At 39.8% G+C, this 60,948-nt stretch overlaps 2 protein-coding genes across 9 annotated transcripts; both read right to left on the bottom strand.

The window, feature by feature from the left end:
- Positions 1-280: 280 nt before the first annotated feature.
- On the bottom strand, positions 281-15,392 carry sap130a (Sin3A-associated protein a). Of its 7 annotated transcripts, none has more exons than XM_026920392.3 (21): positions 15,278-15,392; positions 12,246-12,362; positions 11,243-11,505; positions 10,821-10,988; positions 10,593-10,716; positions 9,923-10,044; positions 9,428-9,552; positions 9,170-9,317; positions 8,798-8,888; positions 8,579-8,683; positions 8,173-8,314; positions 7,897-8,015; positions 7,326-7,610; positions 7,058-7,238; positions 6,084-6,182; positions 5,546-5,901; positions 4,903-5,157; positions 4,537-4,662; positions 2,993-3,096; positions 2,194-2,307; positions 281-1,618 (listed from the first exon to the last, which is right to left on the bottom strand). In XM_026920392.3, exons 2-21 carry the CDS (start codon positions 12,346-12,348, stop codon positions 1,460-1,462), a joined length of 3,189 nt encoding a protein of 1,062 aa, XP_026776193.2. In that variant the 5' UTR covers positions 12,349-12,362; positions 15,278-15,392; the 3' UTR covers positions 281-1,459. The 7 variants fall into 7 exon arrangements, with proteins under 7 accessions (XP_026776193.2, XP_026776203.2, XP_026776214.2 ...); XM_026920402.3 differs by having other exon boundaries at positions 7,058-7,235; XM_026920413.3 differs by having other exon boundaries at positions 10,821-10,985.
- An 11,625-nt stretch (positions 15,393-27,017) lies between these two features.
- On the bottom strand, positions 27,018-36,181 carry amotl2a (angiomotin like 2a). Of its 2 annotated transcripts, none has more exons than XM_026919683.3 (11): positions 35,980-36,181; positions 34,382-35,170; positions 34,095-34,287; positions 32,784-32,928; positions 32,557-32,643; positions 30,558-30,853; positions 30,267-30,466; positions 30,080-30,181; positions 29,801-29,967; positions 29,293-29,454; positions 27,018-29,015 (listed from the first exon to the last, which is right to left on the bottom strand). In XM_026919683.3, the coding sequence occupies exons 2-11, from the start codon at positions 35,095-35,097 to the stop codon at positions 28,930-28,932; spliced, it is 2,154 nt and encodes a 717-aa protein (XP_026775484.3). In that variant the 5' UTR covers positions 35,098-35,170; positions 35,980-36,181; the 3' UTR covers positions 27,018-28,929. The 2 variants fall into 2 exon arrangements, with proteins under 2 accessions (XP_026775484.3, XP_053087930.1); XM_053231955.1 differs by lacking the exon at positions 35,980-36,181 and adding an exon at positions 35,286-35,952.
- Between the last annotated feature and the right edge of the window lie 24,767 nt (positions 36,182-60,948).

Genomic DNA, 60,948 nt, shown 5'->3' with positions numbered 1-60,948 from the left:
CTCCTGGCCACACTGCATCTCCATAGCTGAGTCAGTACAGTTCTAAGACTAAGATCTGAGTAAACCTGATGACCTGCACTTTTTTTAAAAAACACCTACAGAATAAGAGAAGAGTGCTGAACTACTCATATTTTGGGATTATCCATAGCCCTTATATAGTGAGAATATTCTGAATTGCAAAAAGTGAAAAAATGTAGACAGGCCTTCCTGTAGACAGGCATTCTGGAAAAGTAGCATTAAAGCAAGCTTACCAAAAATTAAAAACATTACACAGCTAGAATTTTACATACAGTTTCTTTTACTGCGATAGCACATAGTATACAGATAACAAAAGAGAAAAACAAAATGTACAAAAGAGTCAAAATTATTCCTTAAACTAAGTTATAACCACAACATTCACTTTATATCTGTAAAAGAAGAGCCACATTAACAGGGCACAAAAACAGTCTTATCAAACACAAAAACAGACTTACAGTAAACAGCAAGTCAATCGTATTTATACAACTATCTTCTTCTGAGGTTGAAAATGTAAAATAATCCACACATTCTTATTACACAATTATTCTGTTTCTTTCAAGTACATACTCGACCTCTATGTGCCGTCCTCAACTGCTCTTCAGCATTTCAGATCTCATTGGCGCATCCACTTACTCTAAGATAAACAAAGTATAGAATAGATGCTCACAAATGGGGGACAGTGAGGCAGAAATATACTGCCAAATATGAAATTTGGGGGATTTTTTAGAACTGATCTGAAAATGCTTCCTTGAGTGTGTTGAATGCAAACACAGACAAATTCCACAGCTACACTCATGACAGAAGGCACTGAAACTTGGATTGTATACACACTGTGCTCTAGTGTGTTTGTGTGTGCTGCATACCAAGCTTTATACCTGTACACACTTTCCTTCAGTCGGCTTAGTAAAAATTTAAATTAAGAGGTACATAGTCTAGGAGTCATGATTTTCACTTCATGACATGACGGAGAAAATCTCCACCAAGCATGTGCGAGTTTCTAAAGCTCTCTATGACCAACACTATAACAACTCTACTATGACAAAAAAGAAAATGTAAGGCAACTTAATGTTCATTTTAAAACACTAAACTAAGAGTATCCTTGGGGGGAAAATGAAACAAAAATGTTAGTTGGGGTAACTGGGCCGTTTAATCCAGACCTAAGGAAACACAAATCCTCAATAAGCAGCAGTTCCTGTGTAGTTTGACTGGTTGGGACAGACAGAGGTTCCAGGGATGCAGAGGGTTTACAACCTGCTTTCTCTGCTCAGACTAATATAGATGGGGTGACATATATTTAGATCATATGTGTGATTGTGCACAGCAACCTGAAAAACCATGACATGGTCCAAACACTGAACCAAAATATTTTCATTTGACCTTACAGGTGCATAAACAGAGATAAAAAGAGAGAGATATAGGAGAGAGATTGCTCCCATCTTGTCTAGGTCCGCTCTTTGCGCTTTAACTTGGAGCTCTTCTTGACTGTGCCGTTTTTGTTGAGTAACTTGAGGACTCTATCTTTATGGTCCAGAACTTTCATCATGGTGTCTCTTGCCTCAGTCACCTGATCCATCACTAGCTTACAGCGCTGCATGTTACCCTAGAGACAATTCACACAGACAGACAAATATAATCACATATAATGAATACCTGTGTTCAACTAGTGAACACAAACTGAGTCACATGCAATATCCCAATTCCCACCCACGAGTCTCCTCTGTTGTACAGTTACTGACACCAGGTGGACAAAGAGTGTTTCCTCCTCCTGTTCATGAGCTTGAAAAGCACTAATTATGGCATTGAAAGAGTATGGTTAATAGACAGGGTCAGGATGGCCAAACTGAGTTCAGAAAGCAGTATCAGCAGGAATGGTCATTAAAAATGAGCACAAGGTGCCATGAATTGTCAGCACGCAAAGGTGTGTATCTCAGTGCTCATGGAGTTAGAGTGGATGATAATGAGGTAGAAACCTTACTTCTGTGTGACATCAGATAGTGGGATTATAACCGAACCTAAAACTGCTCCATTTTGCTTTTAGCTTTGGATCTCTTTGGGTCAAGTCCAACACTATTTACTTCACGTGATTCACTTCCTTTGGGCTGATATGGAACAATATCCAGTCTGGTAATGAAACAGTGGATAGTTGTTTAATGATGTTTCACTTCTTGTACTGACCTGGATGAGCTCGTTGATGCGGTGCAAGTCATCATCAGCTCCTGCTCTCTTCTTCGGGATGAGTCCCTCCTGCAGTGTGGTGAGGCGGCTGTACACGTCATGCTCTAGGCTTGTCTATAGTCACACAAGGATAAATAACTATCGAACAAATGTAAGCAAGGGAAATGCCAAGACGACCTGGTAACATTTCTCTGTACTTTCCTTTATTGTTCAGCACTGTACTTCCAGAAGGTTCCATATCTACTTATTTTATATTCTGCTTCACAATCATTACACTATTTCTAATGATGATTTACAAATACATGTACACTTTAATTTACTACACTTCTGTTGTCTACTTGGGTGTTATGCTGCTCCTGCTGTTCTGTGCATTTAAGCATTCTGTGTTAATTGCTCTGTGATGTAGTTGTCATTTCGGCTGTAAGCTGTGAGTATCTAAAGCTTTTTCTTTTACACTCTTGTACTAAGCCTGCTCCTGAAGGTTATATAGAACCTGAACTGCATTAATGCAAATGCTTCCAAATTATTTGGCAGTTTGGGAAAAACCCCTGAATTCAGGGGTTTTGACCAAAATGTGTTTCATCTGCCTGTAACTTACTTTGACTTGTCAAATTTATGAAACCATAAAATATGTTTCAGCAAAATTACACGGAATTATTTTTTCCTTTGAATCCTGCCTTGGCTATCTTTCTGCAGGGAGCCAGTTTAACAAATGCACTGGTAAAAACAGTCAGTCTGCCTAAAGATGTCAAAAACCATTTTAGGCAGAAAAACTGTGAGCATGTTTAAGGTGACTCACCAACTGCTTAAGCTGCGCAGCACACAAGTGCACCTTCCAACCCTGGGCACGGCACGCAACTCCCCTCTGATTGGCCATGTCTTGGAGAGAATTCTTTTTCTCCTCTGCAAAAGGTAGCAAGAAACAAGTATTATAAAGGCCAAAGCAAAATATGAAAAGCATATGAAGTATATGAAGCTGTATCATGCTTTTATTTTATTATTTTTGAAAAGATGAAGTTACTATTAAAATGGGTTTACAGACAGGACAGGAAACTAGAAAAGGGTGCATTTGAGAATAAAACACTCGTTAAAGACAGGTAATGTGAATTTTTGTGAATTCCCAGAAACTGTTCTGTAAATACCTAACATGCTGAAATTTTATAATAGTATACTGCATTATGATAGCAAATTATGATTTATATAGAATGTAGAGATACATCCTGTTTTCAAGAAGACAAGTGACATTTTGTGACCAGAACATGATGTCCAAATCGTCACTGGAACAGAAAGCACAATACAGTGTAACAGACAGTCGAGTGTGTGCACTGACACAGTACACTGTGGCTGTCAGTCACGTCCATAAGGCACGTGGCATGGCAGAGTCAAACACGCAGCATTGGTACTACATTTCACATGATCACTAGTGTTAGATACTTCTTTATGTTCTGTACAGCTGCTTTGTGACTATCATTGTTAAAGAGTTACAAAAATATTTATTTGTGTGGCAGTCCGGGAAAATCTGTTGGATGCCACTGCAGATGAATTCCAGCAAACAGCCATAATGGGGCTTTTCACGTCTACTTTATGAAAACAAATATATTTCACCAAAATGTGGAAAAAATGTTTTTATTAACTGGCCAAGGCTTTCTACTGCACATACACACACATACACACAATATATGCTTTGACCCTATTGTATCTGATTTGGTCGTACACTATACAACAAGTGTAGTCTTGTCATCTGACTACTGCTCACACTGTACCACTTGATCTCGACACGACGATGAAAAAAATCCCATCACAAAGGTGCTCACAATGTATGACTCCTCATGATTCATGAAAGTTAAATGCTACTCATGCCACTTTTCACCTCAGCCTTAAAATGGTGTCAAGCTGACAGGGCTTATTTTGCAGAGTTTTCTGTAATGAAACTTTAAAAGTAAAGAAAAGGTAAAGTAATACAGACATGGAGGAAGCTGTTGTTACCGTTCAGTTAGTGCCAGTTTCATTACATGGGTGTTTTTGGGATCTTTTTTTTTTTCCCCTTAGTGAAAGTCTAGTTTGCCTGGATTGGATTTAAACTGTTGACACAAGCTGGTTACTACTGCTTTATTAATTATGGTTACTGAGCAGGCACACCACACTGATGATATCAAAGACACAGACATCAGACTGTAGCACTGCTCATACTATATGATCTCCAATTAAATTTTACCATTCAATTCACATGCTTTAGCAATGATTCACAGAAGTGTTGGAGACAGCAAAATCATGTGTAAATTGCACAGGTGTAAGTCGGTTTTATCAAGAGAGCAATATGTAGGCAACAGCATTACCACTAACCTTTAACACGCATGTCGCTGTATCTCTGGAAGTGATGGTATGCAGCTTTCCAGGGGTTTCTGTAATGACGCAGGAGCGTGATTGGAGGTCTGGGGCGCACAGGCACATACCGTACACCCTCTTCATCTGGAAGACACATTAAACAAAAGGTCAGAATCTCTAACTCTGCATATGATAAGTGTGCATACACGATAAGTATAACAGAGAAAAAAAAATCATCTAAGGGTAAAACCTCAATCATTCTTATAGACGACTAAATCACTTAAACAGACAACTAGGTCAGGTTCTAGGGAATTCGGCATTATAAAGAAAAAGATGTTCCTTTATGAGCACTCTGTGGCCTTTGGTCCAGGGAAAGCTACTCACCCACATATTCCCTGGGAGGTGACTCTGGTCTCTCTGCTTTGCTCCCTGGAGTTCTGCTGCTAGCCCGCTCTTCGTCTGTGCTGTTGGTATCCATCATCTCACCCTCCTCGTTGGAGATAACGTGCTGCTGTTTGCGTGGTTTCTTCCGTGGGGAGGCGCCAGGCAGAAGATCTCCAGGCTGAGGGGGCACTGTGAGGCCTGAGGCCTGAGAGGAGAAGACGGAGGCTGGGGCTGTCGATGAGGGGATGGAAAGAGCTGCAAGAAAATTAGTGTACTGATTATATAAATACAATTTTATCTTTCTTTTTTAATGATGTTATTGGTTCAATTTACTAGGCATGTACAGTAATGATGATAATATTGTATTGCAGAGGGCTTTTCAGTAACTTAAATACACATACTGTACCTATACACAAAATTACCCAGACTTGAAACTGGTCAAAACAGGGGAGGAAAATTTAAAGCTAGCTTTCTATTCATTTTATGACTTCTTAGACAGATTCTCTGATATCGTGAACTGTAATGCATGAACAGCACTTTATAGATGTGATTTTATTACTATTATAATGATAAAACATGAATGAGAAGCATATTGAGATACCATTCCAAACAGTGAGACAGACAAAAAGGTAAGTCTATTGACCTGGCTGTGATGTGTCCATAGACTCCGCCTCCTGCTTTACTTTGATCTCCGGAAGGGCAGAGCTAAGTGCTGCTGTGCTACTGGCTGCTGGCTGAGTGGGGGAGGAGACGGCATTAGCCATAGAGGCAGGAACAGGAGGCGTTACGGCCATGGCTGCAGGGAGGGCAGACAGAACTGCTGCAGGCTGAGAGGGAGGTGGGGGAATAGGTGGGGCCAGAAGAGCAGGAATGGCCTGTGATAGGTGCTGAGCTGGAGCTGAGAGGGGCTGCTGTTCTCCACCATGAGTGGGCAGGGCCTCCACAGTGGCCATCACCGGAGGCGTCATGGCGACGTGAATGTCAGGTTTGGGCTTCACTCTAACCACACAAAGAAAAGAATTATATTAAATGTAGACTTTTAATTTTATCACCTGTACGACCATTCAAGGGCTCTAAGAGCATCATACACAGGAAAATGAAGACAACAACTTTTGGCAACAATAATTAGGCCGGTGTCCTTTCACATTAATCTAGATGAAGGAGGGTCAGTCTGCGCTTACCCCGCTGGTCGTGGGGATCCAGCCAATCGCACGCCACTATCCACTCTTGCAGAACTAGGCTCGCTCGGCTGCGCTTGGATCAAAGTTTTACGCACAGCCCTGGAAATACACCCCAAAAAGACCAGACTAACACTCCATCCCAGAAACACATCCCAAAACTTTACTCACATCATAAGTTGTCTCAATCACATACACCCTGCCGCATATACCTCTGCTAGCTGCTTTAGTGTATCCCACAGTGAAATACACCAGCATTTGAGCAGGTTCAGGGGATTGTATGTAAGTCATGGGAAAAACAATAGAAAGTCTTATAAATGTTTGTATGATGCCCAAGATCCAATATGATGAAACCTTTCTCAACAATCAGTTGAAGCCACAATTCGAACCAATCAGACTACTGTCAGGGTGCGGCCTAACATTCTAATGAACATGTTTAATTGACATCCCGTTGTCCAAGACTCCCAGGATGTTCTGACACTCAGGCAGAACTAAACAATGATAAAAGTAGGAAAAATAATCAGGACTGATAAAACCTACATATGCAAACCTACCAAATTATATTATTATAGTAGGCTATCTGCTATGCTAGACTCAAAAGAGACCATTCAAGTGGAAATGCAGTTTTGGAAAACATCGGGTTTACCACGTGATTTTGTGAGGGAAAAGCTTAACACTAGCTACACCTAATTTACAAAAAGGGAGGAATTCTGGGAAACTCTGCGTAAACTCTGTAGACACTGCACTACTTTGTAAAGCATATTGTGTGCCCATAAGACCAATACTGAGCCAGTGAGAATGCAATTCTGATTTAGATTTTGGGACTTTAACACTGAGCCAGCTCAGGTATTCGTCTACTTATGGCTGTCTAATACTCACTTGAAAACGAAACGTTTGGTATCAAATAGAGTGAAATTGATAATAAAGGTCATGTTTCTGCTCACAAGATCCAACTGATTTGAGCACGGCCCACTTACCCCTCATTCACAGGTTTCTTGCGGAGGATGCTGGGTCTGGGTGAAGAGACTAGTGTGGGTGCGCCTGTGCTCGTCCCCTGGGGGTGCGTCTGAACTACAGTGGTGACAGGCTGCGTAGCGCTGAATGTACTGCCAATTGGGTTGGTCACAAATCCAGTGCTCTCAGCCAGAACTACACCTGCTAAACAAAAAAGAGCAATTTATTTCAACAATGTAAAACTCGAACTTCTGAAAATTCAGGAAAAATTGTTTATTTATTCATTATTACCCGATGGTTTTGCCTCTGGCTGTGGCTGTTGTGTGGCAACTGGTGCCTGCTGAATTCCCTGTGTACTGATTGGTGCAGTGGCATGCAGGCCCTGTACTCCGATTTGTGTAGGCTGAATGCCCTGGGCAGCCATGGAAGCTGGCTGGATATTCTGAGTACTGATTTGAGCTGACTGCAGGCCGATGCGATCCACAGTCATCAGCTGCATTGGGTTTAAATGCACAGTGGTGGCCACGCCCACACCAGCCTGAGCAGGAATCGCAGAGCTTGGAGCCTGTGCTGTGACTAGACAAAAGAGATACAATAAATAAATAAATGAACAAATGAATGAATGAATGAATGAATGAAAATATGATTTTTGTAGTCTCTAGATCTCTGCTTGGATAAAGCATGAATTCCAAATCAGAAAGCTAAAAATATACCAAAGCACGTACAATCATGTACAACTACAAAGTTAAAAGCAAAGTGAATATAGCTATTCTATGAACTATTACCACATATGACAGCAACAGAGTCATACATATAGCCTTATTTCACAAACACACACTGTGCCCTGAGTTACTATGTTTACCTGGATAGGGTCGGATGGTGGAAACAGAGCTAGTGATCGGTGTATAGGTATGTGCGAGCGGATAGGCGTATGGTGGGTTTGTGGGTAAAAAGTACTGGAACTGGACAGGCACAGTGGGTCTATATGCAAACACAGAGAGAGAGAGAGAGAGATCAGCATGTGTATAAAACAGGTTGTGTGGTAGACACTTTCTTATTTATGATTTTTCAAATACCTAATTAATTAACAAGCACTTGATCTTACAAATAATTTTTTATGTTAAGGATCAGAAGTCACCTATTGTCACTGCGGGCCTCCATAGTGACAGGATTCGGGGACGAGCGGTGGCCAGAGATGGGGATCAGGTTTGTTCTCTCCCCAGAATATTCAGGTTGGATCCGAGGGGAAGTGTGGGTAATCGGCTGAGGAACCACTTTAGCTGCACCAAAACACAGGTCATGAGCAGATCTAGCAAAGTTTTGTCAACACCTGGCATTTGAACGCTTCATTGTTTTGAAGGTTATCTGCACTACAGAGCAGATAACCTTTTTTTAAAAGACAGAAACTTGTTGGTAGAGGTCACAAGCAGGACCAAGACGTTACAGATTTAAGTGGAACAAAGTGGAAAATTCAGCTGACAGGATGCTCCAAAAAGAAATAAACAGTAATAAACCTGATAAGCAAATAAGTGCTTGGTGCTTACCAACAGGAATGGCAGAGCTGGTTACAGCCGTGGCATGCGAAGAGTGGGAAGCCATCGTCATGGAAACTATTGTACTGCTGCTCATCTGGGTGTGAGGTGCAGAACCTTTGGAACATAGGATGGATTCAGAATCACTGTCTCACAGACATATACACACATGGAGAGAAGTGAATCTTTGTTCATTGGGAAATAGACTAAAAGAAAATTTGAACTCTGTACCTGTTGTGGTAGTTGATGGGACAGTATTGGTAGCTAAGATGGGTGCAACAGTCGCCGCAGCAACAGGAGTCACAGTGCTGAAAATAGGCTTCTAGAGACAAGAATGTACTCACATTAGAGTCCTTATAATAAAAAAAATAATAATTCAGTTAACAGTTTTTAGCCTGAAACCTCCTTGTGTATATGCATTTTCAAACAAAACATTTTATACTGCTTTTTTAATGCATTACTTTTAAGAGGTTCTCTGTACATCATATCTGTTAAAATACAGTATATCAATCAAATACTGTGTTTATATTCAAACAAGTATGGCTGTTTGAACAAGCTGGTTATGATCATGTCGACTGATCTGGTGTTAAAAAGGAGCCTTACCTGGGTCATGGTGTGTGCAGGCTGGGCTTTTTGAGCTCCCATGGCTGGATGGGAAGGCAGTGTGATGCGTGCGCCTGTATCTCTCTGTGTTGAAGGCCTCTGGATACTGATGGTGGCACTAGGAGGGTGGACTGTAAGCCCCGGACGCCTGAAAAAGCAACAATATTTCACTACAATGTTATGGCCAATACTACTTCGGCTTAAATTACCTAATGCATTTAGCTGTGAAAAGCAGAAGAGGACTACATAATAACTAACCCATGCACTATCTCTGCAGTGTGAGTAACTGGAGGGCTGATAACAGGAGATTGGGTTCTGGCTGTTGAAATGGGGGCAACCACGGTGGGCAGTACAGCGGTGGAGGTGGTGGCTGCAGGTCGAGACTGTAAAAAATTTGCAGTTGTAAAATTACAATGCTTATATTACATTACATATTTACAAGCAGCCCAATAATGCATTATTAATCCAGCTGACTTGTTCAATCAGCCAAAATATTTAGGCCTACACATAAATCAAAATAGAGTATACTGATTAAGGCCAATTCAAGTGAGTTGTGGATAATCTGTTTAATAATTATGCATGATGCATGTAACTGTAGCCACTGAATAGGAACACTACACATAAATCATAAGTAAACATGAGTAACTAGAGAGAAGAAAAACAATTGTTTAAAAAACTGGGAAGAACAAAAGCAGACTAATATTTAAGAGAAGAAAGTGAGTGTGCTGATACAGCTCTGAGCAGGAAGTGTACCGGAATGGAATGGATGATGTGCTGTACGGCTGCAGGTTGAGCCGGTGCTGCATTCGCTCCACACGCGGGTCTCAGAACTGTAGGGCCCTTAGTGCTCGACATCACAGCTGCAGCAGCTGCACCTGAAAATCCAGGTTTAAAATTGCACCACAGTCACAGCTGAACAATCACAGAACCATCAACGTACTGCAAAATGCTCGTTTATTCAGTGAAACATGTCTTCAAGTGACTGGAAAACCGATTAATTGGCAGCCAGTAACCTTCAGTCACTTCCAACTTACTGACAATAAAAATATAGGTTGTGTCAATTAAGAGAATAAAATTTAGCATTTACTCAGCCTCTCTGTCAATAAAACAGTTTTACTTCCAAGCTACTTAAAAATTAGAAAAGCTTCCACCCTCACTACTTCATACTGTAATAAAACTAGTAGCTTTTTATTTATTTTTATTATTTATTTTACTTGTATTAGTCCTTATAAAAGAAATCAAATCACTGAGTGACTCATTTAGACCCAGTTTTTAGACCCAGAGGTTTAGACTTAAATCCATGCAAATGCTTTGATCAAATTATTACCAAAATCTGTTTTGTTTTTTTTTAATTATCATATTTTGTACATGTACACACTGACATACAACAGCACATTTGGGATGTAACAATATTTGAGCTGACCTCTGGGCAGGTGGGAGGTGAATGTGTGAGGGGGAGCAGTAGGAGAGCCGATCTGGAGTGCAGGTGTGCTGCCCCTGATGATCTGCAGGTTGGTTGCCATCAGGTGGTGCAGATTACTCTGTCCCTGCAAAAAAGCAAAATAAGAACATTTTCCACAATCTCCACTTTCAGGACATTGAGCAAGTAGAAATTTCCCTGAGGTGAACAACCCGAGTGTATTGGGCCTACCTGCTGACCGCTGATGGTTGCCACAGGGATGGAGGCTGGAGCCATACTGCTTTCCAGGGTAACAGTAATATGACCAGGCACCTTTGCTGGGCCGGAAAGGTGCCCTTGACTAGCAGCTGGAGCTGGGGCAATAAGTCGACTGGGCATAGCAGACTTTAGGCCAGCCTGCTGGAGGAAACAAGCAAAAAAAAAAATCTATTGAAGTTTTCCAATACAGTTGCTTGATTTACTATTACTATTCTAAAATAAACTTTAAATGTTACTGCTTGAATGTGCTTAGATAATATTCAAAACAGATGTGCTTTATTCAGTGCACCATTCTCACCACATTCTTTCTACGCCACTTAGGTACTTGCTACCAAGAACTGGTTACGAAGCCTAACAGTCCAAAGAACAGGCTATTTAACATGAGCTACTGGTACCTTGACTGCTCCGTCAGTGAAGGCAGGCTGCTGGCCCGGGGCCAGATGACCTGGCGGTGCAGCTACAGTGACTGTGGGGTTCGGCTGGATTGACAGGTGCTGTGCCAAAGCTGGTGCCTGGCTCAAAGTCTGCACTTGAGGATAGGGCCTAACCACCACAGTCTCCTGCTTATCGTCACGGAACTGCAAAGCCGCCCCAGCCACACTGCCACTAGGGAGAGAGTCCTGAGGGTGGTCTGCCTCTCTGCTGCCTTCTTCTCCTCCTACAGAAGTCAGTGCACAATACAGTTTAGTAAAGTCAAATTTGTTATTCCTACCATATGCATCTAAATAGTGGAAGAAACAGCAACGCCTGGTACTCATGGTGCAACACCGGAGGCAATACAGAGCTATGTGCAGAACGACATATAGTGCCAAGAGCAAGCAAAACAGTACAATAAATAAGAGAACTTTAAAATTCCTTTAAAAATTGCATTTAGTTTTATATTAGCCTATAACTGTATACTGCCTCAAGCTAGGTTTTAAATTCCTTCCAGCAAAAATAAATAAATAAAAAATTTAAATTTATGGACTTAGATTTATAGATATAGATTTATAGATTTACATCTCCCTCAACAAAGATCAAATAATAAAATACACACATATATATTCACTACACAAGGTGTAACATTACAGAATGCATTCAAGATGTAGCCACAGAAAAGATTAATTCCAAAAACCTTTGGAATCTTTTGGACATTTTGGACATATATAATTTGAAAAAAATATGACATGATATTTTCTTAGAACAAGCAACAAGCAAGTTTTATTCCGACATCAAGCAACGTGTTCAGGAAAAGTTTATTTCAATAGACTAATGGCAGGAAACACACAGATGCAGCATGGGGGTTAATGTGCACAAGAGCAGACTGAGTGTGTAAATTACATGTAACTAAACCATTCATCTGCAGCAAATCAAAACATTTAAAACTATAACTCAAATGAACTGGAGATGAGCATCTACCTGGTTGACCTCCTGGAATGAGGGTGCTGTTGCCAGTGGGTGCGGGGCCCTGTCCCACTCCTGCAGGAGGCAAGGGCGCCCGGGGAAACTGCTGAGAACTCATTTTACCTCAACAACCTACAAACAGAGAAGATCTAATAAGAGAAGTACTTCAAATTATGATGATCCCAACACCAGAGCTCTCTTTATGTCTGAAACTACATCATATTCACTATACAGTGCACTGTTCAGGAAGTCTAACTCAGAATATCTAGCACACTTATGAAATCCAAACAATGCACTGCATTAGGTTGAGTAATAAAAGACCCTGTGTGACTGTGTAGTCAATTGATTTTCTGCACTATTTTAAGCTCCACCTCTTGATTCACATGGTACCTGGGTTAGAAGAGTAACCAATTTCAGTTACTAAGCTTAGCCATTTGTGTTCTCTGTAAACATGCACGGTCTGTGCTGTGTCAGTTAACACAACACACATTCACTGAATTAAATATGTCAGTCAATCAAATCAAGAAATAAACTGAATCTGTTCTGGTACCCATTATGGGATCGGTACATTCTTAAATTGTGTCACAGTGAGGGCTCTTTCACACCTATTAGTCCATTCAGTGTTGCCAACTTAGAGACCTTGTCGCTACATTTGTTGAGTTTTAGATCCCTTTAGCAACTTTAATTCAAAAAAGAGCCTAGCAACAAATCTAGCGACTGTTTAATCACAAGTGACTGTCTTGAACTCGATATGGTTCTCCAGTGCACATCACAGCTGCTGATGTACCAACTGAGACAGCAAGTTTGCTCGACTCACCATTAGTGTGTAATGCCTGTGCTGTGCTTATTCCCATTATTCCCAATGACCAATCACTGATCAGCGTTATTCCCAATGACCAATCACTGATCAGCGTTATTCCCAATGACCAATTACTGATCAGCGTTATTCCCAATGACCAATCACTGATCAGCGTTATTCCCAATGACCAATCACTGATCAGCGTTATTCCCAATGACCAGTCACTGACCACCACTGGTTCCTATGATGTACCTCTTCTTTCTTTGTTTTAAACTTTCTCCTTGGTGATATTTACAAGTAATAAAAGCGAATCTTTCTTTCATGATTACTCACCTTTCGCAGACTTCTTTCTACAAGACCTAAATTATTTATGAAATAAATTATATTATTTTCTATTCTGATAAAGCTCTATTCTATTTTATTAGATTATAAGTCTAAACCTACCCTAATTTGTAATTTGATATGTCAATGACCATGATGAATACATCAGTGTATGTGTACGTGATGAATACATCAACGTATGTATCAACAAATGTGCTATATCTTAGTTTTATTTTAACTTTAATTGTTAGATTTAAAATGTATAAATCTTACCGGATCACACTGTTCAAATGTGCAATATGTTAAGTGCAGTATCTTAGCTGCTTCACTATCTTAACTGAACAGATCTGATCATTTATGCTAATATTTATATCCTTTTATGTTTATGTTATCCCTTACTCCTTTTATTTTATTTTTATGCATCATTAGGAGGGACACACATTTCGCTGTACCCTGTACAATGACAATAAAGAATCTAAAATGCAAATTAGTCCGTGACGTCACCGCGAGAGCTTTCTGAGCCTGCTTTAGACACTTTGCTCTGAAAAGATTTTGGCAGCACTGAGTTTATTTATAAAGCTTCAGAAACACGTGGCATTTCTGCAGGTGCTATGGCTCTGTCCTTTGGCTCAGTCTGCGGTTTTTTTATTTTTATTTTCGGTAGCTCGCATTTGCAACCCAAACTATTCAGCATGCTCCTTCCTCCTTCCTCCTTCCTCCTTCCTGCACTTGGATGGATTCAGAGCCGAATCGCACTACAGTTCGATCAGAACCGGACCGCCAGCTTGTTTTGGTCCACAGCTGAGTGTGATTATTGTGCTCTTATCGCTCCAAAGCTAAGCGCACCAAAGAAGAAAAAAAAAACAGAGAGAAAACAACAACAACAACAGCTCCATAAACCAAACCAAACCAAACAGCAAACAAACCGAAAGTACTGATCTCACTCTGGCTCGGATCCAGCAGATGGACTAATCGGTGTGAAAGTGCGAATAGAGACCCGCTGAAGCGCGGTGTTTCCCGTCCTGTGGCTGTGTCTGGCTTGGCTGAGCTCTGCACGCTGCTTTCATGCACGAAAACAAAGCTGCAGTCTGCCATCTACATCCCTGCATGTCTACACTTTCAGGGCTTTTTTTTTTTTTTTTTTATGATCTGCAAACACATGCAGGCGTAAACACCGCACTGCAACCCACTTTCCAGCTTCTTTCCAGCTAGCTAGCTCATACTAGCTACCCTAAAACTATAAACAAAATGACCAAAGGGTTATTATATCACAAAAAAAGATAACACAATTTATCAGTGCTTAACATTGCTCTGTTCTGTTTAAGAAGTAAAGTCCAGCTGCAATAATAACGCGATCTATAGCTGAGCAGCTCACTAGCTAATTCCGAGCTATCATTGAGCTAGCCACCGGTCAGCTTCACGGCGCTTTACATTTTGAACCACAGCAGCGAGTACAATATCAGCAATAACAATTTACATGCAGGTCAATAAAACAACAACAACAACTGCAAAATAAATACCCGAGCTTTACAGCTAGGTTAGAGGCAGCGTCGGAACTAAACAGGCTAGCAATGCTAACTGCTAAGTAGCTAACACTCTTAGCTAAATGCCGACCTGCTACTAAACAACGCTACCATAACCAATAAGCGATATATAACTAGCTACCAGGACAAATCAGATATTTATTGCAGATATGTTGCATACAGAACTATTATATAAAACATTCTGTAATCTAACGTTGGCTAACTCACTAGCTTGTTCGCTAGCTAACAGTTAGCTAACCGTTAATTGCTCCAGCCAGTGATATGGGTTTGATAGTGATGTATTTTATATCAGTCAGCATTTTTATATCCTGCAACACAACCCTGTAATTTCCCACAAAGATCATAAGTAAGAGAAGAACACAAAGTATTAATAAAAATGCTACCGTGAGTCCGTCATTTAGTCCTGCTCCATAACTACAGGGTGAAAGTAGCAGCAATGAACATGAGACAAAATGGACGAAAGAAAACTACTTTTCACAATAAAAGTCGAGTTTTGCCCTCACACCGTCTCACATATTATTATTTCTCAAATATATTTAGTCTCTATAGTCTCATCAGTTATTCCAATTATTTACAAATACAATCTCACCGTTTCATATTTTTTATCTAATAAAAACGAAAGCCAGATAGGTGTTATTTATTATTAGTTATTTTAATGATACATCTGCGGGCAGTAATTATATAATTCTCATGATTTGATCATGCTCATTATGGTTAGGCTAAAGGCCATACAGTGTTTCGCAAAAGCAGACTAAAATAACAATGTTTATAGCATAGCTCTGCTGAATTCTCGAATCTGATTGGTCACAAGGAGTTGTTTAATTTTCTATAACAACAGCTCTGACAATTGCATTGGCTGTAATTCAGATCACAGGTTTGTATTAATGCACTCCTTCAATAAGTTATTGAACAGTAACAGCAGTACGCTCTGCATAACCTAAGGCCATAACCTAATAATAAACAGGCTCACAAAACGTTATTTAACAAAAAAAATCTTACAGTTGTTGATTCTGTAAGGATATGCTTATTTAACATTTATGGAAGGAGTCTCCAGTGTCAGGGCTTTGTAACTGTCAGTTTTTCACTACAGGAAAGTCCTCAGGACAAAGGCCTATGCACTCTCAGATATCTCAGTAACATGACAAGCTGCATTTTTTTTTTTAACATCAAGAGAGAGAGAGAGAGAAAGTGAGGCCAGTGAGTAAATAAGTGAAAACAGGAACTTGTCTTGCAGACATTCCACAATATTAAATGTAGCTATAAATGGATAAAAGCATGACATATTCATTAAGAAGGATGTAAAGGCATTTCTCCCACCCTGGAACTGATTATTTTCCTATAACAGCATGCCCCATAGTGTTTTATTTGTATTGAAGCCTTCCACACATTTATAATATAGTTTAAAAACAACCAAATGTCTAAGGGAGAATGTTTTGTGATTCAATCTAACAGGGATATGAACGACGCAGACGTGAGCAATAACTCAAAAAGCGTTTCCTGACTCGTGCCACTAGATGGAAGAGTAAGATTAAAGGTCAGCTTAAATGTTCCTGTGCAACTCTTAGCACCAGCATTTAGGAGCAGTGAAATAATATTTTATTATTCATATTATTATTTATATATCAGTACTACACTTCAGTGTGCAAAACTATGCAGCAGTCCATTAAACATACATACATACATACATACATATATTTCTCCTTATTTTTTTGTTTAAAAAAATAAGGAGAAATATTTGTTGAATATATCTATATTCAAGATATCATTGCCTCCATCCATCCATTTTCCATACTGCTTACCTACTCAGGGTCACCAGGAGCCTATCCCAGAGGACTCGGGGCACAAGGCAGGGGACACCCTGAACGAGGTGCCAACCCATTGCAGGGCACAATCACACACACTACGGATAATGCAGAGATGCCAGTCAGCCTACAATGCATGTCTTGGGACTGGGGAAGGAAACCAGAGTACTTGGAGGAAGCCCTGGAAGCACAGGGAGAGCATGCAAACTCCACGCACACAGGACGGAGGCGGGAATCAAACCCCCAGCCCTGGAGGTGTGAGGCAGCAGTGCTAACCGCTAAGCCACTGTGCCCTCGCCTTTATTTCCTAAAATATAATTTTTGCTATGTACAAAATTCTTTCATACATATAAGCAAGTAAGTAAGTAAATATTATTTATACAGAACATGTAACCCACTGTCTGTTGAACAATGTGCTGTCCAAACTGCTACATTCAAACAAGTGACAAAAACAGTCTTAAGATGAAGATTTAGGCTGGACTTCACTGCTTCTAATCTGGTGATCCTTGAGGGAGGGTGTTCTTCCTCTTTTTTATCTCATGTGACATTGTTTCCCATTTTTTGATTGCCATAACACACTTCCACATTCCTCAGCACATTGTAACAGGCACAAAGCCTGAGTAGTTCCTGTGGAACTGAACAGCCAAGGCACTATGTGTATCTGTGTAATACACACTGGTTTCTCGTCTCGTTCTGCATTCTTGAAATTAGGAAATGAAAGCCGTTGTCTGCTTGGGCTAGGACAATTTTATTTCATTTCTCCTGATTAATAGTTCAACTTAATAATTTTTTTTTATTGATATAGAACTTTTTGATTTAGATCTCTAATGAGAAAGAGAAACCTTGAGACGAATCAGACTCCAAAAGGAACCCATCCTCTTCAGGGTGACATTGAATAGTGGGATTAAACATCATTACTATTCTACAAATGTAGACCATAAAGTAAAGCAGAGTTATGTGTGCTGAAAGGATGTTCAGCATATTATGAGTAGGAGTCCTGGGATGAGCACAGGACAGTCTTTATGATTATAGCAGCACTTCCTAGGTACATGTCTAAAGTATCCAGGTGAGATTATCCACTGAACTTGGGCAATAAACTGTTTTTGGGAAGTACAAATCTTTAGAGTATCCATGTGGGACCATCCATAACAGAAGAAAGTGCATTACAAGTGCACAAAGCTCCAAGTGGAGGATCAGGATAAAACAGGCAGCTCTGTAGGGCGAGAGTAGGCACAACAGTAGAAGCGTGTATCACGTGTGTATCAGGTGGCAGGAGTGCACGTACAGTTATAATAATGACCGATATGCCCATGTAACTGCTATAATAAACACTAAATAACCAAGTCTCCAGGTTCAGTGATTTGAGGCTATTGTATATTGACCCTGAAGTGTTTCAGGTCCCACGGCAACAAACCATTTCTCAAAATATCTCTAAGGGTGATCGTCCATGGAAATTGGGATCAGGAGAGCAAATGTTTCAGGGCTTCCTGTCCCGCTCCAGTCCAGCTCACATTCCAGAGGCCTCCACTAATATTTACACAAGGCATTCCCTTATATTTCCCCTCAAATACAGTAGCGTTTCTCTTTCTAGATCTAGTACCTTAGAACTTTCATTCTAGTAAGAATAATGTGTGTCTGCCTCAATCGTAATCATAGTGGATGGAAAACGATAAGTACAAGCCCCCTAGACTTTGCCCAGCTTTAGAGAACTAGGTTAATGTTAATGTTAAAGTTAATGTAGAGATTGAGCAAGAATGTAGGATGTTGAACTAAATTCTGACTTGGGAGACAGAAGATTTGGGTTCAATTAAAATTTTATTTATCCCCAGGGGAAAATTGACTGTTGTGCCATCATTATCCGTAGATTGATCAAGACATATGTATAAAAAAATCATCAGATATTACATAATAATAATGATAATGAATAGGAAAGCTGTTATTTTCACCACTCCTCATGACTTCATGTCTGTAACAGCTTGTGTTTCATCAACTCAGTACTAGAAATGTCAAAACATTAGGTCATCTCATATTGTATCAAACTTTCTGTTGTCCTGCTACAGGTGAAAATCAGATCTATTTCTCTGTACGCAGTTGAGAGTCAGGATAAAGTCAGCATGTGCTCGAAACCCCGAGGGAGTGGAGGGGCCGTGATGTCAGGTGCATGACAGACAATTTTGGACCTGAAAAGGCTCTGAGGCCTGACAGCAATGTCAGAGCTTTAGCATCAGGTTGCTGTAACATTTCATTGGGGACCATTACATCATCTGGATATCAGAGCAAGTTGGCAACCCCAGGGTGATGTGTGATCCTAGGAGTTGTAGCTATTTTTCCAGGGGACCAGTGTGTTATTTATAGGGACGAGTATGTTATCCACAACCCCCCTCCCCTCCCCCTCCCCTTCCCCGCCTGAGAAAGGTGCTTCTGCATGATACTTGTGCTGAGGCAAAATCTGAATCAGCCATAGAGTTCTTACCCTAAGCGTAAAAAAAAATCAGCACCTTATTACAATCATGCGCTGGATGTTCACTTACTTTGTTCAGTTTATTTGCAACACAAGTCCAAATCAGAGACAGAGATGATTAAATCGTAAAGGATTGGTGCTTTTTGATGCCTGTTTAAAAAATGTGTCTGTTTACATGTGCAAGCATTACCATAATGCATTTAATAGCTTATTTCTCTCAGCATAATTTGGATTGCAAAGGAGCAGACAAATAATACTCCCAAAAGCGTCCTTTACTGTGAAGAGAACAAGCAATGTTTGCAAGGTGTTACCTGATAAGTGATCATAAATTTATGATCGTATGCCCATAAAGCTGTTAACAATTTGATCAGTTGTGATGGATAGATATAATTCAGTAAGGATGACCTCAGATTTTCCTGAAAGTCAAGAGCATTTCTAAGCCAATAAATAAGTTATCTGAACAAAAAAAAGTCGTGTTTTTTAACCCTTCTTCCATATCAACATGACATCTCTTTTGCCGTGTTTACTCTGAAAAAATGGCAACCTTCACCTGTATGACTGTAGAAAAAAACAGAGCAATAAGACAGATTTGATGAATGCCAGATTTGCCTACAGGAATTCTCCTTTGCCCTACATTCGCAGACGGCAATTTATCTATGAATGAATTACTTTCCAGGCTTGAGAGTGGGAGTGTTGCTGAACATTAAGTGTTTTTGCGCAATGCTTTGCTGCATGTTGGAATTCTTGGCAGCTGCACTGGGAGAAATCATCAAACCAGAATGTCACTAATGATTAAAGATCTGACACTGTCCTGTCGATGTAACTGATAAAAGCAAGACATCAATGTGCAGGTGCTCCAAGATAGAGGCCTGGAATTATTGGAAAGAGGAGGAGGACGCTGCTTTGGAAGCTGCTTTGTCTGTGCTTTGAGGTTTTGCTGAGTTTACAGCATGTTATCCAAAGGCAACAGGATATTCATGTTTTCCACAACTTAAAAAACAACCATAAAATGAATTTTCTTGAGTTTTAGCATGGCTTAAGTGACCAGTGTTTTTTCTTTCTGTCTTTAACTGTCTTTCTGTTTCTGCTTAGTTATTGCTAAGAATGCATGGCATAAGTTAAAAAAAATCTCATGGGTTTAGCATGTTTTATCCAAAATAATTTGCAGTAGGCCTCTGCTAAGATAGAAATATGTGTGTGTTGTGGGCTATATTTTGAATCAGCGTTCCAGTGTTCAAATCACACAATTATCAGAATTCATTTCAAAATGAATCATGCTAAATATTCATTCATTCATCTTCAGTAAACACTTTATTCTGGTCAGGATCATGGTGGATACTGAGTCTATCCCAGTAACACTGGATACAAGGCAAAAAAATTCACCCGGTCCATCTTAGTGCACCATGCACACACACATTCACACACTCATTCACACCTGTGGGAAATCTGCCTACCTGCATGTCTTTGGATGGTGGGAGGAAACCGGAAAACCAGTGGCGAACTCATGCAAACCAAGGGATAACATGCAAAACTCCACATGAACCGTAACGAGGGACCCTGGAGCTTTGACGTGGCAATGCTACACACTGCACCACCGTGTCATCCATGCTCAACATACTAACATTAAATTGTTAGAGTTTTTCTCTGCTTGGTTGGACAAGACAGGATTTTTTTTTTTTTGCTTAAAAATTCTCCATGACTATTCACAATGCTGCAGCAACTCAGCACACATAATATTTAGGGGACATACTTGTTAAAAGCTTTTCTTCCTCAAAACAAGTAATGAAATTAAATGAAAAAATAATTACAAACGAGCATGTGGCTCACTGGCACTGACCCACCAAAGTTTTTTAAGTGGTTCTTGGACCAATCATTTCGAGGATGTGTTCTATAGGCTATGCATGATAAAATGGACACAAACTCTGGGAATAAACTCACATATTATGCATAATAGTTTAAACAAAAGAAAATGTTGTCTATAGGTAAATCTAGTGGTTGTATCCTCAGACATTCAAGTTACTTAAGGAAACCTTTTCAGGCAATGAACATTTTCATTTTAATGCAATAAACTGATTTTGAAGATACCCAGACATTTCTGTCTGAAACTAAGGGGTCTCATCCTGGAATTTAAACACATTATTTTCAGTATTAATGAGAAAATACAACAGCTGAAGAAGTTGTACTCTTCACCAGGGAAAAAAACATTCCATATGAGATAAACAATGATGGAAATGTAACCTTTATGGCCTTTTGTGCTTCATGCTGTAAAATATTTCAGATTCTTCAAGGGGTTCAGGAAGTTTAAGGTGTGCTTTGCTGGAAGACACATAAATATCCATCAGCGTCTGGTGAGGTTCTTCACCCTGCAAGTAAAATGCACGTGCACATACCGTTCATGCCTCTGTTCCACACATAGACCTTTGTCCATATGAGGTCTGCAGGTCTGTCTTAAAGCTATAGCACTGATGTTATATGAAAGCTGCCTCTTCTGTCCCTCAACCCTACCCTGCTACCAAACGCAAAAAGTGTGACCACAAACCCTAAATATGTGGCAGCATGCCTTTGCTCACCTGTTAGTCTGTGGCTCTAACAGAGCTCTTGTGAAAGAGACATAGGGAACGTTCCTGTGTAGAGCCAAATTCCTTACCAGCTTATATCTGTGCTCATAAAATAGAAGGTGCAAATGAATAAGTCTCAAAAAGAAACAAGGCTTGGAATGGGTTACTTGATATAGATATTTAGGCTACATGATATATTGTTACTGGCCTTTGTGATATGGGAATGGCAGAAGGCTGCATTACACATATGAGCCTTCTAACCTATCAGTAGATGTTTTATAGTCCAGATGAATCAGGCACCAAAACAACCTGCTGTGCCAATGTACAGCCCCTAATCTCTGTACAGGCTTATGACCACATAGCATTATACAGTATTATGACCACATAGCCCTATTATACATATTATACATAATATATATATATATATATATATATATATATATATTTATATATATATAAAACATAATTTTTATACACATTATCTGCCTACCTGAGATTGCCTAACTCAGATTGTTTACATTTATACTTTGACTACATTTACACTTTGCTCATTATCTGCCTACCTCAGATTGTCTACACTTATCTTTATTGTTCTGTTTTTATCATATTTAATAACTCACTGGCACTTTATTACCTTGACACTTCATTCCACATGATGCTGTATGCATCTACCCTACTTATTGATTTACAGATTAGTGTGTCTTGTTAGTATTTGGTGTCTGTAATGTCTTGTGTAATGGTGTAATGTCTGTAATTGCTGCTGTGACAAAATTTCCCTCAGGGATCAATACAGTACTCATATCTATCTATCTATCTATCTATCGACTATAGTATATGGCCAAAGGTTTGTGGACACCTGACATCACAGCCATATATGGTTCTTCCCCAAATTGTTACCACAAGGTTGGAAGCACAGAATTGTCTAGAATGTCTTTATATGCTCTAGCATTAAGATTTCCCTTCAGTGGAACTAAGAGAGTTAGCCCAAATCTGTTCCAGGATGACAATGCCCCTGTGCACAAAGCGAGGTCCATAAAGACATGGTTGGCCAAGGTTAGAGTGGAAGAGCTCGAGTGGCCTGCACAAAGTCAACCCCACTGAACACTTTTGGGATGAGCTGGAACACCGACGGACATCAGTGCTTGACGTCATTAATGCTCTTGTGGCTGAATGAGCACAAATCCCCACAGCCACGCTCCAAAATCTAATGGAAAGCCTTCCCAGAAGAGTGGAGGTTCTTATAGCAGCAAACGGGGACTAAATCTGGAATGGGATCTTCAACAAGGGTGATGGGTGATTGTTCAGGTGCCCACATACTTTTGGTCATATAGTGTATATAAACATAGATTTACAGTTTATATAGAGTTGTGTAGGGTATTAGACCCGGCACTGGCACTCATGGGACATCCTACTACTGGAAAACCCACAACACCTCTGAGTTTTTGCTAGTGTCTCATTAGGTCATTAGAAAACTACAGATTATTTCCATTGTTCACTGATCACCGATCTCCACTTGCAGCACTGCTATTAATGCTAATGAAGAAGCACCTTCTCTCCCATCCATCAATAGGGACCACTATAGGAAACACTGCTGCACCTAGTACACTTGTATCAGTGCCACACACACTACCATGTTAGTCACAGTATCTGGTCAGTAGTGGTCCTAATGTGGTCCTTTTCAATAAATTCTTTTTCTATAGTCAATTAAGCTCCTACACAATGCACCTGTATAGTAGGTGTACATGATAAAATAGCAAATAAGAGTGATTTACATTATATATTAGTTTTAAAAAGGTTTACTAACTGGCAGAAGATTCACAGCTTTGGCCCAAAAATAAAACATTTTGCTAACTGTGAATAATGCTAATAGGAGATTTTTTTCCCACGGAAATTCTGGGTGAAGATTGAGTATATAAACCACTGTAATTGTGCACCTGGTTTTGTGGTTTTTTGTCTCATTGCTTCACCAATACATGGTGAAGTGTGACTCACGATCTGGCTCAGCTACACACTGCTAAAAATGTGAGACTCAGCTTCAAACCACCTAGATGTAACAGCTCAGGCAGGAAGGCTTGTAGAACATTGACATTGCCAATTCCTTTCTCCTTTTTCTTCTGAAATGAATCTCTCTGTGTGGTGGAACAGTTTGACTCAGAGATGCCACGCCATACCACTGGGATGTGTAGTTTGGGAGCGAAAGAAATTTATTTCAAGGGATACATGACGCACAACGATCTTCAGATTTTCCAAGAACAAGCAAAAAAAATGCAGAAAGGGGTTTTGGCAGTTTGGTTTGTCTATGCAGCATTTGTTTGTATAGTAAAATTAAAAGTAGAATGCAATAAGATTTAATGTGTGTCTGACAGATAGACAGACAGAGATACAGACAATAGGTTGAGGCCAAATGACAGAGGAAGGGGAATTTTTCAGCGGGAGCAGGAAGAGGAGGAGGGGGCAGATGCATTCCATGCACAGACCAAGCAGGAAGTTTTGGAATCTCCATGGCAATCAAAGCAAAACACAGAACTCAACTGAGCTATTTTGCCAAATATTTCTGGCAGAAAGCTTGGACAAAATGTATGTGCAAAGGTCAATGTCTCAAGCCAAGGCTCTGCTTGTTTCAGCGTGTCACTGACGCTAATTTAGTGAAACAGTGTAATAAAATTCATTAATATAGTTTTTTTTTTCTACTTGAATATGGAAAGTACAACATTTGATACTATTTTTATTACCAGATTCTGTCTGAAGCATTGATAGTTCAACTTCAGATTCCATTAAACAGAAGCACATTGAGCTCTTTCAGTGAGAAAGAAGGCAATTTCTCTTTAATGAATGTAGAACCACCTCTGTGATTTGTTTGTCCCTGGAAAACTACAGGCATTTTTGGTATGCATTTCTGGTCCACGGCCATTTAGCGGACATTTAAAGGAAAAACTCTTGAAAAGTGCCAGAAATTAAGTTCCACACAGCAAAGGATCACACAATATTTGCACCAAGTTGGTGAATATCTTTTTAACACAAAAATGCAAAAAGAAGTTGCAGAAGATTCAAATGCAATGGTTGTTATACTGGGCGTCTTAGTTCTTAAATACAACAGACAATAACTGAGTACTTTACTGAAAACAGTCAAAGCGAGAAGGTGACCTTGAAGCATGCCGAGACCACCTTGTTCTTCTCAGTGAAGACAGAGTGAGACATTCCTCAAGTGGCTTTGCTTCAGTCTCCCCTTTCTGAGCTGAGTAAAGTCACACCCTTATGCCACAAATAAACACACTACCCAAGAAACCTGCAAAACATTTAAGGAATGCCACATTGCATCTATCAACAAAAGCATAGCAGAAAACTAAGGATTTCGTGTGAAAATCATGACATACTGTAAAGTGAACTCTTCAGAATAGCCCACTGAGTAACATCTTATTCATAACACACGTAAGCCCTCAAACATGAAGAACCGTATGCTCTTTACACATCTCAAAATCAGCCATCCAGACACACATAAACAAAGCTCATCTACTGCCTTGTGAATCAACTGTCTGAATTTTTGAGGTGACTATTTCAAAAATGTGCCGAATGCCTAGAGTGAAGAGTTCTTGAGAGATTAACACTATAGAAAGAAGCCAAAAAGGGAGGGAAGGTGAAACCATTCCAGACAGATTGTCATCATTAATCACTGGAGTGGTTTCAACCATCATAAAAAACACATGAAGTAGTGCTCTCACAGTGCTGCCTGAGGGAGCAGTTACAAGCACTAAAATGTAATAAAATAAACCTTAACACTGTGGGCTCACTTGGTTAGTAACCTCAGTTTTCCCCTTTTTGCAGTGGAATGTTTGAACATTTTGCTGTATCAAGATACGTTTAAATCTCAGATATTCATCTGTCACTCAGCTAAGAATCATTTATCACTGTGTTAAGTACAAAATACTTTGTTTCACTACTACAGAGTGTCAGTAATTCTTTTCCAGTACAAGCTGACCTGTGCTGTAGTGGGCCAGTTAAAGGAAAACTCGTGTGAAATATGATTAATAAATAATTTTGAAATATTTATGGAGTGCTTAGCAATTCTTGTGCTAATTGTTGGTTGGTGCTGTATTTTCGTTATTCCTGTGAGAAGTTAGTGGTTGGCTGTGCCGCTAACATCACAGGAAGACAAGGCTAGCACAGTTACAACGGTGTTTAATAGGTGAAAAAAAAATCAACAATATCAAGCATGACAGATAGCAGGCAGGTTTCCTTGTTAGCGCCTCATATTTGAAGTGCCTGCATTTTTAATTAAATTGACAAACTGGCTGTCTATTTTTATTCGAAATAAAAATTAAATAAAAAAATAAAGAAAGTGATAATAAAAAAGTCATTTCAATGAATGGTTATTCTTTATGTGTCACCTCCCTTATCAGTCACTATTAGTCTCATATCATTATTATGGTGGGAAAAAAGGCAGCTGAATTTGTCATTTTTTAATTTGGATTTCTAAAGGACACAGAACTGCCACAGATGAGTAGAACAAACTGTGACATTGGGAGGAGACTGCAAATTGCATGGTATCATGAATTAATTAAACAAGCTAAGAAAGTCTTTTTTCATTGAAATCAGTATTCATGTTGTTATATTGATATTGTACTTGATGTTAATGGCTTGACATTGAATTGTGTATACTAGGAATATTATAAATTATGAATCTCAATAATTAATTTGTATATCGGGGAGTATATGGTACATTAACAGCATTAATCTTAAGTACTGTTATTAATACATTTTATACTTGATGCAAAGTCCAACCTGTTTTAGATTAGAGAAGTTGAACGGTTCAAATTCTTCATATTTGTGAAAATCTTCCCAACAAGTCAAGCATTTTCTTTGTTTCATGCAAACTCTCCAAAAATGTCCAGAGTCCCATCAGCAGCATGAGAGCCCCTTTGTGTGAACATTCTTGCTAAAGAAGAGCAGCATGGTGACTATAGGGGCATGAGTGTGAAGCTGGAGTGATGGACATATTCGCAATGCAGGTTTGCCCACTAGCACTCAAGCAGGTGGCAGAATTGTTTTCCCATACCGAGTCTGCTTTCTTCTCTCTGCAATGAAAGATACCATTCATGCCGATGAAGAGACTCAGATTAGAGAAGTTTGTACAGACTTGCACTGGTAAAAAAAATGTCAGTGGGTCAGAGCACAACAACCCTCCTTCTTCCCCTGAGTACATTCCAAGCAAGTAAAAAAAAAAAAAAGAGAGAGAGAGAGAGAGAGAGAGAGAGAAAACCAGGCAACACAAAGTTTTTGAAAATATATATATATATTAAAGTTTTATTCAATTAATGAAATGTTAATGGCATACAAAAAAAATCCCATTCCAGAAGTTCACAGCAACATCTAAGTATGGGTCAACCAGTTTGAGCAAGGTGTCTACACTTGACCTTACTAGTTCTAATACTCTTATTATATAACTTATTTGTAATGCAAATCTTTGGCATTATGTTCATGTCACTAGATACTATAAAGGCATAATAATATACAAAATATATTAACATCTTTTCTTTTCCAAACAGCCCTTTCTGTAAACAGTCCAAGTAAAGAGTAAAACATCATGACTCCCACTACAAATCATTTGCCAGCAAATAATTTGTGTTGGAGACAGGGTAAGGGAGAAAAGTAGCATTCAGTGACAGTATAGGACATGATACAATACTGATTACTCACATTTCCAGTCTAGAGTGAGAATGGCTTTCCACATAGGACAAATATGCATCTACCCTTATTTCACCATCAAATCTTACACAGGCTTACTAGTCTTACTAGAAAAGTCATGTCACACACTCACACACGCAGCCACTTTGACCATAGAAATGCAAGTTAAGACAGTAACAATTTTATAATACCATATCATATCAACTACCATTTTAGCTGCATTCCATATATAAAAAGGTACGGTTTGTTATTATTAGTACTACAACAACCAAGCTAATGAAACATGGTCAAATGTGAAGATGGTCAATATGTAACCATATTATGATTTAAGTGTTCATGGTAGAACCAGCTACCGTAGCACTGAGGAAATAAATAGACCCAGAAAGAGAATAGTAGCGTGAATGCCAGTCATTTCACACAGGCCAGAGGTCAGGCAGCAGAGAGCCTTTTTCACCAAGCAGGAACATTCCGGCATGTGAGACTGTAGCTCCAGCTTGTCAGTGAAGGACAGCGGCATGCTGGGTAGATGCTGTTAGAGGCCCAAAATGATAATCTGGCATTTAAAACATCAGCCTCCCCTCTGCGCCTCAGACGAGTGACATCTCTTAAGTGTCACTAAAAGAGACAAGTACGTGCCCAGCAGCCTAAGTCCACAAAAGGAGGCTTCTCATTCCACTGCTTAAAACAGGGTGAGAGAAGCCCACTGGCAGCCAATTATAATAAGAACACCAACTGTAATGTTAATTTAGTCAAAGGGAGTGTCAGAGTTCAGTCAATCGGTATTTACTCAACTATTCTGGTAAATGGTGTAACCCTAGGCCTGCCAGTTTACGCTATACTTGGCTTCCCGCAAAACCTTATCATTCTTTTTTTGGGACATTTAATGGTCAGAATGACCAAAGTGACTGTGTGTTTTATCCAGGAATGCAGGATATAGTCTTACACAGAAAGCTATACTAAGATGTTTCAGAAACACTGCCCTTGGATAATGCTTCAGTGGAAACTGGGCATGACAAAACAGTTGGGTGTCAAAAACAGACATTCAAAAAGGTTGTCTTACTAAAGTTGTTCCTACTCACATACAACACTCTTTAAAGAAACCTCACACGTAGTTCAGCAGCAAATATCATAAATAAAAATACATGGCAAAAAAGCTCACAGATATACTGTTTTATATGTTCTTATGCCATTTCACAGCAGCCTCTTGGAGTTCTGCAGAGTCCTGTACAAGTACCTCGGATTCAGAGGTGAGCCAGGAGAGATTTCCCAGCATTGTCCGATTTATTTTAAGAAAAGGGAGCTCAGCTCTCCTCTCTGCACTGGGCAGAAATCTGGGGTTCCTCTCTCTCTTTTAGCTCCTTTAGTCTGTCACAAAGCAGGCTGGCTTCTCAAGCACCATTAAAGATGAGAAGATCTTGCTTGGCAATTCTCACTTGTTTTTCACAGATTCAGACACTGTTGAGCTGAACGCCTTTCACATGTACATGAAGCAGAATCAGACTGGATTGAGTTAAAGTTCCTTTCCAAGGTCTTCAGATGAGAATCTCTACCACTTCACTCTCGACACTCTTGGCAGCGCTGACAGGAGTTTGGGTCTGAGGCTTTTCTGTGGTAACATCTGCAAAGAGACACAGGTGGAAAATGTACATTACAATCAGCTGACATACATATTTCTCAAAAAGCTTGAGTGTGTGCAGTCAGAGTCCACTCTAATCAATCCCCTGTACAGTACTCTACCGGTTACTTTTTAACTTCACCGTGTTCAAAAAGGGAACACATGCGCTATCTTTGTTGGCAGTAGGAGCCACTAACCAAATAACCAAAAATTACTCATATTGTTAGTAAAATGCTGTTCTGACTGAATTTCAGGGAGTAGAGTATTGGCAGGTACACACCAGAGCTGGGTGCAGGTGTGTGTTCGGAGGCATTTGTTGAAATGGCAGGCTCTGTCTGTTCGTCGCACTGGGTGCTGCAGTCTCGGCTCGGGGCCTTAGCAAGCGAATGATGCGCAGAAGGCATCATCACGGCTGCCGTCTGGTCATCCGAGAGGCTCTTCCCTGTCAACACAGACAGAAAAAGGAAGCAGTTTAATTGCTGGCTCCCACACACAAGTGCTCCTCCACCCTTCCCTTACACACATCTGCTCCCCTGTAGACATCCCTATCTATTCTGGCAAGTCTGTTCCAGAATGGGGAGTTGAAAATGCATTCCGATTCACAAGACCAGGCCTATTTGAGGCGCATCGACGGCAGCCTCTGCAACATTATTTTGGATAAGCACATTCTTTCCAGGCCAACTTTACATAGCTGTCTACTGAAGAAGCTACCAGTTGTCAGGATAAAAGTACACACTGTATCACTTAGGCATTTCTAAGCCTGGCTTGCTAACCTCTGACCCTCTCACCTTTGGGCCGTGCCGTGGTTGTGGTGGTGACGGTGTTGATGGAGGGGACGGATCGGGCTGGGCGAAGGCCTGCTAGTTCAGGACGAGCCTGCTCCCGCCGTGAGCGCTCCTGCAGGACCTTAATCATGGCGTCCTTCTCCAGAAGCTTGGCGTACAGGGCTCGGATTCTGGTCAAGATAACACAATGGATTTAACAGTCATGGTCATTGACAAAAAGTTGTACTTGTAGCATAACCCTAAACATGTTTGTCACTCAACTGTGAATTAATAGAAAAATACCTGTTCTCCATCTCCTGATGTCTGTGGTCAGACGATGGCAAGATTCCATTGAAGCTGTTATTGGGCGAGTGCCGGGGAGAATGGTTAATAATGGTTGTATCCCTGTAATAAAGAAGTAAAATATGTTACAATCATGCACAGAAGGTCAAAATAGTTTCCTGTGAAGGCATTTTTTACCATCACTCACCTCTGGGCAGCGGCAGTGGCTGCAGCATCCATGGCAAACTGACGCATTGTGCTCTCCTCCAGATACTTCTGTTCCCAGCGGGTGATGTCAGCCTCCAAAGCCAGGATGCGCTCCTCTCTCTCCCTTAGCCGCTGCTGCAAAGAGGTGACATTCAGACTGGACGTGGAAGTGCTGATTGCCTGCTGGCCTTGAGACTGCCACTGAAAATAGAAAAGACAAATGATTAGTGAAAAAAAAAAAAAAAAAACACCCAGCCAGTTCATCAAGTGCAAAAGATGGGTGGGGATTTACCTGTTGTGCCCTGAGGCTCTTCAGCTCCTGCTCCAGTCGGGTGCGAAGCTTCATCTCCAGAGCCTCCCTTTTCTCACATGCGGCCTGAAGCTGGGCCAAGGCACTTTGCAGCCTCTCCACCTTCTCCACATACGCCCTCTTCTTACGCAGCTCTTCCTCCAGCTGTCTGTTCCGGGTCTGAGCAGACACTAAAGCCTGCTCTAGCACCTCGCGACGCCGACACCACTCCTCTCCAGAAACTCTCAGACACTGCAACTCACGCTCAAGCTGCTCCCGTTCTCGCTGATGCTCCTCACCTAATCATACAAAGAGAAAGAGACAGAGAATATGAGAGTTGTTTCTATTCCATAACTGGAATTTTTTTATAGTACTACTACAGATGCACTACAGAAGCATTTTTGGCATGTGTCCTCTTGTTCTCAACTTGAAATGAACTGCGTCACTGTGGCAGAGACACTGAGCATAGTTGTTAAGAGGGCCACAAAATGAATAGTAACACTTAAGTTCTAGGGTGTGCCTACAGCATTCCCCAGGCCTCGGCTTCATTCTAACGGATCCTTATGAGACAACCTTCCCACAGGAGCCTGGAACAAAAGACAACTGCCTGATTTACGCACGCCTGTCTGGACTGTCCTCTGCCCTAGAATTCCAGATATCCGGCAAAATTCCCAGCCTACCAACTAAACTACAATATGGTGCACCAAATTCAGCCACCCCAATTAGCACTTAACATGTCTTAGCATTGAGAGAAAACAACTTCACCTCTACTGGCTTGTTTTTTGGGCTTGAATATGTTGCAATTAAGAAAAAACAAAAGAGAGCATTAGTTATTCAGCTCTCCCCAGTACTCAAGCCTTGATTATATGACCCGAACTGCTGGACAGGAATGGAATGCAGACTTCCTCTTATCCACTTACTCACACAGGCACGTCTTTATATCCAGTGGGACTCTGGAATGCCTTTGGTCATGTGGTAAACAAGTAAAAGAAAAAGCTCCTCAAGGTCACAGGAGTATTATCGTATGCATTGCTTCAAGATATGAGACGCTGAATCACCTCCTCTCTTGAGCTAATAGTAGATTCTGAAAGTAGATATCAGAATCTGCCATGTTGAAAAATGTCAACACTTGCACATTAGTATTTATATAAGTAGCCATGGTGCCTTTAAGACAAACATCTTAGTACTTGAGGGAAAGCATTTCCATTATATAACAAACTAAGGATCACTTTGAGCAGATTACTTTCCAGCTCAAGGTCCAAATTAACATTCTTGCGAAAGGGCTGTAATTCACAATGGGTCAAATCAAACAGCTTGGCCCGAGCAGTGGGGGAGAGTGACATACCAGAACATACCAGAACCCCTTCAGAGATGCCAGTGCCATCAGCAACTGAATACCTCGCTCAGCGTTGCACAATACCTGTTTACTCCATGCCTGTTTCTGCATTCTTTAACACCACTATGCCCAAACAAGGAAAGAAAGTAAGCCAGGTCTTGCTTAAATCTGGACTGGGTATCTTAGGCTTCCACAGAAGGGTGATCTGGGCCTCTTCCACTGAGCCAAGGGGGTGGGAGGCATTCCAGGAGCATGGAATAGCCCAAAATACCTGAAAATATTTCTGGAATCCAGGCCACATTTACTGATGCTGTTAATAATGGCTGGCTCTCAAGTTCTGAGAGCAGCTCGCTCAGTTGGATGAGAGCATGTTCCCCCTTCTGCTGGGCCTCAGCTACCACAAACGAGCCACAACTCAACATGCCACTATAATTTGTCACAGGAGAGCTGGCCTTTGCAGTGCTAATGGGCGCGTAATCTTGGAATGTGATTTGTCAAAACAAAAGCTTTCTCAGGAATTACAGCTATCATAAACATGTGGAGGAGTGTTGCTGAAGGAATGTTAAGGTATGTTCCAGTAATGACAAAAAGCCTAAACTGCTACAGCAGCCCAGGGTTGAACAACAAATTAAAAGAACAATCATTTGAACTGAATTTTTTACGTACTTTGTTCAGCCAGTTTGGCATAGACATGCTGGCTATGGTCTTGATCTTCCATGGCTGCTCTCTGTTTATTAGCCGTTTCCAGGCGGTCTAAAATAAGACACAGATGTAGTGTAAATTCATATTTGTCAGAAATCAGGCTGTAGCCAATGGCATAATGTAAAACAATATGTTGTAACTCTAAACAAGATTTACTGATGTATGAGAAACATCTTCCAAACAGAACTCACCCCGAAGGTCTCTGTTGAAGTCATGAAGTCTCTTGATTTCACATTCAAGCTTGTTCCTCATGGTTTTCTCAAGGGTCTCTCTCTTTGCCGATCCCTTCATAAGTGTCTCATACGCTTCGGATATCCTCTGAATCTCCTGCTCCAGCTGGGAGGAGGGAAAGAAAAGAAGCCTTCAGTCAAATATTTTCTTTTCACATTTGATCACAGGAATACCTCCGTGGCCACCTGAATAAGATTAAATGAAGCTCTTTATGTGTTACACCTAAAGGTAATTGAGCTGAGAAAAGTGAAAATGAGAGCCAGGGGAGTAAGTGTTCAGCTCCGATGCTCATTGTGTATTCCCACAAGTGAATCACTCTCAGGCTATTTGGGGACTGGGAATTGAATCAACATTCCAGAAAGAGCACTTATGGGTCCCAGGTGTTTGCACACTCATCTCTTCTGCATGACATGGCAAGTCAAGGAACAAAGGAACAGGATGCATTAAAGACATGCCATTCCTTTTACATGTACTACATGTACTAAAGAGACCAATCACATGTATAGAACAAAAATGCTGTTTTGCTTGCCTGCTTTACAAACACAGCAAAAAAAGAGAGGTTTCCATGTGGGGTCATGCTTTGGGGTGAAAGTGAAAGAGGCCATTCAGTCTGGGAATCCACAGCTGTGAGTTTCAGCTGGTCAGCTGCAGGCTGCCCAGAATCCCCTCTGCACTCACAGGGACACTGGGATGAGCTCAGACATCTGCTCCAACCGGCAGACAAAAGAAACCTCAGAACAGCTCTGCAAAGCCCCTCCTTCTTTCACTTTATGGCCTATTGATCCAGAGAAGCAAGGTCTGCTCTATAGAATCTGCATGATTATAGACAGACCACTTTTGGGACAACAGCAAAACGGTAGATGAGGTAAATTACTTTTTTCTCCCTTCATTTACCTCAACATTCTCGCATTTGGTGCTGGCATTATCGTATTACAGCAAAATGCTGGGAATTTCAGTCATGAGTAAATTCATTATGCCTTTGGATACTAAACAAAACTCTAGAATATAATCACTCCGTTACTGAGAATGAAGGTGTATTAAACTAAATTAAACGTGTCTCCTGCCCTGGACACATTCCTAAAGAGCTAATCTCTATGGAACGCGGAATGTTGGTTAAGTTCCATTTATAAAGCAATTTCCCAACACTCAAAGTCGCTGTACACACTTGCACAAAAACCTAGCAAAAAGGCTAGTTGGAGGAAAGAAGGTAAATGTTTTAGGAGACAAGATATGTTTAAAGATGCCAGGTTAGGACATAACCAAACAATTACCTTTTGCAGTCTTGCTGCTTTCTCACTGTAACTCTCCACTTCCCTCTTCAGCCTCTCATTTTCTTTAATCAGCTGCTCCATTTGAGGATTGGGAGCAGGGATACTATAGCCTCCGACTATGACCTCCTGGCCAGCAGGGGTCAGTGTAGACAGGGCATTTTGTCGAGCCACCTGTGCTTGGGCCTGAACGTACCTAGTACAAACACAGAGGCAGATCTGATTAATTGTTGATGAATACATTGTGAAATGTGTAATATTGTAGGGTGGCTGCATGCTGGCACATTTACCTGTGATGCTGAGAGTAGAAAGCAGGAGGCTCCCTGTAATAGAGTCCGTTCTCCTGAGAATGGCTCAGCATATATCCAGGGGCTTTGACCATAAACGGGTACTCTGGGGGTGGCCCACGGTGATCAGGCCCATCATGCACACCAGCAGCAGCACTACTGGACAGCTGGGGGTAGCTGTGTGACGAGCTCATAGGCACCTGGTCATGGGCCCCATTCCTCTCCAGCGACAGCTGCATGAGGCGCTCGCTCAGTGACCGAGCATGCTCCCGTTTCAGATCCCACGTGTTCTGGTCCTGTTCAAGTCCTGAATCTGGGCTGAGCATCTCTGGACCAGTATGCTGAAGGCCAGCCTGACCCCTCTGGGCAGCCAAGTACTGTGAGTGAGCCTTGGCCTCCTCGTATGTGGGCAACTCCTCTGTGTGGAGCTGGTAGAGATGGCACGCTGAGCTCTCGGAGTGCTGGTAGTCACTCTGGTGCTCTTGTCCTTGTGGCTCCTGACGCATGGACGTCTGGAGGAAGTGCGACTCCTCCTGTGTGAGGCTCTCCAGAGATGAGCGTGGGCTCCCAGCACCTCCACCACTACTGCTGCTACCTCCACGAAGAGCCTGCTGCTGGATGGCCAGGAGGGCGCGTGTGTCCGTAGGGTTCCCGTAGCGCAGCTGCTCCTGGATGAGCCGGTGCAGCACCGTGCCTGACGACTCCTCTGCAGTTCTCATCTCAGTCAGTTTGTTGCGCAATAGCAAAAAATACACTTTATGTATGAGTAATTCCCTGTTTTGCCTGGTCAATCTGGAATTGCATAGGAAAAACATCTAGTTAGCCCTACACGAGAAATAAAATAGTTCGCATTGTGTACAGTTGGAAGTCTGAAAATATCCAAAGCAGACAAATGTATATTATATACCATGGTTCTATTATGCAATAATTCAGTTTCAAAATATCCAGCAGACTGTTGGACCTCAGGACATTACTGGAGAGTGAGCAACACTTCTGCACCAGTCATTGCGTCAGTTGTTTCCTGCTGCAAACGTTTGCGAATTCTTTTCCATTACCTCACCTTCTACTACACCTCCCGGATTAATGTAAAAAAAGTGACTAATTAGAAAAAAAACAAATAATAGTAATAAAAACGCTGTATAATTATAATCCAGAGGCTGTAGAGTACACAAAGTCGACACTTGCCTCATGTTTGAAAGCCATTAGACTACAACTTATATTCGAAGAGAACATTGCAAACATTTAGGAAAATACACAGGCCTACTATTAAAGTGCCACCAGTGAACATCTGGCGGAAAAAATCCATTATGAACCACTTCAGATCTTTTAGTTTCCATTTTTATTCAGCAAGGTTTATAATCAACAATCAAACAAACAGCACGTTGATCCAGATGTTGCACCACAGCCTCTGCAATTAGTTTATTCTAAACCAGCAGTAACTAGAACGCTTAAGTTAAGTTCATTGATAAGGTCACACGCTTTGGCTTTTGTGAAGCAAGACAAAAATGAAAACTATCTGCTGGGGTTTGAGCGACGGGTTCCATTTAAAAAAAAGAAAGAATAGAAAGGAAGTTAGGAAAGAAAGAAAGCTTTAAACTCACCGAAATTTATCGCATCACGAATCAAAATAGAGTTGAGGACGGAGTTATACCTCGTAGTTTTTCTGAAGAATATAATCCTAAATGAAGAGTAAAGGAAGAGAATATATTTCCATTGGTGTTCCCCTGTTGAGCTCCTCTGCTAGAGTGAGGCACGGCGAGCTGCGCCACTAATAAAGCGCGAGGCGCGATTGTTCGCCGCGTCTGGAATGATTGGAATGCGGAGCTGCGCGCGCCCCCACCGGTCCAACACGCGGCCGCGAGAGCGCAGAGAGGCGGGGGGAGGGGCGGAGCGCGCGCACAAAGGGGCCTACTGCAAAGCTGTACTTACAACCTTCCCTGGGTATAGGCTATAATAATAATAATAATAATAATAACGATCTAGAATTGCTGCAATCATAAGTCGAATGTGTGTTTAGTGATTTTAAATTTCATGCATCCATTTAAAGTCTGTTTCCTAATTTTCTCTCTGCTCACAACAACAACAACAACAACAACAACAACAACAACAACAAAAAGCTTAGTGACTTTGTACATATGTAAAATAACTGTAATATGGTTTTATGCATAAGACATAATACACATAAAGTGCTCCTGATTAAAAGCTTATCCTCTGCTGTGAAAGAACTGGTGTTTTCATGTTCTCTTTCAGTGTCCTTTCCCCTAATAACTATTACTTCTCATGTTAAATACCTAAAATATGTCACAGTTGTTTTACATCCAGTCAAGCAGCTTTTCGTTTCTTGTTTTGCCATGCTGTTAGAAGAGGAACAAATAATGAATGAATGCCAGTTAGCCCCTATAAAAGGAAATGGACAGACTTTGAATGGCTGCAAAGATTTAGAAATCAGTAAATGCACATTCGACTTCTTCTCACAGGTTATATTCAGTCAGTAAGATTTGTTTCCACTCTCCTATTGTTACTAGAGAGCTGAAAAATAATGGGAGCTGAACCAGACTCCAGACCTGGAGATATTAGATTTCGAATGGAAGCATGACGTCTGTGGTGTCCTGTGCATTAAATGACAAACCTGATAAAGAATAGATTTTAAGCTCTTCTGTTTGCTGGTGAATATTTAAATCCTGCTCTGTGCCAGTTAATTGCTGAGTGTGTGTCTGTGTGGACAGTGAGGGACGAGAGAGACAGTGTATGTGTGTGTGTGTGTGTGTGTGTGTGTAGTGTGTGCGTTTGAGGCATGCTGCCTGCCAGCTGTCCATATAGTGAAATAGCCCACCCCCTTAATAAGCTTTCAGAGAGACGTATTGTTATCCCCATGGCAGACATTACAGCGAGAGGTCTACCATCTGCTCCTGAAAAGTCCAACCCCCCATTACACCCTGATACGATTTACACACGCATGCACCCACAGCTCCATCGTTCACATATATGCACATATGTACTAGGGAAAAGCCTGTTAAAATGCATATATATATATATATATATATATATATATATATATATATATATATATATACACCAACATTCACCACCACTATACACCACCACTTATGTGAGCTCTTGCTCGTAGTACTGAATGTTACCGAATGAGCGTTGTTGGTTGATGAGTCTGATCTCATCTCAGTTATACAGAACTTGACTGACGGACAGCAAACTCTACCAGCAACCACAGGGCAGGAGCAGGTTCAAATACTGAATGAAAGCACATAGTTTGTGCCCAGCAGCTATGTAGAAAGTTCTCACTTGTTCTTGTGTGCAGTTAGATTCCTGAATGTGTAGATACACACTGATCAAAAGATCTGTCTATGGATCTGTTTCCAGTCAGCGTGTAAAGCTCGACTATTACCTGGATCAAACACACATACCTCACTGGAAAAAAGTGGTGAATTTTTGTAGCAGGTTGAAAATGAAGCAAAAATAAAGTTTAGAACAAAGCCTATATCTGTGTTTTTAAGAGCTGTTGTATACAATGAATGCTTACAATATAATAATCAGAACTAGCCCTATAAACACACTTGTGGTGGATTGTTAAGTGATAGCCAAAGCTCAAAAGAAGCCATTTTCAAATTGTTCTATGAAGGTGGCATAACATATCTCTCCACAGTTTTGTTATTTTTGCAGGAAAAAAACTCAAATGTAGTAGTCAGCTAATATTTTGGTGTCTGAAGTATGCGTCTTTAGTTTTGTGCTGGAGCTAAAAGGCTAATGTTGCTAACAAGTAGGGGAAGGTTATAGCTACCAGGTTAGCATTGTGTGTAAAATCACACTCTTGCTTCAAAATACACCGTTTTTTATTTTAAAAAGCAGATTTCTTATAAAAAAAAAAAGATATATATTTCAAACTGGAATTACATTATCACTTGTAGAACTTCATCTTCAGACTTTGAGCCATAGCACCTTCCTGATTCTTTTGCCAAGTGAAACAAAACTATATGGTGAAAAACAATGGGATTCTGGCTGTTTTTTTTTTTTTTTTTTTGTGAAATACATTTTGTCCATTTATTTGGTGTGTGATGATTTAGCCACAATGTGAAAATGGCAGCTATAAGCCTGTTGCCTATGTTAGCCCTTGAAGCTCCAGTTTAAACCAAAGCAAACACCAAACAAATGGTGGCTGATTGACTATATTAGATGTAAAGGGAGAATTTAGAGCTAAGCTATTACCTGTAGAATGCATTCAGTTCATTTTTTTCATAAGCTAACAAATTATTGTGTGTGTTCAGACACAAGCACATTCCGTCCAATTTTACAGTCTTTGAATGACAGTTGTCCAGTTGTTGTTGTTAATGATTAACCATCAGTAAGTGTGAATCACTCCACAAGCCTGTGAAATGAGCCAATCCTCACAGATTATCTAATATATCTAGTAATTAAAATCATTACTGGATATAGATTCCATGTCTTCAGTACTTGAGCAGTTGGCTGGTAATGATGATGATGCTCTCACTTACTGTAGAAACTGGCTATATTCCTATAATAGTAACAGTAATGCTAAGGACATACTACTAATATGAACAGTGACACACAAGACATCGTTTGTCCAGCAAAGATAGGTCAGAGGTGAGAGAAAGATGGACCCGACTGCCTCGATCTTGACTCTCTTTGTCTTTCTCCACAGGGAGGAAATGGCTGCATTCCACACATTAGCATGAGCAAAGGGGGCTGGCGTGTCTGCTATTATGGCCAGGAGAAGTGGGGGTGAGGAGGGGTGCTCACATTTTCTACTTAATTAGGCTTTTCTCGACAAACAACACTTCTGCACGCTTGAACGCCTGAGCTGCTACATGTACACCACACAATAGCAGCAGCAGTGTGTGTGCGTGTGTGTGTGTGTGTATCCATATCCATATGGGATAGAGATTACATAACAACAGGATTTACTCCATTTTGTATGCATTAAATTATACCTAATGGATAGCATTTGCATTTCCATTTGTTTTATAGGCATTAATACTATCTAACATCTGACTAAGATGTATTTGAAATGTCATATTCCATTAGCCAAATAGAATTAAAAATATATAAATATAGATAGATATTGATTATATAGCTGTTAAATTAGTTCAATAGTTCATGTAGTTCATTCCTAATAGTAATATTTTTTATGAATTAGCTATTTGTTATACAAGACATCGGAGTCAGAGGACATTTCTGTGCACATACTTTCTTTTTCACAATACAGTGCAGTAGTTGGCTGGCGAACTCTTGTGCCCAAGTGTAAGCACAAAGATGTAGATAAGCACCTTTTAAAGTTATATAACACAATACTGGAATCAAGTGTGGCTTTTACGGTCATGTTCAAATGATAAACACATTCCTGTAATCCTGGAATAAAACATAAGATAAATTAGTACCAGTTTTTGTATGAAAAATTTCCCCAGTGCTAACTTTTTATGCAATGTACTTGAAGCATTCCATATATATATATATATTATATATAAAATTAAGTAATAATTAGAAGCAATAATTAAGTATTACGGTAAGTAGGATGGTTATAAATAAGAAATAGATAAAAGGTTAACTGATCTAAAACAGTTAAATACAAGGGTAAACATGTTTTGAGTACAGTAAATGTTTTCAAGAGCCTGATGAATGGCAGAAGTAGGGCGTTGTTGACTTTCTTAAATGAACACAGAGCTCTTACTTTGTGCGAGGGCTGTAACAGACAAACAGCAAACACCAGAATGGCGCGAGGAGTGTGTTAAACAACTGGTCTTAAACTGTATTTACACGAGCGTGTGCCATTGAATAGACTTGAAGTGCACCTGCCTACAGCATGAATTCCTCACCAGAGCACTGACGACAAACAGATCATCCACTGAAAGCTGTTCAAGCAACTCACAGTACAGCTAATGACCACCATTTCCATTAGAAACACATAGTGCTTTTTGTATTTATATTGACTTTGTTAACTCAACAACTGAGCACCAAATCAAACACACTCATCCACTTAACAGAACCTCTCTGCTTCTGAGACGTTCATTAGTATGCAAAAAACTCAAGCTTATTCAAACTTCTAAAACAGCCACTGCTTGGATTTGCATATTTCCCCTCAATGTCACATCCATTCATTAGTGCTTATCAGAAAAGAGCTGTGCACCGAGCCACTGCACCCAGAGGTCATAACTTATCAGGGGTCAGAGTGCAGCTGCTAGAGGAGAGAAGATCCTTATCAGCCATATTTCCCCTAGCCCATTGACCCCTCATTTGCCTAACCAAATTCATCATTGCCAGAGGGCCACTGTGGCCCACTAATGGTCCAACGAGCCTCCACCCCCACACACACATCCACACAAACACGACAGCTGCATGCGTCCTTGAGTCCCTCTTAGAAAATTTAAATTGTCTGTGATCATCCTAATCACTGCCCTGCATTGTCCTTGCCCCTCTCTGGGTCATATAGATGGTTTTCTCAGCTGTCACTCAGGTTTCCATGTCCTGCTCCACATATGTCAGTTTTATGCATATCACAGGTCGGTATGTTAAAATTTTGAGCAGGTTGCACTGGTTTATAAGTACACAGTGGTTGTAATACAGAACCTAAAATGCTTCTAAAAAGTGTTAATCCCCATATGTGGTAGTGTCTCTCATGTGAAAAACAAAAACAGAGAGTGATTTTTCCAGTCATTTTTATAAACTAGGCAGGAGAAACTAGCTGTTCGCTACTTAGGATTATGTCTGAGACTGATAACTGATACCGTTGACACTAGCTTTCCCTGATTTGTGAGGCTGAGACAATCCTTGATCAAACACTCACAGCGATAACTATAACTAATAAATCAGCATTGAACATCAGCTGGTAATTGAGCTGCTTGTCATACAGCATTGAAATGTGGGTGCTGATCTGGACCTGAAACATAAATACCAGTATCAGCTCTCCAGGTGTGTACCCAAAATAAGGTTCATTTCCTGCTCTCTGTGACACACATGTGACGTCTGCTCTTTCAGATCTTAATTAGACCCAAATGTCCCACTGACAGCCGCCTTCAAAGGCAGGTTACAACTTTCTCCTGCACCATAAAAAGAGTACAAAGGCAGCTTTGGCCTGCGCCTCAGAGTCCACACAAAGAACAAAGGAGCAGTATGTGTATGGGACTGAAAACAGCAGCTCTGATCAGTATGACTTTCTCCCTGACATTTACTAAAAAAGCACAGACAGGTCCTACATCTAATTCCACTTTTCATTGAACACCTTTACAAGGAAGGAGAGATTGTACGTCTATGTTAAGTACAACCTGTAAAGCAGTGTGGATGTGTTGCATTACATAGTGGGTTGTGCTGACAGATTGTGTTTTCTTTTTTACTGTTCTACTTCAAGGTGAAGAAAAAAGTTAACCTTTGTGTTATTGGTACAACAACAGAACAGCATGGATGGTGAATATTGAAAAATGAGTCATGTTGGAACTTGCCCTTACGTTAACTACATATTCCATGATATCAGTGTCACATAAAAGTATCCCAGTACTCCGAGAACTCTTGTTTGTTATATAAACACAAGCTTTTTTAGTTGGGACAAGATTCCATTTTTTATTATGATGTTTGAGGACAAAGCTAATCCATCATAAGGCAGTGTTTAGTACACACAGGGTCAATTCTTGGCTATAAAAGTATGCAATTCATGTTTTAACTCATCAGTATGTAAGCCTACCAACATTATCACGTTATAAATGTTTTTCAGTGACACAGGTGCTCCGTTTAAGAAAAAACAGACTTAAAAATATAATATGTCAGGCTCACACAGAAAGCGCAAGTCGACACTTTTGTAGAATGATTCTTTAAGAGCTCTTTCAATGTCTTTTCAAAGACACTGGCATATTTGTGGAGATGGTTGGTGAGCGGCTTTGGATGTGGGATTGGTGGGTGCTGCTGTTTTTGTGTAAACGAAGCGAGAGGAAGTTGAGCCCGCAGCCTTAACAGGAGCTGCACCTGTCCATCCTCCAGCACCATATGGCGTGTGTGAGGACAGCATGTAACATCGCTTTCTCTGAAATGTTCTACTACAGGAAAAACACTACACATATACACATTATTCAGTTACACATTTAAACTATTGACAAATTCAGCTTATACTAAAAGAAAGTATCCGAAAGCAATGCATACACAGACTGAAACTTTAATGTAACTTCACAACACATCAGAAGGTTCTGCATTGTAAAAAAAAAAAATGTATATCAAACAGATCCCCATCTCCTGGCTGACTTATTGCTGCTTTAAACTCGACTCCTTTAACATGTTTACCAACGGTCCTCATCCCACACCCCGACCCCCCTCCCCAGCCAGGCCCGAACAAAGCCGCAGCACCTGTCCTCCTCTGAGCAGCTTTATCAATGAGAGGTATTCTCTCACTTTCGCTCCACATTCCTCACGCCTATTAGAGCAGAAGCAGGTGGGAGATCAGCATGGTCTGATGTGCCTTGCAGCCTCTCTGCTGTCTCACAACATAAGGAGCTGTTGTGACGGAGGCAGTCTATATGGAAATGCACTTTATTCAACCAGGCACAATGAGAATAGTGCTGCATTTAAGTCAGTGGCATTGATGGGTTTATTTAGGTGGTGACTGATGTAAATCATCAGGTATCATTTCTTGTTTACACCCAACCTCATCACCTTAATTGCTGTACTTTGTAACCTTTGGTAACGTATAATTATTAGCAGCCTATTTTTATTATTATATTAAATTATTCAAACAGATCATGCTTAAAAGAGTCCTGAGGAAATAAGGATTTACGGTATGTGAAGTTTACATTTCTGCTAAAGGAAGGTGTTCCATACAATTCAACAAAGCTTCTATCTATGTCAATCATCTTTAAAGGCTTACATTTGGGCATATACATAAGTTTGCCAGGAAATTTTTAATTTAAAATAAAACATGTAGAGAGGAATGAGAGAGAAATTGGTTAGAATGCCCTCTGCTTCTCAAAGCTTAAGGACAAAAAGCTAATTTATTTTTTTAATGTTCTTCATACATATATTACATTTATATTAAATATTATTTAATAAATATTTATAATTACACTTTCTTGAACATTTGCAAAACATCCAAATGCACTGTTTACAGAGTTTGCTTATATATTTTTGCATATTTTTTGTATAGAGATAAGCTCCCTCCCCTCCTCAGTAGATTTTTTTGATTAGATTTTTGTTTTCATTAGATTTGTAAATGTTTGTTTTTACCACTACTGTACATATACAGTATCTTGGGTACATATAAATCCCATATAAATATCCTACTCTATAAGTCTAAAACAACATATAATGATGGCTTACAATCTAAACATGTGGTCAGTTTGCTCTCATTCATCCTAATGGCACTCCTACTCTTCTTTGTATTTAGTGTGTACTCTGTACAGCAGTGTGTGTGCGTACTGTGCCACACCTAATATTATGTAGGAACTGGAGTTTTGCATGCTGTGCTTGTGTTGCACTCTTGTGTTATCTACACTGTGTGTAGTTGTGTGTGTAAAGCCCCTGCACGGTTTTGAATGTTGCTTGCACATGCAGTATGTGATCACATGTGAATAAGATGTGAAAGTGAATTTCAAACTCTTTCAGCCCTGAAATTGCACAGGCGAACTCAAGTAAACACGTGACATCATGTGAATAATATGTGAAAGAACGTGAGAAAATCACACCTGAAAAATGAAACCACATGTGAAAAACAAACATGTAAAATAATAAATGAATAGTGTGAGGTGAGAAATCAAGTGGAAATAAAACCACATGCCATGAAGAATTAAAATTATGCATGTGAAAATAAATGAAAAATGAAACATAACATGTGGGGTGTCTACAAATTTAATTGATTTGAAATGACTGTTCTTTGGTTGTCACTCTAGGGGAACCCTTAAAAGTTGTATGTAGAACCCTACATCAGTGTATTTCCCTATCATAAACATTTTTTCTAAGATTGGATTTTGTGGGATTTAGATGGGATAACAGTAAAACTGGAAACTAGATTTGAATTTTGGAAATCCAGAAAATAATCCAGATATTAATTCAGAAAGAAATTCAGAAAGAAAGAAAGAAATCCAGAAATCTAGAAAGAAAGAAAAATATATTTGAAGAAACCAGAGAATAACTTCAAATTCTGTGTATGATGTGACATTCACTGAATAAAACCATGCTGTCACCAAATGCACATTCTGTTTATGTCGTGCAGTAATATGATCATATAGCATGAGCGGAAGTGACTTTAAACCCGTCTTTTGAATTATTATGCCTAGCTTTGTCTTTAATAGAAGATCGATAAGAGAAGGGATCAGCTTTCGTCTCTCCGCAGATCCATCTATGAGCAGATGGTCTGCTAAACGATCACTTCCAGGGCAGATAAAGTTGTCTCCCAAGGCCATACGGTCCAGAGAGCCTCAGGCAACTCATCAACAGATGAAATGAGATGGATGCTTTTAAGCTTGTAGCCTAGTGACAGTACACACACACACACACAGACCAGGTGGTGGGGATGGGCAGTGTGTCACAGCACCCAGCTGCTGAATGTAATCTCTTTGTATTGTGCAGAATGCTTACAGCACCTGGCATTTACAGCATACGCATTATACAAGGGGCATTTACTTATTAGCTGATATGAATCTGACTTTCTCTGGATCATTAGTAAACTGAAACATATGAAATATATAGTGAAGTTTGGAATGTGCTTGATTCATGTTAAAATCTGATATGATCAGAGGTTCAATGATGCGTAAAGGGCGAGCAGCTGTTTTCGCTGACTTAGATATGGCACATTTAAAGAGTATAGATTTCGCTGGTCTTTTATTTAACAGTATGCTATTTTTCAGCTATATAAGGATTTAGGAGGTGAGCACTAGTTCTTTCATGTAGGAACAGTACAGTTTGTTACTGTGTGGAGTTCTCAACATTGACCTCATGGGAACGTGCTTAAGACAAGTTTATTTATATATATTTCTGTCTACGCTGGATGTCCAGACCTTCAGCTTTCCTTGTTTGTCAGTTTGGGTGTCAAAATATCTTCTTTCCTGGTAAAGATATAGTAAAGTCTTTAAACTAGCTGATCAGTGACCAGTTGCATATAAGCAGCACTTTACATTACTTATGTAATCATCATAATTATTACTATTGTGTGATGCTGTAATTGCCATCAAATTAGAGTAAGAGAGCTCAGCTATACTTTCCAGTTATCAAAACCAAAGGTAAAACTGCAAAGGCATCCAGGCAAAGTTTATGGATTTTTTCCTGGCATTTTAAAGATGTTTTCCAGCCCACCATCTAGAGCAAGCACTTTTAACTGCATGGATTATACATTTCTGTATTTCTGGGGGTTTTTTTTGGCCAAAATGATTATTGTTTGTAGAAACAAGTTCACATATGTTACTGAATATATATATAAAAAAAAAAAATAGGTTATGGTGTAAATGGGTTTTAATGTGCTATTAAGCTCATTTAAGGTAAATAAACTTCACTACAGACAATTCACTAGTCCGTTTGCAATAACCACTTTTGGTGTGCATGCTTTACAAGCTGTTCTTATTTAATTTAAGTGAAGACTTAAAAGAAGTGAATGTTAGAGAATTGAAGGGTTTGCCACACTGCAAGAATGAAAACAAAATCTATTGTTTTTTTTTTGATACTTCATAAAACACTACTTTACACCTAAACTCATATCAATGATCAGCAAATTGGGTCTATCAAAAAAAGAAAACAAGTGCAAGAAAATTTCATACCCACAAGTAAATGACAACACAAAATTCTCTTAATTTTACCTACAAAAAAAATGAGATTGAGTTTAGTAATTGCAGTTACTGCACAGTCGCTCCCAGTATAATATGATTCCATGATTAGAGTCTCATTGATACATTATGTTTACAACTATGTATAAAAAGACATATACAAATATAAAAGACATTTTAACCATAGGTAAAGTGTCCTTCAGAATGTTCAGATTTCAACTTAAAACATTTTTACCTGTCCCAGCCCATTGTAACTACACTTTATCTCAAAATATAATTATTAAAATACTTCGAAAATCTTATTTTTGCATTAATATGTGAATCCATTTAAGATATCATGCTTGAAATATCCTTTTCAATGAGTCATCCATTATAAGCTCTGAAAAAATGTACATTTTAGTGCACATTCACCCTTGTTAAATATTTGGAAAGATCCACAAGTCATACATTCAGCAGGAAGTTGCAACATCCAAATTTCCTGAAGAGCCAGAAGAAAGAAAATGAAGTTATTTTATCATGTCATTCGTTTTTCTTTATTTTGAATGATATTCTCACATTGACCTATGAGACCACGTTGAAAGTACAACTCTGTTCTCCAAACATGTTGAAATATTTTTTTAATTAATCAAATCTTTAGAATGTCCTTGATGTTCTCATGCTATTAGCCTGGATGCTAGTTAACCACATTTTTGTGTACTTGACTCAACCCTCTTACTCATTTGAAGGCAAAATGTAGCAATTGTCAGGAAACCTTGTAAAAATAAGCCTGTTGGCTGAGATGTGTTTGTGAATAGTTGAATACGTGTTTTCTTAGCCTCAATGTTGAAAAATGAACTTTAATTTTTTAGTTATGAATTGTACCAATCGTAGAATCACCCATGACAAACCACTTGGTTGTCATTTTTTAGACATTTATTTGACCTTGTGATAACTGCTATGAATATCCTTTCTGGCCAAATCAATTAGTTCAGTGCAATTTATTTTCTATATCCGTGGTATAAAGATTTGATCCTGAAGGTAACTTAGCATCCAGCTATTGTTGTCCATTGTGAGTAGTCCAGCCTGGCTGCTGATCTGAGTGGACTGCTGGAAGAGGAATAATGGCTCTGACTCTACAGCCCCCTCCACCTCGAGCCGTCTGTCTGCCTACGTGTTTCTGCCACTCTGCTCCCATTGTTCCCCACTTCCTGATAGGAGGCACTCGGGTCGGGAGGCTCACTCAACTGCAAAGGAATGTGGACAAAAATTACGGACATTTCCTGAGATTTCAGAGCGCAATTCCTGTCGTTTTCTAGCTCGCTGTCTGGAGCGAGCACGTCCGGCTATACACACATTCAATGCAAGAAACACACACACACACACACACACACACACACACACACCTAAAATCTTGTGGTCATGAAAGTGACCCACACACAGCATGTGAGACAAATATGTACCCAGGGACCAAGAGAGTAAGTGGATGAGTGTAAAAAGGCTTTTGTAAGTAACAAAAGTTCATTAATGAATAACGCCCCACGAAATATCTTGCATAACTGTCTCACAAACACATCTCGTGGAATTTCACTGGAGGAATTTCAGTAGAATCTGTTCTTTTGCAGGCTTTACTGTGTCTGAAATTCAACTGTGGGCTGTTGAATGCCAGTAATAAGTATTTCTCACCCAGTCTAGGCTGCAATGTAAAGAGAGAATAACATGACTAGCCCCATCCTAGACATCCAGACCCCATGAAACTCACCTTTATTTCCTATAATTACTCTGGTGGTGTTGTGTTTCTCATCAAGATTCAACTCACCTTTTAACATTAGGACAATTAGCATTTCAGTGGGCAGGAGGAAATGGGGCTGCAGAGCCGCAGGCCGAGTGAGCACAAAGGAATCTCAGGGACAGTAGAATGCTTTTGACACCAACCGACTCACCAAGCTTGGTGTCAATGTCTCAAGCAGACTTTCTTTCTTACAGAAGTTACCTGAGACCAAAATATTCTCACCCCTGAAACCCTTCCCAACCCCCAGGCAAGTGAAAAAGGAGAGACAGGGAACCAGAAAAAGATATTTTCGATAGAAGAGAGAAGTATGCCTAGTGACTTTTAAACATACACTTGTGCAAAATGAGAGTATTTTAGTGGCTTTAAATCCTTTCTGAATGTTCTGAATGTTAATCATGATGAAGAACATTTCTCAATTTAGACAAACCAACAAAATGGTTTTATTGCATTTTATTATTTAAATCAGAAAACCGACATTTCTTTATATTGTACATCAAAGCTGATATTTCTTTAAATGGATTCATCTTTGATTCGAGATAACTGCTCCTCAGTCACATTATCTTTCAAAATGTAAGCTACGCTAAAGCAAACTTTAAGATAGATCAAGACAGACAAACACAGAGGGGAAGAGAGACATTCTGCTACTGAAAATTGAATGTCCACTATCCACTCAAGTTACTGTGCGTTCTGAATAATGTAACGTCAATTGACAAAAAAAACTCTAAAAGTATACAATAAGGATTTCAGAGACATTTAATCCAGCAAAAGACCATGGGCTTTATCATCATACCTAGCTTAGGACAAAAAATACTAAATACTAAAAAATCTGACTGTTCTCACAACTGTCCTCGTCTTTTTTTGTGCCCAGATTTATCCTATTTCTGTGAAATACGCAGCAAGACCCAAAGAATGCACTTTCCTTATGTTTTAAAATCAAGTCCCTGTAGTGTATTTTCAGAATTACAAACACCCAGTTACATGAAACCATCATGCAATGCGGCACTGTCCTCAGATTGCCAATAAAGTGTGTATGAATAATCAAAGTGTTATAGTGTGTTCAGAAAGCCCTGGATGCCATGTGAAATAGAATGAGAGGGTCACATGCTCAGCCAGGATCACAAATTCATGTGTCACCTAGTAGGACGTTCCACTAGCTGAGAAATAATGGTACCTCCAGTATGTGTGTTTAGGGTGAAACACAGATATATGCTAATCAATGAAGTGACAGTTGGTTGTAGTCAGCTCGCATAGTAAAGAATGTGACATGGCAGAGGAGAATCCCACCAGTACTAGGATTGAATAAACCTCCTTGCTTTTATTTTATTTTACTTAAAGTAATCTGAAAATTAAATCTACACAGTATTACCGTTATGCAGTTTTGGGCAGTAGCTAGCTACAAGTAGGGACACTACTAACTTAACTACAATTTTAGTAGTGTGGTACTAGCGAAACTATTTTTAAAATTACTAGTGACAAAAATATACACCACCTTTTCCCATTTCACATAACCAGTTCAGTATTATGGTTTTAATCAAAAAACTGCAATGTGCAAACTAGTATAACCGACAGGAACCAAGTTCAATACTTAGAGAATAACAGGATCATGCTACAGCTAGAGATGATGAAAACAAGACTATCAAACACTCATGTCCATGTTTATTAGTGTTTATGAGTGAGAAAGATCCACATGGCAACAGATACATGTTTGTTTGTAACCTATGCAAACAGGAAATAAAAATACTGTTGACATCTAAAACTTTAAGCACCAATTTAAAAAACTATACACAGAAAGGTGGGTGACTTTTTTTGCTATTGTTGTTGATTACGTAGGTTAAGAGGGTGATCAGAAGTGTGATCAGTATTTGCTGTTCAATTAACGTGATGACACGGTGAATTGTCAAAATAGCTAACTGTTTCAGCTAGGAGCTAGCATTGGAAATTATGAAATAATAAACAAGAATGAGAAGTATTATTAACCATACTGCAGCAAATGTTCAACCATAAGTATTTGATGTTTAGTGTTATATACATTACTATACGCTCATTTATGATAACCAGCAAGCTAGATATTTCCAGAAACAAAGTAAACCAAGAGTAGTGGACTGAGCCCTCTCTATAAATGTTGCTTTTTTCCAATGATTGTTGTTTTACAGATAAGTTATTAACTGTTTCTCACTGAGAGTGGTTTATGACTAAAAAGGAAAAATCTCTTTGTTATGGCACACCCAGACCACAGCATGTACACTGAAAAAGTAAATTGAAAATGCCCTCAGTTTGACAAAGTAGCTTCAGTGTAGTCTGCTATCTTTTTAGTAGCATGTGAGGTTAGTTAGCTCATCAGAAAGGTAGTTAGCTGTAGCTTGGCTACTTTAAATCATGAGCTTCTATAACACTGGCACTAGGGCTATGAGGTAAATAACATTGCTAACAATTAATGGAAGCTATAGTCACTGGTTTAGCATTGTACAAATTACAATGTCTAAATTGTGTTAACTGACCTCAAATAGATGTACTTATGTGGTTTCTGACACTATATGATACATTAAATTATGGAAAAATTCATGTCACATAGATAGAAACAGTAATAGCAGCCATTTTGAAGCCAGAATTTATTTCTTCCTCAGCATGTGTTGTGTTAAAATGGGATCATGTTCATCATGTTTATGAGGAGATTTCATGTAAGCAGCCCACTTTTGTGGTATTCACCACTTCTATTAGGTCATGTGACACAGTATTGATGTTTCTCAATATGGTGCAGCCAATAGTTTGGTTAGCAGTCAAAGCTAACTGTAATTAGAGTGTAATTTTAGCTGTATGCTAGCTTTCTTTAGTAATTTATCAACACTTCTGAGGGAAATATTGATCTGACAGTTCTGTTTCTTTTCCACTGTAGTTCTGCATTTACACTGTCCATATAAAAGAATACAGACAGTGTTTCTACATGCTAGCTAGCTAAATCATTAGTCTTGTTAATGATTGGAATCCATATTTCTCAGCTGTCTAGCAACAATTTACACACAACCGCTACACAAGCGCGTAGCAGAACTATCATGTGTTCACCACCCCATATTACAAGCACAAATCCATGAGTTCCATTCAAAAGCACTATTAATTTGGTGTCAAACTGCACAACTCATGGGATGAGGTGTGGCCCAGTATTTAAAGGTGGACTTTTTAGATTCAAGCAATATTATAGTTCCAGTTTGATTTCTAGATTTATTTTTAACACTTACGCTGTTATGAAACTGTGCAAATGAAAATGTACAAATACTTTTACTTATATAAATAGTTTACAATGTTCTGTTAGCTACTTTAGCCTCAGGCTCAGTAGAAAAATAAATTTGTACACTAAAACTTCTTCACTGATTGACTACATATGGGATAAGGGATCATTTTTCCCCATTTCATATTTGGCCAACCTGTCCCTTTAACAACTTTTAAGACTTTGTCCAATATGGCTTTTTATAAATGCAAGTACCACAACTTGCATGATCTAGGATAAAGAAACAGATGAGAATGCCTGTTGAGGCATGAAAATCACTATACTGTGAAAAATACAATTTCCAGCATATTTCCTTAAATCTGGACAAGGTGCTACGGGATTTGGCCAACAATGTACGAAGATTACACAATCAAGCATGGCAACTTTTAGTGGTACAAAGTTAATGACAGTCATGATGTAAAATTCCATGTCAAGTAAAGCATCATTCCTTTCATAACATATAAGCTGGTTTTCAAAATATTTTTATCTGTGTTCCTGTCAGCATGAGGCCTATATGAAAGTTCCCTGTCTGAGGGTGAGTTTTCTCCACATTAAACCTGAATTTCCACATTCTTCTCTCACTTTGTTGAGCAAAGGACGAGCAGAAACCGGTCTCATATGTCTCCGCTGTGTGTTTTTGAGTGTGTGCTTGTGTGTGATTTCAGAGATAAGACTTGTTGGTATGAGTATGTACCGTTAATGTGTGTGTAAACAGCACATGTACATTTTGGACATTCTACACTCATGTACTGTAAATGTCAATGTACTTTTAGTCTACTGCTGTATTTGTACTACATACTGAAAATTACTGATGCTTGTGTATTATTTCAGTGCACATTTTCGTGCAGTAATATGCGGTTTTGAACAGTGCTGGACTAAGAAACCCACTGAAGACTGGGGTTCTCAAAGATGCTGAGACACAGTAACAGCAGCCGAATTTATCACTGCCCATGAACAAGCCTCTCTCAGGTGACGAGGGGAGCTTTCTTCTCAAACTATTCTGGCTGTATGCTAATTATGTCGGCTTATTTCTCAGCATTCCAGTGATGTAGCATGGAGTCTAAAATGGGGAAATGAAGGAGACTGGAACCGGAGACATGGGGACAGCATGTTTACCGTTCCGCAGTGGTCTCCATTCCAGGGCCTTCCACCGTGTGCTACTTTTGGCAGGAGGCTTTACATGACCGACATTCCTGTTCAGAGCCACACGGACACTCACGCAAGCACACGTTTACAGCCAATAACAAGTACTCAAGGACAGAGCTAATATGACTCATTCAAGCAAATAAACTGAGCAAACATTACCCTGACTTAAAAATGCCTTTCTTAATACACACTGGATATAGCTACAACTGTATACATTTTCATAGGTTTAAAAAATTAGAGAAAGAAAATTAGTCTCATACTGACAAATATCTGTATCATGATTTATTTATATACAACAAAAGGAGTTTCATTATTCACAAACAAATATGTCTGAACTTATGCCTTGTACATTGTAAAGCAATGTGCCATGATTTGTACAAATAGACACATATTTCTGAATAATTGGGCTTCCTTCTGTACAAATATCTGAATTTGTACATGGGTTGAAAAACAAGGCTGTACAAACCAGGGAAATATAGATAGAATGGACAAACAAACAAATTGCCACAGAGGTGATCATTTCAAGGTTTTTTTTTAAACTATGTTAGAATTGTATTGTGTACCATTACAGTACAAATTTGCATACTCTGTTAATATACAGTATAATAGAGAAGAAGAGTGTAATAAGGGTAGAATAGTATATAGTATTTAGGCATATTGATAACCTTTTTTTCAATAAGACAAAAGTCAAATCAGTTTGTGAAGTTTCTGGATGTGGCATGCAGGCATTTGATGCCTTAAATCCTTTTGTTTTATCAAGTCTTCCTCTTGATACTTTTTTCAAAGCACACTTGATCCAGATACTTGCTGAACATTCCTCCCTCAAGCACAACCAATGAGATAATGGCTTCATAAAACATTAGCAAGTTTATGACAGTTGTAATGTTGGCTTGGTCATGTTATAGCCATGATAGCTAAAAAGTTAGGAATCTTTGACATATGAGACTATCATACTAAAATTGCATTGGGTAACAGTGACCACAATATGAAACTTGGCCTGTTTAGAATGGAAGAATTTGAAAACATAAAAATGATGAAAGTTTGCTTCACAGAATGTATGGCAGTGTTCAATACAAAACGAACATGTTCTAGACAAAAAAAAGGATAAAGGTTGGAGAAAGTCGGAGAAAGGCGGCACCTGTGAAGTCCCAGCATTATCAGACTCTCTGTATCGAGCTGTTTCCCCCTCATGAAGCATGTGTGACCCTCACAGCTACAGAGCTCGGCCTGAGAAAACACTGTGGGCCAACTGAGCAAACATCGTATGGTTGTCCATGGGAATGCTCCTGCTGACCCTTCATTAGTCCAAAATCACCGGAGCCAGGGAGGAGAAAGAGGGGAGAAATGAGGGGGTCGATGACAGGAATGAGAAAACATACAAACACGCACGTGCACACACATACACTCAATTGGCGGTAATAAGTTAAGAAAGTTCTACATGATCGAATGATGAGGCTGGACCTGTGACATCTTTTTTTGTGCTCTGTTTGTGTGTGTGTGTGTGTGTGTGTGTGTGAGTGAGAGAGAGAGAGAGAGAGAAAATGGGGTGTGGGGTGTGTGATTGGGACACTGGTATTGTGGGAGTAGGAGAAGGAGGAAGGAGAAGTGACTACGACCCACTGATAGCCCTCGTCAGGCGGCCGATGGAGCGGCTGATGTAATGCACAGGCCTGGAAATTTCACAGGCAGCGCATCAGCAGGCGGCAGATAAGACTTGCTCTCAGTACCCCTGCCATCTGTCCATCACACAGAGGACATATCAGTAATAAGAAAGCCGTGGGAAAGGGCCCAAGCCTGTTAAAAACACACCTCTGCTTCTCCCGTTTTCCATCCAACACAACCAAACAAGAAACACATCATGCTTGGCTGTAACTGCGTATTTACAGCCTTCCTTGTGCACACTGTGTGCATGATTACGTAACGTTTAGACCGACTTGGAAAAGCGTGTATACGTATAAATTGTCCACCATCCATCTGTTTGAACAACATAAAGATCAAAGTTAACAGCTGTCCTATTGACCATTAACTCAGTAGGAGTTTGCAGGCTTTATGTGAGCACACATTAGCATTTTCACTACTATTGTATGCTATCCTGCTGGGGATCTGCATTCCTTACATTCCTCTGGCTCACCCTACAGACTCTCAGAAGCAATGTGCCACGATTTCCTGCTCACAGATGGATGGGACAGGACTGTATGTGTGTCCTTCCTATGCAGATGCCATTTTCTCCATTAAAGGAATATTGCAGCATTTTTCATCCTAAGCTCTATCAGTTATATCTGTAGCATATGGGAGATCGCCACTGAAAATAATTTAGTTAAATTTCCATGTACTTAAGGGAAAAAAAAACAAAAACAAAAAAAAAACAGAAAACCGGTTTACTCAAAAATCAGTCTAAGGACAGTTGTTCGCACTGACCATGCTGAAAGTGCTGGCATTTCTACCTCTGGGTATTTTCCATTGTTTCACTATGAATACAGATACATATACAGATATGAATACTTGGAGCAGTAAACAGGTATAGATACAGGCAGTGGCATTCTGTTACACCCTATTAAGCACATATTTCAAATGTTTATTTATAGAATGCAACAATTGCTCATAGACTTCCATTATAAGAGAGTTTTAAAGTTTTCTGTTATTGATATTGGTAAGTGATAATCATCCATATACCACAGATGTGATTGCTAGTTTAGTTTGAAAAGCACTGGACTATTCCTTTTATTTCTTTTTCTCAGATCATGAACACTGAGCTATCTAAGTATTCGTTCAGGTATGAAAACATTTGGCATGTGAGAATGTTAAGTACATTCTTGAGCCATACGATTTACGTCACTTGGATTTATATACAGCTAGGCTGGCATTGGGTGCAGCATTTAGATGTCAATCAACCATATTACAACTAGATTACAACCAGATTACAGGTTCATATGTTTGAAATTAAGATGGCTATGCCCCATTGTTTTCTTTGTAATTATTTTACAGCATGGTAACATTATTCTGATTTTTTTTTTTTCCCCTCAGAAAACATGCCTGGGAAAGTGAGTGCGTGCCTGAGATGGACAGTCTGAGAGTGATCAGAGAAGCCATGCTGATTTATGGCAGAGTTCCTCACTGGAGTTTCCCCTGCAGGTGACTAAACTCTGCTCTCTCATCTTCTCCACGAATCACCACTTTATGATAGGCATAATGAAGGCTTTACTGTGCTATTAGGCCAGAATGGACATGAGCGTAAAACACCCAGAGAATCACTGGTATGCTTTTGTTACATTACACTGCTTAAGAGGAATGTAAAGGGAGGACTAAAAGTCAAATGAAGTAAAAGATGTGACAGTTCCAAGAAAGAAACACAGACAAAAGGCTTAAGCACAAGCTCCTCACTCATGACCATGATATTGCACTGTTCTTTCTTCTGAAAGGGTCTAGAAGGCGCAAAATTATTAGCATTTGCGTCAGTCCAAGCAGAAATGTAAACAGGCAATGGCTCTCACCATTACAGGCCTCTCTGAATGTGCAGAAAGATTAGATGTGTACACTGTGTGTACATTGCTCATATTTTACCCTTGCCAGCCTGGCACACCCTCTTATAGTGCTTTTCACATTCCAATACACAATCAAACTTCCTTTCCATGGTTATGCTGGAGAGCAAACAAGTATGCAACACAGGATCAGCAACACTTGAGAGAGGAATGTGCACTAGGTATTACCTTATTAAGATAAGGCTAAGGTCATGCAGCATTAAACAGTTGCATAACCTAACTCTGAATTATAGGCGATGTTCCACTGTGAGCAACTCTAACTGAGTTACAATAACTTGCACTTACAATACTGGTTCGCATAGTATGTTAAAGCCTGCTACATATACAACACATCCAAGGAACTGGTACGGCTGCAAAGCTGTTCACTATTAAAAAGGAATCTGTGGCGCAAGGATTTAGGAATGATGACTATTTCCTCTTTCCCTTCCAAAAGACACGTCCCTGCATCTCAAATCCTCAGTGATTTCTGCACGTTAAATTTTGCAATTTATTTCTGACAGATGTGTGCAAAGTAAAACTAGGACACGGTGAGCTGTATTGAGGAATTTACTGGTAGTGTAATGGGTAGAAAAGCTAAAAACAGCAGTTATCAGGTGGCTTGAATATGAATAGCAGCCTGTAGCTCAGACCTGAGCAGCTGGCATTGATTAACAAATGAGCACATTCACATGTTTAACTATTCCTTTAGTCTTAGCTCAAAACAATGCACACCAAAGGGGCAGCATTCCTCTTCAAGCAATCCAATCTCTTCAAACCCCCACAAACTCATCCACATGATACTTAGCATGCATGTTTTTTGCTTGTTAGCATTACACTTAGAATACTACAACACAAAAACATAGGCATTTGTGCTGAACAGGTTGCATAAGGTTTAGTGAGTTAGAGATATAACCCAAGTACAGAGCGATGGTGTGCTAGCAAGGATAGCATGCAAGAGTTCACAAGGCATTCCAATGTAATTAAGGCCAGTTTCCAAATGGTCGCCTTAATTAGTGGTCAAAGGGAGAGACACACAATACACTTTTACATAACAGAGGCTGCTGCCAAGCATTACTAAGGGTTTGCACTTGAATCCGTATGCCACAGGATGTTTCTAAAGAGGACCTGAGGGGAGAAACATACCTTTGTGAAATAATGAGGAATAGTGCATGAAGGCCTTTCTGTATTAACACTTACACATTAAGAAAACTCTAGCCAATTTCATGAAAACTGTAAGAAATCACAACTTTAAACTCAATTGTCCTGAGCACGGGGCATGGGCCTATTTCGGCACAAACACACTTGTGAATCCAACACTTGTGAGAAATAAAAAAAAAAAATAAATAAAAAATCAAACATCATAAATGTACTGCCATAGAGGGCCAGGGAGTGATGGGGGGTTTAAATGAGAAACCAAAGAAACCATCAGAGATCATTAAACTACAAAGCCAGCTGATGCATTTATACAACTTGTTACAGAACTGCTGCATGTTAGGCTGTGTTTTTGGATTTTTTTTTTTTCATTTTCATGGTCTTCCAATTGTTTACTTTTTTCTTAATTTGGCAAACAGAACATGGAAGTGTGTAGTATGCTTCAGTATTGTGTATAAAATTCCTTCATTCCTTCAAATGTTATTATTTAGATCATTAGAAATAGAAATTAGTCCAATCAAATAAATTTTATCAGGCCAACGAAATCAGTGTGGTGTGTGTCTAGTTTGGAAAAAGCTTCTATTTATTTGGTGCCATCATCACTTCAATGGGAACTCCATGACAGTGCTCAGTCATCAGTCATATTCACTCTTGTTGCAGTTTGGTCGCAGTCCCAAACCCAAAGTGCTTTATAAAGTCAAGACTGCCCCTTGTGAATTAAAACACTCCAACTGTGAAAATGACCAAAATGCATATCTTTAGCTTCTCCCATCAGGAAAGTACAATAAGAGTCCTTCCTATGATTGATTCACCAGTGATTACATCAGCGTATCCAGTGACCATTGACACAAAAGGCATTTGACCTAAGGGATGTCATGAGAACAGGAATACATGCTGTTGGAGTTGCTCTTTAATCTGAAACACAACTGAAACACCGCAGCAGCACTAGATGGCACTGTGCAAATCTGCATAGTCACTGAGAAAATCCATGGCATGTGTGTGGTAGTTTTGGAAATTTTCTCCAGGCTCACAGATACACATCTGTGCCATCTTTTTCACATTACTAACAGGCGCCAAAGTAATCTCCTCATTTCTCTCTCTTTCACACACACACACACCACCACTACACATGCCATTCCAGGGCCCGCTTCCCATAACTACTGCTATCTTCCAGCATGATGCAGATTGGCATCAATCACCTATCTGATTTTCAAGGAGGCCTGTTTCCTATCTCAATACCAACAGAACACAGTTCAGCCCATTACATTTTTATTGTAAGACACACTCCAAGTGTTTGCAGGCGGACTGCTGTGGATATTAAACCATTAGTCAGTCACATACCAAATGCACCTCTTCTATCTAGGCTATGTGTAAGACTCAGATAAGAAGCGACTACAAATGGTGCTTACTGATGCTTGAACAGCCTCCCCCTGGACTAAGAGATAAGAAAATGGAATCATAATGGGGTCAAAAGGGACTAGACAAGAGAGGAATGACCACAGCACTGGAGAGGGTGTATGTATGTGTGTGTGTGTGTGTGTGTGTGTGTGTGTGTGTGTGTGAGTGTGTGTGAGAGAGAGAGAGAGAAAGGGTGGAAGAGGTCGTTGCCAGATCTTTACTTCTGAGAATCGCTGGCGTCTCCTCACACACAAACATACTCTCTTTGAATCGTGCTGATAAAACACCCACTCTTCTGTCTCTGGAACTCTGTGAATGTCCTGTTGGGGGTGTGTGGAGTACACAATATTCAGCAGGGATAAACAATAAAAGCACAAACATGCAAACACGCACAACTGGAACTGGGCCAGGGATGCAAGGCCATGCCAGGCTGGGAGATGAATGAGAAAGGCACGAGCGACGGATGTGCAGCGGCAGACAATCCTGGGAAAAAGCTATCGCTTCAGCTCTTATCTCTCTGAGGAATGTCAGACAGTTATCCTAGAGCAGAAATATGCCACAACACTTCCACTACATCGATGACACTGAATGGGTATGTGAAACATGCGTAAAGCAACTCAAATAAGTGAAAATCATTTGTTGGTTTAATACTTAAGCCAGATTTAGTTAGGAAAGTAAAGCACACCAAGATAAAAACAGCAACACAGTGTCCTTCCGCAAAGATCTAGGGCAAAATAAAGTCTGTTTGGCCTTGCACTAGCTCCCACCTAGTGCAAGGGTAAACAGATTTCATTTTACCCTAGATCTTTGCAGAAGGACACTGTGGGTACTAACACTATCTTTTTTGTTATACTGCACTCACAGTCTAGCTGTAAATTTTTTCATTTAGGTGTTGCCTTTATCTAAAGAGACTTCTACCTGAGGCAGAATCCAATAATGAAATGAGCTGACAGCAATACATAGACTTGTTCATCTTCAGCCATTTTAATCTGGTCAGCGTTGTAGTGGATTAGGAGTATTCCAGGGAACACTAGGCGTGAGGTGGGGGTACCCCATAGATGGGAAACATCACAGGGCACCTTTCACACATACCTTTACACCTAGGAATTTAGTGTAGCCAACCTACCTACCAGCATGTTTTTGGCCAGTGGGAGGAAACCCACACAAACACAGGGAGAACAGGTGAGACTCCACAAAGACAGTAACTAGAGTTCATGATCGAACCAGGTACCGTGGAGCTTTGAGGCGACAATGCAACCCACTGCATCAGTGTGCCGCAAACAGTACAGGAACTGCAGAATTACAGTAAATCTCTGCTGAATGATTAGAAGCATGTACAATATAGATAAATGAAGAACAGAGCCACAATCATATACAAGCACTGGAGTGCTACACACACTAGTCATAACCACAGCCAAAATAAAACCATACAGAGAGAGAGAGAGAGAGAGAGAGCGAGACAGAGAGACAGAGAGACAGAGACAGAGACAGAGAGAGAAGATTCTTAACCTCCTGGCAGAAACAACCAGATTTTTGTCTTAAATCTATAGTCTAAATATGTATCTACACTCAGTACTCCAAAAATACCAATATTGGAGTGAAGAAGTAACTGGGAAACAGGTTTGTACCTAAAAGGAGAACACACCAAAACAGATGTCTGAACCTTACCAAACATCACTGGAACTACAATTGGAATCATGTGTTGTGGTCAGCTGAGATCAAAATCAAAGTTTTTGGCCATGAAGACCATTGGCATGTTTGGGGAAAATAAAATGAGGACCGCACCTGATAACCATCATACAATATGGTGGTAGATTATTGGTGCTTTGGTCCAAGTATTCAAATGTAGATTGATGGCATCATGACTTCTGCTAATCTTCATACTAGGATATTTAATAAGACCCAGAAGAAATAGTTACAGGAACACAAAATCAGTGTTTTGCTGATCATGTGAGTCTGTGGATTTTATTGAAACACTGTGGTCTGCATCAAAGAGGGTCTACATGCACAAAACTAATGATATGAGATAACAAAACACTTTACTGATTTCAGGATAATAATATGAAGAATATAAAGGAGCATGAAATGTTTTGCATGGAAGGATGGTCAAAAATTCCAAGACAAATCTTATCCAATCCTTTCAAATATTACAAGAAGATACTCATTGCTGTTGGTCTCTGCAAAGGAGACTTTGCCAAATATTAACTGTGGGGGTCCCAATAATTTCACAATGTGTTTATAAGTAAAAAAAAAAATGCACTACTTCTGCCAATACTTTTGGAGTAGATTGAAGTACCACATGGTGGTGATATCCCCAGGCACCATTCACTCACAGAAACATTGGCCATGGTGTGTAACTCCATGTGAACTCAATTACTCTGTCAGACTTGAGTAATCAGTGAATTGAGATAAAGAAATACCGTGCATGTTTTGCGGACACGCTTCCTTCTCCATTCAGGGTTTTCGGAGGTAACTCATCCTTGATAGGATAGTGTAGCCCAAGGCCTTGGAGAGAAGAATCTAAAAATATAACCAGTAAAGCACTTGCAACATGTCATTAGCAGCCG

Source organism: Pangasianodon hypophthalmus, chromosome 2 (genome assembly GCF_027358585.1).
Source record: "Pangasianodon hypophthalmus isolate fPanHyp1 chromosome 2, fPanHyp1.pri, whole genome shotgun sequence".
In the NCBI taxonomy this organism is placed as follows: Eukaryota; Metazoa; Chordata; class Actinopteri; order Siluriformes; family Pangasiidae; genus Pangasianodon; species Pangasianodon hypophthalmus.
Note: the sequence above shows the minus strand (reverse complement) of the source record. Positions and strands in the feature narration are given on the sequence as shown.

Bases quoted from the DNA above. Each gene is read 5' to 3' on its own strand.
- sap130a (XM_026920392.3), bottom strand. From the start codon at position 12,348: ATGAGTTCTCAGCAGTTTCCCCGGGCGCCCTTGCCTCCTGCAGGAGTG. The intron at 9,553-9,922 runs GTACACTTCCTG...AATTTTTTACAG, and splicing joins ACATCATCCATTCCATTCCG to TCTCGACCTGCAGCCACCAC. The intron at 4,663-4,902 runs GTGAGTAGCTTT...TGTGTCTTCCAG, and splicing joins ACCTCCCAGGGAATATGTGG to ATGAAGAGGGTGTACGGTAT.
- amotl2a (XM_026919683.3), bottom strand. From the start codon at position 35,097: ATGAGAACTGCAGAGGAGTCGTCAGGCACGGTGCTGCACCGGCTCATC. The intron at 34,288-34,381 runs GTAAATGTGCCA...TGTTTGTACTAG, and splicing joins TTCTACTCTCAGCATCACAG to GTACGTTCAGGCCCAAGCAC. The intron at 32,644-32,783 runs GTGAGTTCTGTT...GTCTTATTTTAG, and splicing joins CTTCAACAGAGACCTTCGGG to ACCGCCTGGAAACGGCTAAT.